Raw genomic sequence first — 68,282 nt, forward strand, 5'->3', positions numbered from 1 at the left:
TCTCGCAAGAAAGATGGATTAAGGTAGACTAAGAGTAGAAGAGTAGAAACAGCTCTTCGTCAGACCCTTACACCACCCCCATCCCCTATCCAGGATGTGGGGACGGCTCAGATGGCCTGTGTGTGGCTCCACTTGATTTTCACCCCCCTGGGAAACTTCTGATGCCGTTCTCTGGGACTGTTTTCCCTCTCTTATCTCACTCAGACCTAGGAATCAGAGATGAGGCAGCCCACTCGCCACCTGTCCCTCCCCAGCACAGTGACATCTGTAAAACGTTGAGTTGTTAGCAGCAGCAGTTCCTTCTGGGTCTTTCAGATCCAAACAAGGACCTACCAGATCTTGCTGTCCAGGATCCTGGATGACTAAATCCCTAGGGGTACCAGGTAGCTACCAGGCTTTTTCTGATCTAGTTCACTCTTTTGCAAACATTATTAGCAGAGCTGCTCATGGCTGCTGCATACATAGAAATGAAAGGAGGGGGGCTGTACAGCAGAAACTAACACAACATTGTGAAGCAACTCTACTCCAATAAAGATTAATTTAAAAACAAGAAAGAAAGGAAAGGAGGTGGGAAAACAATAGAGCCAGTGAAGGGGGATTTGGGGAAATAGAATATCAGTGTTTGAGGCTTCTAACATCAGAGTCAGGATTTCTGCTAAGATCTACTCAGTTGCCATAAAATCAATCCTTCCTTCCTTTCCCTCTTTCTTCCTCTCTTCCTCCCTTCATCAAATCAGACAATAGTTTAGTCAGTCAAGAAACATTTGTTGTTCAGTGTTCAACAGACTCCCATAATTGGCAGGGAGTGATTTGAATGATGCCCATGAACTGTGTCCCATTTTATTCATATATTCATACACTTTCAGTTTATGCAGAAAGGATAAGGAGAGAAGGAAACCCTAGCATGTTTTGCCAACTATTACAATTCACAGGGGAAAGCTGTTGTTCCTCTCTACAATTCTGGGAGTAATTTACCAATTTCTGGACTCTTTCCAGAAGCTTGTATTTGAAGGCACAGTCACGGCTCAGTGCTCTGCTTTCTGTGCCGGAACCCCACGCACTGCATTGCTGGCCAGTCAGTTCATCTTGCACACATTCATTTTCCTTAAGTGGATTTATTTTCAAGTCCATCGGGGGATTTTTCTTAAATTTAATCTTTAAAAGAGTCTTATCCAAGGTAAATGGATAAATTAGCAGCTGGTAAATGGTGAGTAGGAAGCTGGCCAGGCCCGATCTGCCTGCCCCTGTGTCCTTTGCATTAGGTCATGGAGGGGAACCCAAGCTTTGGAATGTTAATCTTGCCCACGGGCCTGAAGTAATATCCCAGGATGTGAATGTGCATGACCATGGGTCTGTCCTGGGGACGTGAAGAAGGCAAGATGCTCTGTCCTTGACCCTGACTGACTGAACCCAGGGGCTGGATCTGGAGGTTTAGGGGCCGGGGAACCTCTCTCTAAGTGCTTCAATGTCTGGAGGCCCCAAGAGTTTCGCTGTTTCAGAGCAGGCATGGCCAACTCCCAGTTGCTATTCTGCGCTGTGGCAAGTGCCAGCTTGTCTTCCCTTCCCGCCCAGCCTGGGAAACCAGAGGTGTTTCTAGCTCAGGCCCAGACCCATCCTGGTGGCCTGGATTCCACTGCCTAGGCAGAAAGCTCGTCTCAGCCCAGGGACCATTTCTCCCTGGGTTTTGTCACAGAGGAATTTCTATTCCAGCAGTTCAGGGCGATGGGGGTGGGTGGGTGGCCACGGGCTTCTTCTCCCTTAAGCTACAGAGTGGTGGGGTGCATATCAGTGTGTAGAGAAGGAAAGAGGGGAGGGAAGGGAAGCTTGAGACATTCCATCCCTGAGGTTGTTTCATCCCCAAATCCAAGGCAAATAAGGGTGTTGGGAAGGCTGGAATGTCTGCCCAGCAGCCCAGTCCTGATTGCCTGAAAGGAGGACTTTCTCGCATTCCTACAGGAGGGCGGGAAAGAGACTGGGTCTGGGCAGGTCTGGAGAGCACCTGTTCCCTGTGGCTTTGGGGGAACACGTCGCGACTCGCTGAGCTCTCAGGTAGGAGTCTCTGGGTAGGAAGCCCAGCCTCTGATTGCGCAGGGGCTGTGTGTGTGTGTGTGTGTGTGTGTGTGTGTGTGTGTGCAACAAATAATTGTTTAGTGCATCCGTGAACTTTTTGCCTATCTGAAATTCAAATTTAACTGAACTTATCTGGCAACCCCAATATAGGGGGCAGGACTTGGTTGAACTGGACTGAGGCTGACACTCCATCCCCCTGCCTCTCCAATTTCAGGGAGGCAAGGGCCAGTTTCTGGACACATAACCCTGCCTTGACCTGCTCCCCACCCTGAAGCAAGAGAATTCCTTGGGCATTGCCTGTCCCACACAGCTAGGGCCCCTCGGACTTCAGACTTCAGTTCTGAAATTCCAGAGACTTTCATGTCAACCGGTAATGCTCCATCCTGGAGTCCCTTTGAAGATGAAAAGCTCTCCTGAGAACTGAAGTGCTCTGTTATTGTAATTAACATAATTAACAGCACTTTTGCTCATAGCCCTGTAGGAAGCTGGGGGACTTTGCTTTTTGTAAGAAATACCTACCTGACTCTCCCAGGAGATGGCCAACCTCTTCTAATCCAATACGAGGGTAGATGTCCCTGCCAGCCCGTGTCTGCTCCCACCTACCCTGACTTAGCCTTGTCTTTTTATTTGTTCAGATGGTTTTTCACTACAACAAGGCACCCGGCTCTCCAGGCCCAGTAGCCACCCTCTCCTGGGAGATGTCTGTGCCTTCTTGATGAATGGTAAAGCCTGGAGTAAAGCCTTTTGGTAAATGGTCTACCCTGGCTCTGGAACGGACAGAAGGGGTGCCAGCTGCTGCCATCGCACTTCTCAACCCAAATGCCCTGACCACTAGGAGCAAACTCTTCCTTAATGCCAGGAATCAGGTTGTTGCTATGTAGAGTGGCCATGTGGGAGGTATATAGCATTTCCTTCTGAAGGTAGCTGGTCATACAGTGGTAACCAGGGTGGCTAAAGGTCTTGCCCAGGGGCCTTGTCCAGAGTCTGTTGTCTTAATTATTTATTTCTAGGAGTGCATCCTTCTGCTTTCCCCAAGGAGGTGATCAACTCTTGCACAGGAAGAGCCAGAGCATTCCATTCCCTAAAGGTGTAGCATAGAGGAGATACTCAGCATTGCTAATTGGGTTGTGAAAAATTGATGTTTGTGATAGACCAAAGAAGCATGTCTGCCTCTCTCTGGATTCCCAGGGCTCTTAGCAGCTCTTTCTGGGTTTCCTGGCATACCTACTGTATGATTTTTATCTGGCCTGTCACGTGATTGTAAAAACTTACAGAAGTGCTCTATGTTGTTATTACTGGCAGTGCAAGGCCTCTGCCCAAACTGGCTGAAGGTTCAAGAATTTTAGACAGTTGACTCTGATGACGGCTAGAGGTTATACAATTTCCCTGTCACCCCAAATCCGTCTTCAACACCTTGGTATTGTCCTACCCTAGATTCTCTTAGGAAATCACAAGAAGGAAAATTAGAGTCCTGGACCTCAGTAGAATTCGCTTTCAGGTCTTTAGAGCCTGTTCCTCCCCCCACAACACACACACACACACACACACACACACACACACACACGCACGCACTCATCTGCGAGTGGCAGAGTCAACTCCTCCCCACCTTCCTATTTCATTCAGTTTAACTTAATAGGAACTTATGCTTAGACAGCAAATGATGCTCACCAACAATAATGGCTCACATTGAGCTTTGTAGATCTAGTCTCTTTGAGATTCAGAGTCACCAGAACATGTCAGATGAACTAGAGGGGTCCTGACAAGGCTCAATCACAGACAGTTGTGACAAGGCCACTGAAATGACCTTCACCGTAAGACAGTAGTAACCTAGGGCCTGGAGCCCATCATAGGGGTGAGTTGGCTCTGGGAACGGCATGAGGCTGATGCTGAAGCCTCCTTCCAACCCACCTGCCTTGACACTATGGGTGTGCCAAGGGAAATGGCCATGCATTCATCAAGTGAAGAACTCGGACCCTAAAGAGCTATACCACTGGGAGCTAGTGGCATGCCTGAGACTGAGTATAACAAATTGGGGGGAGTTGGGGAGGGCACAAAGAGGGCTGGGGAGAATGTCTGCTCCTGCCCCCTGGAGCACAGCCAGGCTTCAGCAGTGACTGCTGATGAATGTAACCAGGACTGACCCTTTGGACTGGGTCAACATCATTGAGAGACTTGGCCAAACCAGAAGGAAGACTGAAATCCTTGCTAATCTACTCATGGAGAAACTTGGTGTCTTAGTCCATTTGGGCTGCTATAACAAAGTACCATAGACTGGGTGGCTTATAAACAACAGATATTTATTTCTCACAGTTATGGAGGCTGGGAATTCCAAGAAGATTTGGTGCCTGGTGAAGACCAACTTCTAAGTTCTTAGAAGGCCATCTTCTTGCTGTGTCCTCCCATGGTGGAAGAGACGAGGTTGCTCTCTGGAGTCCTTTTCATAAGGGCACTAATCCCATTCATGAGGGCTCCACCCTCATGACCGAATCACTTTCCAGAGGCCCCAGCTCCTGCTACCATCACATTGGGGGTTAGGATTTCGACATATGAATTTGGCAATGGGGCGTGGGGACACAAATATTCAGTCCATTGTCCTCAGTGTCATTGGGATTCCAACTTTAAAAGAGACTTGGTCCCTTTAGTTAAAGGCTGAAGTACAGGGACAACTTTGAAGAGCAGTTATTCTTCAAATAATATATACCCTTCGAGGGAAATAAACCTTCACTATCTTTTCTAAGAGAAAAAGCTAGTGTTTTCTTCATTTTTGAATCAGGGCTACACACTTATCTAATGTTATTTTCTTTTAATGAGTCTTCATGGTCTTTTTGTTTTGGGAAGAACAAACACTGGTTCCTGGGTATATTCCTGGCTGGTTGAAGAGAATGTCCTCCTTGGATCCCAGCTGACAGTGCTCAACACTTAGCCATGCTGCCCTCATCTCTTTTCCTGCCTTGTCCCAGATACATTCACTGTCATCCACCCCAGCCATCAAAGAGACTACAGTACAGTTACTTTAGGATTGGAGGACACAATGATCCAAACATTCATCTGGCTCCAAAATCCCCTCTTCAGGCAGAGCTGGAGGAGTTCTAAGTCTGCAGAATGAAGGTAGTCCGCCTTCAACACTGACTTACAAGCAGCTTTGCAATCTGCCTTTGTGGAATTTTCAGTGCAAGAATTTATGGTAAACTCACGAAGGACATCTTTAGCTGCAAACTTTATTTCTAAAATTTTTACTTCTAGTCAGAATAAATGCACAGAGAGGAAAACAAGGAGAAATAAAAACCACCAGAAGATGCTAGAAATCTTCTTCATGAGAAATGTATGGTTGTTCAATATGGGAAAGGCTGACATTCTTGGGGCTTCACTATCTGAATAAGAAAAGCTGCCCCCAAAATGCAAGGTAAATCAGCGCCCAAGGAAAAAGATTAAGATCACTGAAGCCTCCCACACCAGATGTAACAGGCTGGGCAGTTAAGCCTGTGATGGGAGAACCACACCAGGGAGTGATTTGCTAACAGTCAAAAGTGGGAGAACATAGCAGCTGCTGTCAATGTGAGCTAAGAGGCAATTATAGATTCACTTTCATTCAAGATGGTAATTCTTAACTTCATTTTTTTAAATGTAGGACCGTAGTCTATATCCTGAGGATTTTTTCCCCCACTTCTTTCCTCCTAAAGAAAAGCATTCTCATAAACTGTCATGTAGGTTAACTGGTGGTGCTCAGAAAAGTCATGAATCTTATGGGTAAAGTGGCATGTAAAAGGTGAATGAGAAAAAAAAAAAAACCCATCACATTTAAGTCTGGCCATCGCAGGCTGGATTAATCACTCCACCTCTGTTCTCTAGGTGCATGGCTCTCTTACTTTCATTCAGGAATTTATCATGTTGTGATGTCATGGACAATCATCGGCTTCTAGGACTCCTCCTTCCCTCAGGACTCTGAGCTTTCTGAGGCCAGGGCCTCTGTTTTATTCTTTCTCATAAACTCCCTTGCCACTCAATATATGCCCAGTGTACAGTAATGCGCAATCAGTGATTACTGAACAAATACCCTCCAGGTCCTATACTAGTTCCAGTGGCATATATGAAGTCTAAACTCATTTTGTACTTACTGTTATGGAGATTTGAATCCAGATCCAACTGAGTCCAATACCCTCAGTCTTAAGCCCTTTGTAAACCTGCCTTTCCTGAGACGGATTGATCAGTAAATGGGAGAAGATATCAGCTTTCCTGCTCCCCAAATGGCTTCTCCTTCTCCATCACCTTGCTGGTTCTTCCTCATGCCCCCCCAGCCCCTGAAATTTACAAGCCCCCAGGGTTCAGTTCTCAGGCTCCTTCTCTGTATTTACACGTCGTGATCTCATTCAGTCTCATTCATATGCTGACCACTCCCATTTGGGCATCCTGGACTCTCCCCTGAATCCCAGATGTGCATGCATATTGGACTGCCTCCAGGACCTCTTCACTTAGATGTCTAATAGAAACCTCAAATTTAATGTGTGATTTGAATGATCTTGACATTATTTTTTTTTGATATACCAAAGTGATAAATGCTGTTTATGACTTCTTTAAGTTTACATAGTGCTCCAACATATTAATACCCTCTGAGCTTCAGAAAACCAAATACATTTACAGTAGCATTATCAGTCATCAAAATGACAGGGAAGGAAACTTTACCTTGTGAGAATGCACAAATGTTCTCATTAAGGCAGCACTGACCCAGATGATCATTTAGTATCTGTCAAGATGGATAAAAGGGTCTCTGAGCCACAGGAACGGAGGGAGAACAGAAGCAGTTAACAGCGATGGGGAGCAGGGCGCATTAGCTTGGCCCCTATGATCCCCCCATGTTGTATCCATGCCCCACACAGTAACTAGCATGGATGGCGTGGATTTCACAAAGTGAATTCACTCCAGTCTCAACTGAGAATAATTCTATCAGGAGAGACTTGAAAGACTAGTTTCAAGAAATGTTGAGAAGTGGGAGGAAGCCTTTGGTAAAAACAGGAAAAAGGGCTTCCCTGGTGGCGCAGTGGTTGAGAGTCCGCCTGCCGATGCAGGGGACGCGGGTTCGTGCCCCAGTCCGGGAAGATCCCACGTGCCGCGAAGCGGCTGGGCCCGTGAGCCATGGCCGCTGAGCCTGCGTGTCCGGAGCCTGTGCTCCGCAACGGCAGAGGCCACAACAGTGAGAGGCCCGCGTACCGAAAAAAAAAAACAAAAACAAAGACATGAAAAAGTCTCCAAAGTCTTTTGGAGGTGGGCAGCATCAGTAGCGAATCGGCTGCTCCAGGAAGGCATCGGAAAGGAAGATTTAATGTCCTTGTCACCCGTACAGAGATCACCGTGATTTCGCTGAAGTCCAAATCGGTTCACATAACCCCCTTGCTTGAAATCGTTTAAGGGTTCCTCACCTTACATGGGATTGGGCCTCAATGCCCCAGCAAGGCATGCAAGGCCTTTAGTGGGCTGAATCCTCACCTGTCCGTCTCTGCAACCTCTCTACTCCCAGCCACCCACCTCAGCAACAGGGTCCACAGACAGTTCTCCAAACACATCTTTCCACCTTGCTCATGCTATTCCCTCTCCCTGGAACCTTCTTTCCCAGGAAACCCTGACTCAGTGCATCCTCTGTGCAACTCCCCATGACCTTTCCTCTCTCCTCCACAGCAAGAGGAGCTTCTTTATCTTCTGGGTTCCTAAAACCCTTTGTAGACACCCTTCTAATCTAGCCCATGACAACATAATTATTTGTTAATTGCTTTGTCTCCCCCAACTAGACTACGAGGTCTTTCAAGGGGAAAGCCTGAGGTCTGAGCTTTTTAAATCATTAATGCCTAACATTATGACAGGAACATGGTAACTGTTTAGAAAATGTCTGATAAATGAATGAAGGTTTGCCTGCTAAGCCTCTGCCAGAAAAATGTGAAAAACAGAATGTAGTTACACCAACATTCCACTAGAGAGAGGGAGGTAAAACTTTATCTCCTCTCGTGTAACATTTTAGCCTTGTTCTCAGTCAGATGAATATAATCTGATAAAATATTTCAGTTTTAGGCTAGGCCTAATATAAAACAACCTCTGATAAGCTTGAGGAAACATAATTATTACAGGTCACTCTATGCCAGGCTCTGGGTTTGACAATGGATAGTTCTTCTGGGTACAGATGAATAGAAAGTGTAGGCACTATATATAATAGTGTTTTACATTTTCAAGTTATGTAGAGTGCATTGAAATGCATTAGAAAGCTTTTCTCTTTTCAGACATAATCTCGTTATCTAAAACGTGCTCCACCTAGAAAGCTCATTGCTCCTTACACAATAAACGCTGTGGAATCCGATGACTACCCAGCTCTCTAGTTTCCTGTTGCCCTATATCCCTCATGCCCTGTCTTGAACACACACACATGCTGTTCGTGAAGTCAGCTGAAACAACTCATACCGCCTAAAATCTAGAATCTAGATTAATCTCAAGTTCAATACCGATGTTCAATGAGCGTGACAGGCTGACAAACGCTCAAAGGCAGCAGATGACCCTCCCCCGCGGCCCCCAACCCCCAGCAGCACCAAAACCCTGACTGAGCTGCTTCCTTAGCACCCAGCATCTATCAGTTTAGCATTTATCACAGTGTATCGTCAGAGTCTGCATCCTTATCCATACCTGGATGGGCTGAGAGCTCCTTGAAGAGGCTGGAATGGATCTTATTCTTCCCCCCCAGCCTCAGCTACTAGCACAGCACCTGGCACATGGTGTTTCGTACATTTTTTTTTAATGAATAAACAAGCTCATTTCATTATACAGGTAGCGAGAGACTGATTTCTGCCAGCCCTCTCAGGAAGAGGCTGGATGGCTTTGGGGTGTATACAGACATGTATGCATACATGTGGTGGAGGAGACTGTCTGATTTGAGGCATCTAGGAGGAGACAGATGTGTGGGTGCACACACACCTTCCCCAGAATCTTCTCAAATCAGTAGCTGAGGTGTCGGAGCTTTCATAATTAGAGAGTCATACCTTTGGATTATTTATGGCTCCCTGTCAACATATCTTGAACACATGTGCCCTTGTTACCACTTATATTATCACATAAATTTCAAAACTCAAACTTCCCCAGCATCTGATCTGTATCCTCAAATTGTGCTCCTTCCCCACCTTCCCATGCCTGCTCTGTTGAGAATCTCAGATAGACTCCTGTTTACTTTCTGTGGTTTGTATTAGGACATAGTTTGTCTTTTCAAATACATCACTATATGTCAAATAAGCTCTTTCCAATCATGTACACCATAATATTTGCAAGGGATTAAAACACATCAATTTGTATAATTCCATGAGTTCATAATGATACTAAAAATTAAAAAAAAAAACTTGACTGGTCAACATTAGAAGATCCAGTGAATTGACTCCTTGTGTTAAAAATTAGTAAATGAAGGGAGAGAATCAAGCATTTCTTCTGCTTTTCCTATACAAACAGTACCACTGGGTAAGCAAAATTTAGGGGAAGGAAAAGCTTGCTTTCATAGAAATAGTCCAGCAAGCAAGTGACGAAGAAATGATAGAATTAGAATATCACCTCATGATAGAATTAGAATGTGACCTCTAATGAATTCACGAATTTAGACATTGACTACCAATGACTGGTAACATCACAAAATGAAAGACAACCAGACGGTATACGCCTCCTGATGGAAGTATAAAATATCAGCTATAATGAAATCTGATCAAAGTTCTAAATCCCACAATGTATTCGCGAGAAACACAGAGAACAGCAGAACATGTTCAACTAACAGTGTAAAAAAAAAAAGAAAAAAAAAAAGACGACATTTATGAGACAATCAGAAATCTGAATACTGACTGGTTACATGATGATATTAAATAATTGTTATCATCTTTTTTTTTAGGTGAAATAGTGCCATTGTAGCTATGTTAAAGAAAGAACCCTTATCTTTTAGATATTTAGAAATAAATATTTACAGATAAAATAATACAATGTCTGGGATTTGCTTCAAAAATAATACAGGGGCGGGAGTTAGGGGTAGTGGGTGGGCATATAAATGAAACAAGATGGCCTTGCATTGAAGCCGAGGGATGGGAACATGGGAGTGTATTATACTGTTTTGTCTACTTTTGTATATACTTGAAATTGTCCAAAGAAAAAGTTTTTAATAAAGAAAAACGAACACTTTTCTGAATATTCTGACCATCTTGTCTTAAGGGACAGCCACCCCCCTCCCACCCCTTGAGATCGTTATCCTAGGGAGTCTCCCCGAATTGAAAATACCCAAGGAACATTAATTCATCAGCCTCTCTTTACAAACTAGTATAAAAGATTATTTCCTGGATTGTTTTTACCCCTGAAAATACTGAGTCCCTGAGGGCAAAGGGCAAAGAAAACCCTGCAGGAGGGAAAAGGAAGGGCTGAGCGTGAGAAGAAGAAAGGGAAGAACAAATTTTGCCTTTATTACAATTTTCCCAGGGCCTTCACTAGTTGGCACATGCATCTTCTTTGTGTGGGTTTTACTAAGAGAACTTTCACTGGAGGCATGAAAAATATGTTGAAATTCCGAACTCTCAGGTGAACATTTCACAAGGCATCCCCTTTTATGTTGTCAAAGGCTAATCTAAATATTTTCAGAAGCGGGCTCAGTGAGCCAATGATGAGACCACTTGGGTGGAGCTAGGGCACAGTTGTGTCTGAACCTGGGAACAGTCTAGACCTGTCCATAGGACTACAATGCCATGGAAAGCAGGAGAGAGTAAAGAGTCACATCAAGTGCTCAAGGGTATAGCATTTTAGAGCAGATCTCTGGAAGAACACCAAGAAACTGGTTGCCTTGGGGAGGGAAGCTGGGGCACTTGGAATAGGGTGGGAGGAGACAAAACATTGTATGACTTTATTGTCATAGCCAGGTTATACTGTGGTTAGTGCCTTAGTATGTATGATGAGATTTGCAAGCAGCCTTTTGTTTACGTAAGTGACTGTACTTTTTAAGTTGAAATGAGACAGAAGACAGATGTGTGTTTGTTTCTGGGTTCCTTGGCTGGGCCATCTGCTGGCACTACCTGCTGTTTGCATATTTTCTTGATCCTCCCTCCCCTTGCCTCCCTCCCCCACCCTAAGCTCCCAGAATCTAATTAGGAGTAGATGGTCCCCAGAAGGAGAAAACTAGGATTTGAATAGTTGTAGTGCGACGTGTATAGGTGTGACATGGTATTGGAGAAAGGTGCAATTCTCTCACAGACGCTCGTCTAATAGCAGAGGCAGTGAACACTATTTTTGATGGCTCCTATTTTAGCTTAAATATGCAGGTGAATTCTGTGGTTTATGATTGACATTGTAAGTTACTATTAGAAACAAAGTGTCTCTGTGTTTATCCTGTGGTTTTTGTTTTGTTTTGTTTTTCCGGTACGCGGGCCTCTCACTGTTGTGGCCTCTCCCGTTGCGGAGCCCAGGCTCCGGACTCGCGGGCTCAGCGGCCATGGCTCACGGGCTTCGCCACTCCGCGGCATGTGGGATCTTCCCAGACCTGGGGCACGAACCCGTGTCCCCTGCATCGGCAGGCGGACTCTCAACCACTGCGCCACCAGGGAAGCCCTATCCTGTGGTTTTTAAGTATCCCTGCACACTCTGCCTGTCTCTAGAGTATTAAGTCCAGTTGCGCTGTTTTTACCTCTTTGTTTATTGAGGTTATTATTTACTTGCATTAAAATGTACCAATTTCAAAGGTACAGTGTGATCAATTTTGGTAATTGTATACAAGGTGTAACCACCACCACGATCCAGATATAGAAAAGTTACTTACCCTTTAAAAGTTTTCCATCCCAATTTGCCCCAATTCAGTTTTGAGACACTTGATTGAGTTTTACTGCTTTCTCTAACATCGACTCTCCGGGTGATTTAGGAAAGTCACTTTACCTCTCTGGATGTGTTTTTGCTTTTATAACATGAAAAGTGCCAGAACAGATTTGTTACCAAGGGCCCTTGCAATCCTTTCAGAAAATGAGGGGGTAGGGTAAGGGCGGGAATCTCAGCCTTATGTCCCCATGCTTCACATACATAGCACACGCATGTGGCAGATCCTAGTGGGAAAAGCCTGTGGTCGCATCAGAGAGAATTAGGTTTCCATCTCCTCTCTCGCTAGTGTGTATGTAACCTTTTGTAAGCATCAGCTTTCTCATCTCCAATATCAGGCTTATTAACAAGGCCTACTTGTTTACTGTTGTTGTGAGGATGAACTGAGATGCACCGGCAGCCTTAAATGTTAGTTGGTATTTGTATTATGGCATAATATAAAGGCACTGCATTCAACCATCTCAGTCACTACACGTTTATGCAGGCTGATTCTCACAGCCAAAACAGACGCACAAAGTACACCCACCCATGTACCCACCTGGGGAAGCCCGAAGCCTCCCTGCCTGCCTTCCTCACGGGGCTCAGAGAAAAGCTGCGCAGGCGGGCACGTGCTTCCAAAGAGCCTTGCTAGGGGGCGGAATGGGAAACAGGAAGTTCTAACGCCTGTCGTACAAGCGCGACGTAAAGCGGGTCTGCTTTATGGCACCCTGCTTCCGCCGTAAAGCGCCGTTGGCAATCCCGCGTGAGTGGGTTGACGAGACTACTTCCGGGTGAAAAACGCGATTCTTGGAGGTTGGCTGACTTGACGTCTTCCCCGTGGGCAAACGCGGGAGCCGGAGCCGGAGCCGGAGCCAGAGCCAGCTGCTCAGCTCCCTAACTAAAAAGCAGAAGCATCATCTAAGGGATTTCGGCGAGGAGCATCCCTTCTATGACAGGTATGGAGAGGCAAGGCTGGGACCGGCGCTGCCGGCGTCCTTTCCCGGTGGGAGCCCGCGTGTCCCCGCGTTTGGTCCGCCGGTGCGCCGGGGGTAGTGACAGGGCAGCTCCCGCCGCGTCCCACGCTGCCCCGGCGCCGGCCTAGCTCGCCCGGGGATCCTGGCGGCTTCCCGCCTGAGATGGGGTTCTTCGCCGGTCTTCCTACCCTTTGTTGAGTCTGTAGTTTTATGCTAGACGGCACGCCTCCTGTGTGGCGACTGGGCCGAGATTTTATAAGCTTGTTTTCGTTTGATATGTTTTTTTTTAAATATTAGATGAATTGTGTTTGATTATACAACTTTTTTTTTAAGAAGATGTTGGGGGTAGGAGTTTTTTATTAATTAATTAATTAATTTTTGCTGTATTGGGTATTCGTTTCTGTGCGAGGGCTTTCTCTAGTTGTGGCAAGCAGGAGCCACTCTTCATCGCAGTGCGCGGCCTCTCAACTATCGCGGCCTCTCTTGTTGCGGAGCACAGGCTCCAGACGCGCAGGCTCAGCAGTTGTGGCTCACGGGCCTAGTTGCTCCGCAGCATGTGGGATCTTCCCAGACCAGGGCTCGAACCCATGTCCCCTGCATTGGCAGGCAGATTCTCAACCACTGCTCCACCAGGGAAGCCCTCGTTTGATATGTTTTTAAAGACTTGCTTGGGGGCTTCCCTGGTGGCGCAGTGGTTAAGAATCCGCCTGCCAACGGAGGGGACAGGGGTTCGAGCCCCGGTCCGGGAAGATCCCACATGCCGCGGTGCAAGTAAGCCCGTGCGCCACAACTGTTGAGGGAGCCTGCACTCTAGAGCCCGCGAGCCACAACTACTGAGCCAGGGTGGTGCAACTACTGATGCCCGCGAGCCTAGAGCCCCTGCTCCGCAACAAGAGAAGCCACCGCTCGCCGCAACTAGAGAAAGCCCGGGCGCAGCAACGAAGACCCATAGCAGGCAAAAATAAAGAAATTAAATAAGTTAAAAAAAATTCAGAAAGAATTGCTTGGGACCCTCGACATCACCTATCTATTCAATGACCACGAGGAAACTAATGTTTGGGTAGTTGTGGGCTCCTCTCTAAGTGTCCAGACTCTCAGTGATGATCTTAGTGCTCATCCCACCCCTTTGGGCTGCTTTATCAACCGTTAGAGGGATAGTCTACTTAAGAAATTTGCTAGAAAAGGTGAACCCCGAGGGCTTTTATTTGCCAAAATTTCCCATCTTTTGGATGAGAGCCTGTTACTGTGTGACTGTAGTATTTGTCATGTGGTCTTGTTAGACTTTTTCATTCGTCTCTTATTATCTATTTGGCATATCCTTCCAAAATCTGAGCAAATGCATATGGAGTTTTTACTTGACAATAGATAGAATGTATTTATACCGGTATAGTCTGCCATGTTCACTTAAAGTTGTATCATTAGACTTTTCCTAATTGCTACATACTAGTAGTTAGAGTTTAACATTGCCTGTTTCTTCTCAGGGTTTCCAGAAAGGAAGCAAAACCACAGACTTGTCAACTGGTAATGCTTTATACCTTCTTTATGATAGTAGATTCTGGACTGTTACTTTTAAGATTATATATGGTAATAAAGTTTGGCTACATTTCCACTCTTTTTGATTTTAGATGTAAGCTGTATTTTAGTAATATTGCTTAGTTTTAAGTGCAGGTGTCTGTTAAAATGCCATTGTGATAACTAATACAGTATAGAGTATGAAACTGTCCTGAGAGATTAGCCTGTTAGAACCTGTTAAGGAGGCTTACCAGAGGGCTGTTGGTGAATCCTAAGAGGGAATGTCATGTTTGCTTAACATAAAATAGAGTGCAAAATCATCAAAGGTCTTATTTCATTACCACAGACTCAGAAATAAAGTACACTTTTTTGTTGTAAGTTTTCCTGTTGCTCCTAATTAAAGGTGCCAAATGTCTGACACATAGGTTAGATCGCCTTATAACCTAAAGCTCCATGTGTTTAGTTTGCTGTCTTCCCATGGGGAACGTTAGCAGTTCAAAGAAGAGGAAGCGCTTCTAGAATCATAGCTAGATTAGCTGTTTTAAACAAATTTGGTGCTAGGTTTGGTTGAATAGATAGGATTGCATATTTGCAGGAAAGCTAGTTTTTCTTTAGAAAAGTCTGAACTTGGTTCCACTGTGGGCCTGATGATAGTCGTGGGGTAGCAACAAGAACAATATAATTTTTGTTTTTAAAATCCCCATTTTCCTTTTAGTCAGAGAGTTTAGATACTTCAAGTTCTGAAAGTGAAGCATAGAGTGAACCAGAACAAGTTTCTGGTTACAACAGACTACTTGCCACATTAAAGGATGTTTCCAAGGAAGATGAGGAGGAGGAAGAGGAAGAAGACAGTGTTATAGATGCGACAGAAATGAATCTTGAAGACGGCGATAGTGACATCATTGTGGAGGAAGAGATGGCAGTAGAGTCCACTGACATGCAGAAGAGTAAGTGTCTTTGATGTGGGTTTATCATCTTTGCAGGGACCACAGACAGATTGCCCCAGGGGCAGGGTGCCTTGTACCATAGAGCTGGGTGAAAGCACATGGATTCAAAGCAGAGATTCTTAACATTGTTGGGCTCTGTGATATCTTCAGGAATCTGATGAAAACACAGGACCCTCTGGCCATAAAAATGCAGAAATGACATTTTTGCTTAAGATTTCCAGGATTTCATCAATCCTACTTCAAATTCCCCTGATTGAGAGGAAAGGGAACATAATTCTGTTTTTGTAATGGTCTCAATTTATGAAAGAGATGATTGTTCCTGCCTTAGAGGCACCAAGTTTAATGGAAGATAGACATAAAATATGCAAAAGTTTTCAAGCATCAAATCTGAATGGAACCGATAAATATAAGGTGTTAAAGAGATGCAAAGTGGTCACATGCTGCCAGGGTAAATGAGGGGAGGCTTCAGAGAAGAGCTGGGATTGAAAGCTTAAAGGAACTCTGTCTCACTCAGACATCTAGGTGACTTATTTTTTTTTCAATTATTATTAATTTATTTACTTTTGGCTGCATTGTGTCTTTGTTGCAGTGCGCCGGCTTCTCACTGTGGTGGCTTCTCTTGTTGTGGAGCATGGGCTCTAGGCACGTGGGCTTCAGTAGTTGTGGCACACGGGCTCAGTAGTTGTGGCTCACGGGCTCTAGAGCATAGGCTCTGTAGTTGTGGCGCACGGGCTTAGTTGCTCTGCGGCATGTGGGATCTTCCCAGACTAGGGCTTGAAACCACGTCCCCTGCGTTAGCAGGCAAATTCTTAAGCACTGTGCCACCAGGGAAGTCCCCATAGGTGACTTTTTAATTTAACTTTAAAATCAACTTGATTGAAGTATGAATTACATTCAACAAGGTGTACCCATTTTAAGTATGTAATTTGATAAGTTTTGACAAATGTGTATATCTATATTGTCATCGCCAAAGTCAAGATACAGAACACTTCCAAAACCTGCAACAAGTTCCTTCTTGTCCTTTTACAGTCAGTTTCCCAGGCCTGGCATCAGGCAACCACTGACATGCTTTCTTTCACTATGTATTAGTGTTTCCTATTCTAGAAATTCATATGAATGGAAGCATACAATAAGTACCCTTTTGCATGTGGCTTCTTTGGCTCCTCATGTTGTTGTGACTCATCCGTGTAGTTCATATTAGTAATTCATTTCTTTTTGTTACTGGAATAGTAGTCCATTGTCTGGATATATCTGGGTCACTTTTTATATTCTATTATCTTAATGCCTATTTGCCTTACTGTATTTTTTTCTATACTTTAAGGTGTCACACACCATTCTTAGTATTTTCATTCGTCACTTGTACTCGGATAAAAAAATCGTTGCCTCAGACTTAGGGATTTTTAAAATTTTGTTGGTTTTCCAGTTTTCTTTCATGTTTTAGGTTTTTAAAAATGAAAAGTTTGGTTTTTTAAATTATAAAAGTAATATATATTTACTGTAAAAATTTAAGAGGGTAATATAGTGAACGTATATCTCCTCCACCCTGGGATGAACACCTTGAACATTTTATAGAACCTTCCAGACTACTTTTTTATGGATATATGAGTGAATATATATTTGTGTGTATGTGCATAATGGCCTCATACATTTCTGTAAGTTACTTTTTGCTTTAATAATATAACGTGTGTAACTGTGGGTTAACTGCAGCTAGAACCCTGGTGTCCAAACTCCCAGGCCAAATCTCCTTCTACTACATTACACTACCATGGGGAGGTTTAAAAAAGAAAGGGAAAGTATGAAGGGTGATTTTTTGATAAATTAAATCAACTTTAAAAGGTGCATTTGGAGAGTCAGAGAGTACTGATATTGTTAGAAAGAAGAAAGGTTTAAAAGCTGGTTAAATCTCATTTAAAAAAAATCCATATGTACCACATTGTAAAAAAGAGAAGGAAGACGGCATTCATGATTACTGGGCTGGCAGGGTAGGGGACAGTTGCATGCTGGGGGTGGCTCTCGTACTGGCTCTTCCACTCTTCACACTTCTGCTCGACCAGAGCCAGGGACCGCTGAGGGAGATCAGAGGAGAGGGTGGTGCCTTGGGGGTTCCAGGGAGTTGTGCAGCTGGCTCCCTTGCCACCCAGACTGCCCCAGGGTTCCCAGCCCCAAGGATTATGGAGCATCCCCACACCTGTTTGCTCTGCAGTTGCTGTTCTGCACGCATTTTCTCCTCGAGCACTTTCTGCAGTGTCTCCTTGGCCTTCTGCTCATAGCTGTTTTTCTGGTCTTGCATCTCTAATAGCAACTTATTCATTCCCCAAGAAGTGTATTTCTGTACATTTGAGGCAATTCAACAAGTACACATTGACCTACTGTGTGCTAAAGCCTGAGCAGGGATACAGAAATGAAAAGAAATTGGTCCTTGCCCACAGGGCAGAGATGTCAGTAATCTGGTGGACCTTCTTCCAGGCTGGAGGCAGGCAGGGAGAGTCCCTCAGGTGATGTGAGAGGTGAGTGGGGATAAAAAACTGCCCTGGGCATGCCGGGCATTCTCCCCTAGGCCTTCCACAGGCATTTGAAATCCGATATTTCCAAAGGGAAATCATCTTTCTAAACCTGCTCCTATCTCAGTGGCCAGCATCACCACCCACCCAGTCTCCCAAACCCTAAACCAGGGAATCATCCTTGATTTCTCTCTCACCTTCTTTAAGGAATCAGTTCATCATCAAGCTTTGTCAAGTCAACGTCTCTAACAGCTCATTACCTGTATCCTCTATCCCTACTGCCTCCTCCTTAGTTCAGACCCTAGTAACACTATTATATGGATTATATAGAGACTATATATTATCTTCATGCCTTGCCTCCCTTCAAACCCTTTTCAGGCCTGCAGCTAGAGGGTTCTTTCTAAAACTTAAATCTGATCCCATCACAACCTGCTTAAATCTCTCAGTGGTTCTCAGTGTTCTAAGAATCAGGTCCAAACTCCTTGGCATGGTTCCTACTTACAAGCCCAGACTTTCATCTCATGCTGCCTCCACACAAGCTGAACTGCTTGTAGGTCCCCTAAGCACTGTGCTTTTCACCTCTGCCTTTGCCCATAAAGCTTCTTCTGCTTAGAGTATCGTGACCCACGCTTCTCACCTGGTTAACTTCTACCCATGTTCAAGATTCAGCCCTAGAATCATAAATTCCGATAAACTTGGCCAACCATACCTACCCCCCGACTCTTTATGGATTAGGCAGTTTTACTGGTGTTCACATAGTATCTATATTTCTAATCTGTTGACTCATCTGGATCCTTTAAGGGATTGTAAACGCCTTGGAGGCAGGGAGCATTTTTTAAAAAATAAAATTATTTTTGTAGGCTTGGGGATCTGAACAATATTCAGTAAAGTCAAGTTTTAAAAATGAATACATTTGTATTTTTAGAATTTCTCCTGGCTTCAAGGTCAAAAAGAAAAAGACACAAGAGCAGCTTTGCAAATTCACTGGGGGTCTTGCCTGTCCAGTGCTTTTCATTTTTACGCCCTGTGATTTTGGGGAAAGCAGGAGCCTTTTACTGTCGATTCTGGGTTACGCAACTGGGTAAGAGATAGTCTAGATAATGCAAATTTAGAGTTCAATATCAAATCATTTCCATTTAGCTTTGGAGTCATCTGAAAATTTGGATTTGAATGTTGAGTGGGTCTTACGTTCTTGGAATTGTCATTAGAAACCAGATACAGGAGTTACTGGTTGAGATCATACATGGTTATGTCCAGGTTATTGGACTTAACCATGCTGGTCACTGACCAGCTTTATCCCCCATTGAAAACGAGTAGACTGGCATTCTGGATTATATGTCAGTCTCTTATGAGCTTGGTTGGCATTACTGAAAAAATAAAAGTTGTGGATCCGCAAACCCATAGACTATATAGACTATGTTCCCCTGCAGAATTCTAACTACATGGCCACCTTATCTTCCTACCATCAAGTGGGAGCAGTCTGGCCGGTCCATCTCATTCTCTTGATCTTGAGTCCTCTGCAAAAGACATCCCCCTTTTCTGCACCAGCACATACGTCACAGCCCTGAAGAAAGTATAGACATCTGAGATACGTTAACAGTGGGGGAGGGCTGATATCCCGTGAACAGACACATAAATGCCTGTTACACCTGAAAATTGAAAACCAGAGAGGCGGGGCCACACTGGTTTTGGCCCAGGCCACCAGCCACTGGTGTTCCCAGCAAAATGTTCCCAATGTGGGAGTTTGAGGAAGCAGGGAAAGGCAGGTGGTGTGAGTTTATTAGGACTTGAGGCCCTCAGCCTCGCACTGAGGCCAGCTGAACCCCCAGAGCGTGCTTCCTGCCCTCCTATGGGCTGCTACTCCTAAAGGTACTTGGTTTCAACAGTTATTTGTGCATCAGATTAAAGACTGAAGGGAGAGGGAGCAGCAAGCCTAAATTCTTCATATCATACGCCACCTCCCTTTCTCTTCTTATTATATAAGCAATTCATGTGAAAAACAAATAAGGCAAACAAAACAAAAGAAAATTACCTGAAATCTTTCTATCCAAAAGTTACCATTAGTATTTTGGTGTATACTTGTTCCAGATTTTTCTTTATTTTCAACCCTTCATTAAGGCCATTGTAGTCTTGACAGATGATGCTGGCACAAGCACTTGAAATGAGGCTCCTCTTTTTAAAAGACTGTATTTGCATTTGGCTTAATTTCTCTCAGGCCCTGCCTTGCCTGGTCCCCAGCGTGGTGTTTTCTGCTGCAGTCTCTGTCAGTTGGAGTTGGGGTGATGGGGCGGTCAGGCAGGGCTGTGTGTATCTGTGTCTGTATGAGGGAGGGCGGGCACACTTTCCAGTGTTTCTGGGCAACAAGCAGGCACTCACTGCAGTTTCCTATCCCTCAGGCCTGGGCTGTGGAGACAGGGGAAGTACCAGGAAGGGGTGGACGACCCCGACCCAGCTAAATGGAAGGCCCAGCTCCGCTGTGCGCTCAACGAGAGCAGGGAATTCAACCTGATGTACGACGGCACCAAGGAGGTGCCCATGAACCCAGTGAAGATATATCAAGTGTGTGACATCCCCCAGCCCCAGGGCTCTGTCATTAACCCAGGTGAGGCCCCAGCTGCTGGGGAGAAGGTGGACAGTGTGCCAGGTTCCGGGCTGGACCCTTAAAGCGATAGTCGACTTGAAAGTCGCCTCGCTTACAAAGTTGAAGACTGGTAAATAAAGCAAGAAATCCTGTCCCTAGAAAGAACCCAGAGAACAAAAGATACAAACTCAGCAGAGTCTTCCTGCCCACGCAGTGGAACAGTAAAGCATTAGAAAGAAGAGGGGGTATTGAGTTCTATAAACAATAACTTCTCTTGGGACTCAACACTGAGAAGAGAGGCCAGGTAGTTTAGAAGGAGGAGGGATTAAAACTTAGAAGGTCTGAGTTATAAACCTCGGTCTTTCCATCTCACTACTTGTGGGATATTGAATCAAGTCATTCAACCTTTTGAGCCTCAGCTTCTTCCACTATAAAATCTGGGTTCTCATCTTCCCTGTGTATTTCAAAGGCTGTTCTAAGAATCAATTGACATGACATTATGAAGGCTATTAAGTTCTCTTTATAAATGATGGGTAAGTGATCATTTAATTTGTATGGTATTTTTCCTAGGAGAATACCACCTGATCCCTATATTTACTCAATGTTTAGCAAGTTCCGACTAAGAGCCAGATAATTTAGACTTGACCTGCAGTGAATCTAGTGAGGCTCTGCCATGAGGGAAGGGTCTGTCTTCACAGTAAGCTTATAAAGGAGAGAAGCTGTGCTCCTTGGGTCCTTAGAAGGGATGCTAATGTGTAGAAAGGGGTTTAGAGTAGGAATTAAAAGGTTTCTAGGAGAAGGGAGTAGGGTCTGCAGCTCCTGCATAGGGGAGGGGATGAGAGCTTGCACTGGGGCTCCGTAGGAGGAGCTGGGAGTGGGGTGAACACCCTTGGTTCCCACTCTTTGGCATTGAGGGTGCACACTGAACCCAAGGAACCTCTGTGCTGGCAGTGCCTAGCTTGAACAGTGGGTCAGCTGCAGGGATGACAGTGCAACGTGAGCGCCTCACTTTTGACCTTTGTGTGTGTGTTTCTTGGGTAGGATCCAGTGGATCTGCTCCTTGGGATGAGAAAGATAATGATGTGGATGAAGAAGATGAGGAAGATGAGCTGGACCAGTCACAGCACCACGTTCCCATCCAGGACACCTTCCCCTTCCTGAACATCAATGGTGAGTGGGGTGGGGGGTGGGACAGAGGCATGGAGAGGATGTAAGGGGCTTTGATTTTGCAACCGTTGACACCATATCCACCATTGCACTGGGAGCAGCGACCAGGCCCTGGGGCCAGGCTGCCAGTCTGTTAGCAAGTAGGAGTCATAGGCAAAGGAACTCCGTAGGCATAGTTATCCCAGTGGGGTGGCTTCTAGGCAGAGAGAGCATCTTCTGAATCTTATGTGATAATTCAGAGAAATTAAAAAATTAAATTCCTTCTCAATCCCACATACAAATACACAAGCTGTTCTAAATGTTGCTGATTTCCTTCAGGCCAAGTGCAGGGATCATTTTCGTGAATTGTAGGCAAACTCTTCTGCTATTTCCCTCGGTACAAATTTTCTGTCACTGCCTTAACAGCCTCTGCTAAGGCTGTATGATGGGAAACTTGTGGCTCTACAGCTCTTAATACTAGGCTCTGATAAAATTTCTCTACTAGAGACTTTTATCTTTTTTAAATTAATTAATTAATTAATTAATTTTTTGTGGTACGCAGGCCTCTCACTGTTGTGGCCTTTCCCATTGCGGAGCACAGGCTCCGGACACGCAGGCTCAGCAGCCATGGCTCACGGGCCCAGCCGCTCCGCGGCATGTGGGATCTTCCCGGACCGGGGCACGAACCCGTGTCCCCTGCATCGGCAGGCGGACTCTCAACCACTGCGCCACCAGGGAAGCCCTATCTTTTTTTAAAATTGACTTTTTGAATTCCTCTTCCCAGGAAAGATGAGTTTAGAGGTTGGAGGGTCACTGTGAGACAGAGCAGGCACTGCACCTCCCATTGCACATTCTGAGGACGCTCAGACACCAGGTGAATTGCTCTTCCACAGCATCTTCACTTGAACTTTCCACTGACATGCTCCTAGTCATATGACTTGCATTCAGTTGAGTAGCTTTTCACTACTTTTCGAAAAGTTCCATCTGGCTGCTAGGGTCAAATGAGATACTTTTGCCACCTAGAAAATTTAGTATATCAAGATGATTCCTGTAGGATTTTGGAGTCCCCTTCCCTAGGTGATGCCCCTTCTTTTGAGAATCAGGAAATGACTCTTATCTGTCTACTTGCCCTCCTTGACTTACCCTGTCATTTATAACCTTGCAACCAAGTGATGAGTAAAGACAACGATCCTAGAGCTCTCTCAGGTTAATATTGCCACAGCTACATTCCCACTTGGTGCAATTTTAAGATTTGGACATTTGGAAATGTGAGATCCTTTCCCAAATCTTTGGCTCACTCATTCTGTTATTCTCACCCCTTAAAAGGATGCAACCCATTTCCAGGATCATGATTTCCCTTTTTTTTTTTTTTTTTCATGTTTTTTTAAAGCTAATATTGTGTGTCCTTACATTATGGGCCACCTTGGATCCTTTATGGAAACATGTGAACATATATTAAAAATAAAAAAGTAAACTGTGGCCCTACAGCCACTCCGGGAATTTATTGCCCTGAGAGAGGAGTTGGGGCGCATCAGTGACTTCCACGAAGCCTATACTTTCATACATGCTCCGGGCCAGCCAGTTTCCGGCTTAAGCAAGGAGAATGTTCCAGCGGTAAGCAACAAGGAGAACCTGGCGACGCCGGTCTCGACTCCATTCCTGGAGCCGACCCTGGGGAGCGACGGCTCTGCGGTCACTTTCGGGAAAACCCAAGAGGATCCCAAACCATTTTGCGTGGGCAGTGCCCCACCGAGTGTGGACGTCACCCCCACCTACACCAAAGACGGAGCTGACGAGGCAGGATCAACCGATGGCAAAGTTCTGAAACCGAAGCCATCTAAGCTGGCAAAGAGAATCGCAAACTCCGCTGGTTACGTGGGTGACCGGTTCAAGTGTGTCGCTACCGGACTGTACGCAGACTCCAGTCAGCTCAGCCGGGAGCAGCGGGCATTGCAGGTGAGCCCCCCACCCACCCGAATTTCAGGAGCCTGACCAGTTGTCAGGTTTTTTTAATGTGTGAAGAGGAGGGGGCCGGGGGTATGATAGGGCAGGACACCGGGCTGATTTGGTTAATGAAGCTTAGGATGATTTAAATGTTTGAAATGTGTCCAGTAAGGGGACGTAAGTGGATACTTCAAGTTATTCTGTAGATTTTAAGGGAACTCCACTCGAATGCTGATAACGGAAGTTTTAATTATTGCGAAGGATGTCTAAAAGACTGCATGACATTTACCTATCAATCGCTTTGATTTCTCTGCCGTTACTGTACGTTAACAAATATACCTAAAAGCGCTGCTTAGAATGCCTTACGTGATACTTGGTGGAGGTGTGTAGCGGCCGCATGTCTGTGAGATACGTGCAATTTTTTTTTCCACCCAAAAAACAAACACACCAAAAAAACGAAAAAAACAAACCTTGCTTAAAGGGATAGAGTATGTATTTAACTTGCTAGTGAAAGATACATGTTGTATAGGAATTTCCTTAAGATATTTTACTTTTTTTTTTTTTTTTTTTAGAGAGAAGAAGCTGGGTTTTTTTTAACCCCACATTTGTTCATTTATTTATTTTTGGCTGTGGTGGGTCTTTGTTTCTGTGCGAGGGCTTTCTCTAGTTGTGGCAAGCGTGGGCCACTCTTCATCGCGGTGCGCGGGCCTCTCACTGTCGCGGCCTGTCTTGTTGCGGAGCACAGGCTCCAGACGCACAGGCTCAGTAGTTGTGGCTCACGGGCCTAGTTGCTCCGCAGCATGTGGGATCTTCCCAGACCAGGGCTCGAACCCGTGTCCCCTGCATTAGCAGGCAGATTCTCAACCACTGCGCCACCAGGGAAGCCCAAGATATTTTACTTCTAATTAAAAGACAAATAAAGGCAAATTGTTTTGCAGTGTTAAGAAAAAAATTGGTTTATGCTTATAAAAATGGATGAAGTTATCTAAATGATCCATTGAGTGCCCATTTTAATTACATAGATGGAAGGATTACAAGAGGACAGTATTTTATGTCTACCCGCTGCTTACTGTGAGGTCAGTTCTTCAAATTTTTATTACTAGAATCTTACATAAACCTTTTGAGTTAAATTTCATTTCCAAATATACAAAGGGAAGTTTGTGGGCCATGGTCATCTTTATTCATTGTGCATTTGTTTTGTTTTCTGTTGTGTTTTTGTTTTGCTTTCTTTGCGTTGTGTTTTTGTTTTGTTTTATTTACCTTCGAAAGAGAATGTCTGTCTCTATGCCACAGTGTATGTATGGCTATACATACACACCACATATATCTCTACATACATATGGCTTTACGAATAAAGAGTGTGTGACTAGTTACACATAAACACTCTTACATTTTTATTGTTCAATTTTAAAATATCTCAGTTGTATCATAAATTGTGGTTGGTTTTGGGCAAATTTTCTTTGAAGATACTTTCCTTTAAGGGAAGGGCAGTGAAATAGCTTTGGTGGTAAGGTGTGTCTTTTTTCCATCTCCGTTCTCTTTGTAGCGTGCAGTGATGCGCTTCTCAGAGTTGGAGATGAAAGAGCGAGAAGGTGGCCACCCCACGACCAAAGACTCCGAGGTGCGCAAATTCAGCCCCGATGACTGGGAAAGGCTGAAAGGAAGTCAGGACAAAAAGCCAAAGTCGGTCGCCCCGGAGGAGGCCATTGCCGACCAGAACGACAGTGAGAGATGTAAGTGAACCCAGGCGGCTCGCGTGTGGTACCACGTCGGTGGGAACGGGGCGGTTCCGCTCCCAGTGCCGAGGGAGGTGAGAGGAAACAATACGCTTCCGACGGCCCAGCGTCTGGGTGCTGGCTGTTCGGAGAACGGGCTGCTCTGGCCACCCTTCCCAGCTGTGGATTGCAAGGCTGGCTGTCCTTTTGAGCGTTGCGGCATCCAGGAGTGAAGCACCTATGAAATGTTTCCTGGCACGCGTCTCCTTTTTCCGGAGCAATGCTAGTCCTGCAGTCAGTGATAGTCTGATACGGTGAGCAGAGGAATGGCAGTGCAGGACCTCCGGCGTAGCAGGTATGTGTTCTGTTGTGTAGCAGGTACGGACACGGGTTTTTGGTAGCAGTGGAATGGCACTTGCAGCCAGAGCCAGACCCTCCAGAGTGACAGTCTCCTGTGGGAGGGGGTGGAGAGTACTCGGATTCTCCCTCCAAAGGCAGAGGTTTCGTTCAAGTGCGATGAGGGCTGACGAAGGCCCCAGAGAGATGAGCATCACTGTGTTCTGTGGAGGCTCGTTTGCAGCCATGAGGAGCTGACAGCACGCTCCCAGGCCGTGGGACCAACGAGGCCGTTCTTCCCACCAGACGGCTGTGTTCTGTTCTGGAGGCCGAACTGGAGAGAAAGCTCGTGTTGCCTCGAGTCACGCTCTGCGGTCCCATCAGCTGCTCCCCCACTGGGGTTGACTTCGGGCTTTGCCCTCGAGACTTCCTGGGCTAATGAGATGCGTTGGCAGCAAGTGGAGGTCTTTCTCCCGCTTTCTTCAGTGTGCGTGCTTGTGGCCTGCAGCCTGCTCCGGACCCCAGAAACCTCACCGGTGATGGTGAGTGAGGGCACCTAGGTGAACGTCGAGGACAGGGTGGGCGTGCAATCCTCCTGAGACGGGACAGTCGGGGGTGGTGGGCACGTTTGGGAGGCCCAGGCCCTTGGACCCAGTCGTAGGGTCGGCGTTCGCCCGCACGCTTAGGTCGTGGGTGCCTGATGCAGTTCGGGAGAATTGTGGTCAGCAGCAGCGTGTGCTTCTCTCTGCTGCTTGGAGCACTGCCCTCCCCCAGCTCATCTTTGGGGTCAGACAAAGGCCTGTGGCCAGGGTTCTGGGTAAGCCACACCGGGACCGGTGTGTCCTACGTGGCTCCCGTAGAAGGAGATTTCTGGGGCTAGTCAGTGACGGCCTTACCCGAGGGATGGGGCTCTTGATGTGCCTGGAGTAGACGATTCCGAGCTCCTCCCCTCGGGATTGGAATGAAAAAGGGAGGGTCCAGGCCACCCTGGAGTGAAGCAGCAAGAAGGCCTCCCTCCTTGCCTGTGCTCACAGCTGACACGCAGCCCTTACCCTCCTGAGTGGCCTCATAACTCAGCTCTTGGGGAAGTTTCTCAGAGAGATGTGATAAAAGTGGGCAAGGCCAAGTTCACGGGGATGCACTTTTCTGAGGAGGGAATCTGCCTGTTGCGGGTGGATGGTGAGGGAGGCTGGAGGAAGGGAGCGGGCAGTTAACCGGCCTCGAGTCTTCTTGCCCTTTTCTCCAGCAACGTGGCCAAACCCAGGGTGGCCGCTGCCCTTTACGTCTCGGTGGCCTCACCCACCCTTCTTCCCAGAGACGTTTGTGTGCGTCCTTCCCAGTCTTTCCTGCTGAGCGTGGAGACGAGAACTCGGTATGGCTGATGGGGAGCAGGGCCTGAGCCCCAGATGATTCCGAAAGCCCCCTCCCCCCACAGCCTGCCTCCAATCTCAGACCGACCGACGGGTCTCTTCCTGGAGCACCCGGGACATGGCCCAGTGAGCCATGAATCGCCACCATGGGAGGGCAGGAGAAGGGTTGGGGAAGTTGAGGGGCTCCGTTTGAAAGACTGGGGCAACGGAGGTGGGTTCCCCATCCACCCTCTGTCTTGTAGAGACGTGGGGTTTGTAAATAGCTGGTCAGGAAAGGCCACCTGAAGGGGCCACTGTTCTTACTGCGGCCTCCACATCCAAGGCACAGCAGGTGTTTATTCCATTCAGCTGGATATGAATGGGCCTTCTTGTTCTTGGGCCATCATGTCTTGAGCTGATATGGGCTCAGGTCCTTCTCATGGGTGTCGGTGTGGCCGAGAGCCGAGCTGTGAGCACATGGGAGCTGGGGCGGGGATTTGGGGCGGGCAGGGGTCCCAGAGAGGGTCCAGGACGCCTTCAAGATGCCTTCCCCCTTCTGAGGCAGCCCCTACCCATGGAGGGACCAGGAGCTTCCAAGGTGGTGGGTGCTGTTTGCACGGCCCTGGTTGTCCTGGTGCGGGTGCATCTTGTTGCTAGGGGCTTGTTTAAAAAAGAAATTAACTTGAAAACACAGTGGCTGAGATACTCATTTATTCTTTATGGTCACATGGGTGGCTGAGTGAAATGTTTATTTTGGAAGTTCACCAAATGAGTTTGGAGGTTCCTCAGACTTGGAAGTTCATCACTAGGATCCCTCAGTGGCATTTGAAGATGGGGCGGGGCAAGGAGGCATTGGTCCCTTCCTTCTCAAACTTGGAGTAACCATCTCCCTTGCCAACCACTTGGCTGGGACAGGCCTAGGACCTGCTCAGTGGCAGTGCCTGGCCAGGGGCTGGAGGAAGCCTCAGTCAAGGGGCTTCATGAAACTTCTTTGCTCAGGGAACTTCTCTTCCAGCTGAGCACCTGCACGTTTGTAAACTACTTTGGAACAGAGATTCCCTGCACTCCTTCTGTAGCGGGTGTAACTTTTAACAAGGTTAGCCCTGACTGGAGGTGCTATTATAGTTAAGCTACAGAGAAGGGGATTTTAATCCTGGGGAGCCTTCCAGCGACTCAGAACCCTCTCACCTTGTTGAGGCCTCACTGGGCATGGCTTAACCGTGGTGAGGGTGCTTTGTTGCCACAGTGACTTGTAAATGTTGCTGTGGTGATGCTTCTGTGAGGTGATGCTATGGTACAACCATAATGAATTTGGGATATATGTGCTGTGAGTCATAGGACCATGCTGCAGGGACCACGTTCACATCTTGCTTAGACTGGGTGACCAAGGGCACATGGCTTCCCACTTTTAGAAGGGCCAAAAGTAGCAATGATGGCAAAGCCTGATGGTTAGGATCCCCGTGTATCTATTTATCTCCCCATCTCCTTTGCCCTCAAGGGTCATCCTCCTGTGGGTCGTGGTTAGAACAGTCTTTGAGAAGCTCCAAGTGACACGGAGCCTCTACCCCATAGCTGGTGGCCATGGGTATCTTGGGCAGTCGGGGTGGGTGTCGTTCAGGGTTATTACTGGCCTAGGTAAGGTCACACTAGCGTAAGGTCTTGGGGGGCCTTAGCTGAGGGGAATTGAGATCTTTGCCCTAAAAGGCTCCAGGGTTGGGGGAAGGGTGGATGGACCTAGTTTGGAAAAAGAAACTTTAAAATTGGACATGGGGGTTCTTAAGGTAGCCCTTCCATTCCTCCATGGATCCCCTCCCACGGAGCTTTTAGGGAAGGCTGCTTGGACCAGAGAAGTCCAATGGTGTAACCAGCAGGGCTCACCTCTTAAAATTTCCTACATTTCAGGCCTGAGATTCAGGCTGGTCTGGAAGTCTTGGCATCTTTTGGTTAAAGGGCTTTTTCCAGCCTTTCTCTGTGCTGAGCCCGGCCCGTGATTATGAAGCCCACCCTGGAGGGAGGCTAGCAGTAACATTCCCACTTTACAAGTGAAGGGGGCCGAGTTGTAAAGCGGTGCCATTCCTGCCCGAGTGTTTAAGAGGGTCACAGAGCAGCCGGAGTGAGAGTTGCAGCACGCCGTCTTCACCGGGCCTGCGGTAGCCTGGGCTGCATCACCCGTAAGCACAGGCCAGGAGTTTGGGGTTTCTCCTGCTGCCATGACAGGAGACCCTCGCGGTTGGGGTGATTCCACCATTCCGGCAAGAGTAGGTAGGGATCTGTCCCACCTTGGGATACCCTGGGAGAAAAGCTAAGTGTGTTCCACCATTGAGAACACAGGTCAGGCTAGCCCAGGCCAGGGTGAGGTTCATCCCCACAACTGACTGCCATTAAATGCTGGGAATGCCCCCAAGAGAGGCTGATCAGGGGACCAGCCGGCTGGGCAGAAGTGGGAGTGATACTTGAAGTGGTCTAGGGAGCGGAGGAGGAATGCGAGCAGCATGTGAGGGGTCTGTCTATGATTTCATCTAGAAAAACGGGCTGTGGGAGCTTAGCTCAGGTGTTAACGAAATACCAAACTCATACACCCACCCCCACCCCCGGCCGGTGATGGACACAGGGTCATCTTCGGGGAACTCTTTAACAGCACAGTGATCATTATGGAATTATTTGTGTGTTAGAAACAATGTGACTAGCAAAGCAGTTGAACTGTTTGTTTGGCTAGAGCAAAAGTGAGGAGTGATGTTAGGCTGGGGTGATTGGAGGAAAAGCCCCAAGTGGATGCTAGATTGAGCAGAGGGGGCAGGAGCAACACAGGCGGAGCTGGGGTGTGAGCAGTTCAGCCCTGCCCGCCGCCCGCCCACCCCCCATGAAGGGGGTTGGAGTCTTGTCTTTGAAATGTCCTTAGATGCTTGTTGCCTGGGAAGGAAGGCGTGGAGACGTGCCAGGTGGGGTGACTGGTGTCACTGAGGGCCTTCTTCCTAGACAGGAAATAGGAGCAGCCCCTCGATGGCAGTGTGGAAAGAGGACAGACGGACTTGTAGCAATCTGGTTGAGTTCTTTGAAATTGCCCTTGACCCTTGTGTGTGCACCAGGAAGCCTTTCCTTTCCCTCTGCCAGGCTCCTCTTCCCTTGGTCTCCCCAGCCTCCCAGCCTCCCACCATTCTTTCCCTACCCTTTTTCTTCACCCTCGCCCCTGCTGACCCAAGTGAACATTGGTGCTATGTCTGTGTAGATGGCAGTTGGGGGCTATTTGGTCTCTTGATGACATCAGCCTTTTTTGTTTACTAGCAGCTGTTTCCATAGTAATTTGTAGCTCCGCCCTGATGGGTTGGATCTTACTGTGAGGTCACTCACCCCCCCCTTTAAGAGTAAGCCACCTTGGAGAGTTAAGCAGTTAGGGAGTTATCTCACGTGCCTATAGAGGGATGGTGTAGATGCCTCACCTTGACCCTTGAAGGATGGATCGTGAGTGGGCTACGCGCCTCATTTTCTGCTTTCTTTGCTGGTTGTGTTCAGCTGTCCTTCCTTTGGGACGTCTTTCTGAGGGTTTTGTGCTTCCAGCGTGTGAGGCCCCTGGTCTCCAAAGGGAGGTGGTCTGTTGGTAGCAGATTGCCTTGGGCATGGGGGTCCTGCCTGCTCCTGGTGACCTTTGTTCCCTCCTTTCCGGGTTGTCTCCCCTTCCCTAGGGGAGTGTTAGGATGGAAGCAAACCTGACCCCTTCGAAGCCCCAGAAGACAGTGAGGACTACTTCATGGACACGGAGCCCCCCAGAGAGCCCCCCCGCCGACCAGGCGACCCCGGACGCGTCATGCAGCCCCACCCTCCGGCTGAACAGAAAGCGCAAGGTCTCTGGCGTTAGGAACCACACTGAGACCACTGTGGAAGAGCTCCCGGAGGACTCTCTGCTGAAAGCCAAGCGGAGACGGGTCTCCAAAGGTGAGCTTGGTTTCGCTTCGGGCCCGCAGGGCACCCTACGGAAGTCCTGGAGCGGAGCAGTGGAAAGTTCCAGTCCCACCCTGGATCCCTGGGGGGAGCCACTCACACCTCCCCACCCCCCACCCCCATCCCACCCCCCACCCCCCCAAAGCCAGGTGCCGGGGCTGGAGCCCAAAGGTGGCCAAAGGCAAATAGGCCCCCTCCTGAGACTTGGTGACAAGTTCAGCCAACACAGTGACCACACCCCTCCCCTCCCCCACCCCTGTTAGTGATGTGTAAGACAGTTTGTTCCCCGCCCCGGGGGGCTTCTTCATTAATTTGTAGTTATTTCTCCGTTAGCTGACTGGCCTGAGAGGGAAATGACAAACAGTTCGTCTATCCACTTAGAAGAGCCACATTATAGTGAGCTGACCAACCTGAGGTGTGCATTGAATTAACAGGGCTCCATCCCAGAAAGCAGCGCCGCTTGCTGCACCTTAGAGAACGGCGGGAGCAGCAGGTGTCAGCAGCAGAGAGCAAACCTGGCTGGCAGGGCAGGAAGGAAGTGACCCAGGCGGTTCAGCCTGTGGTCACCCCCCAGGGCAATAGCATCTCCGAAGAGAAACCTGGCAGGAAAAGGGCAGAGGCCAAAAGCAACAGAAGCTGGTTGGAGGAGTCCCTTAAATGCAGTGACAATGAACAAGGTACGCACGGGGCGGGGGGCGCTCCTGGAGGGTGGATCACCCGCCCTCTATGGGAAACGGCCCTGGAGGGGACCTGAGCGCCATCCAAGTTGACAAGAGTAGCGTGTGGCGAGCGGGGAGTTTTCTTCCTGAGGTCCTTTCAGCCTGCACACTTCCTTATGGAATGGACAGTGAGGCGGGAGCTCGACTTCCTGGGCTGCTCCTCATCACCCAGCCCGCGGCTGGGCAGGAAGGGAAGTCTTGGGTGACCCCGGGCACTTGTCAGTGCCCTCATTCCAGCCTCAGGCTGTCCCCAGTCGCCCTGTCCCCAGCACCCAGGCCCCCCACGGGTGGGGACGGGAGCGCACGAAGGGCTGGCTTCTGCCCTGTTTTGCGGCCCTTTGAAGCGACTTGCCATTTGGCGTTTCGTGGGTTAGCCTTATTTGCCGGTTGAATGTGGGATAATTAAAATATTAGTGCTTTGAAAACATAATTGGTATATCTTTAAAAACTGAAGCTGCTCCAACGATCAGTGCTAACAATGGGCTTTTCTTTCCTCACCGGCTACAACTGTGTAACGCCCGCTGCTTCTCCCCCTGACAGATGTGCTGTGCATGGACGAAGAAATGGATTGGCAGCCTTCGCCCCTGCCGCAGCAATACACCGACAACAGCGAGAAACCATCCGGGAAGCGACCGTGCAAAACCAAGCATTTGATCCCTCAGGAGCCCGGGCGGGGCTTGCCGCTGCCAGGGGACTCCTCCGTGGACAATGCGGATGGCAAGGTACCTCTTGCCCCTGGCTCTCCCCCGCCCCCCGGGCCCGTGCAGGCACATCCCGCCTGCCTACTTCTCTGCTTCTGGGGACAAAGCTTTCCTTTTCCTGAACCCCTCCCCCCAAAACGTCACTGCCCCTTCCTAGGGGACCTGTCTCCTGGGTGGCGGTGAAGTTTCCAGCGAGTAAAAATGCAACCCCTTCCTCCCACGCCTCCTCCCCCTGACAGAGAGGAGGAAAAGTGCTTTCCTCCACTCAGGAGCGGCCTGAGCCCAGTTCCGACTATGATCTTTCGCCGGCCAAGCAGGACCAGAAGCCCTTGGACCGTTGGCAGCAATTGTTACCAGCTTCCCAGGCCTCGCGGCTGACATGCTCAAGCTCCCCTCCAGAGACCACCCAGTCCCGCCCGATGCCACCGGAAGCGCGGAGACTTATTGTCAATAAGAACGCGGGCGAGACCCTCCTACAGCAGGCCGCCCGGGTTGGCTACGAGGTGAGCATCCTTGTGGGTGCCCCGGATCAGGATCCGCCGGCTGCTGCTCCTTGGGTGGGGGACACACTGGCTGGGGATGGGGGGCGGGTCTCAGAGCCCAGCCCCCTCCACGTGGCGGGCTGGGCTGGGTGTTCCAGCAGGGTGTTTGCGTTGGCCCCGCTCACACTGCGGGCTCTTTGGTGGCTTGTTCAGTCGTGGTGTGAAAAGAAAGGCAGGCCTCTCTGATGTTCCGTTCCCATTCAGGCAGGTAGGCTGCTTCGGCCGGTCCGGCTCACTTATCTCTGATATAAAATCTGACCTAACCCAGGGCTTGGCGGCCAGGGGAACTTTAATGAGCCCTTTTGGATTCTGAATAGCAAGAGGGAGAGTAGTTATTAGCTCTAATAACTTGTGCTGTTTTGGGCAGAGTGATGCCCCTGTGGGGTAGCGGGTGGGAAGTGTCTGTGCAGAGTAGGGGTGGGAGTGGGGCAGACCTGAGCAGTCTCTTTCTGAGAGGGCACGGGAGCCGAGGGCTGATGGGCAGGGAGCAGGGGTTGAGCCTTGCACAAAACTCCCTGTCCACACTGCTGTATCCCAACCCAGCACGGCTGATGACAGTGATAGCCTCTATTGCTAGAGCAACATAGAAAGATAGGTGATATCTGTCTAAGCCCGTGTGATCTGTAATAACTCCTTCCACCCTTTTAACATCTTCATTTGGGAGTAACGAGTACTAGCCCACTCTCGGATGAGGAAACTGAGCCTCAGAGGGGTTAGCTGATACCCGTACAGGTAGCAATCCAGCAGTGCTCCACAGCCCACCATGCTCCTCAGCAAGACTGGCATTTCAAAACCTCTGTTCAAAACCTCTGTGAGACAGGTGACTCCCTCTGCCCTGTGCAGTTCCCCCACCATACTTGTCAGTAGCAATTGTGACGTAATAGCCCACAGGGCAAAGGCATTTTTCTGTGCTGGCATCAGCCCTCTGGGAGTTGAATGGTGACAGTAAAATGCGGCTCAGCAGGCTGAGCGTGGAGGTGTGGATGAGCACTGGGGTGGCAGGACCCAGGCTGGCCCGGAGCCCTGGCGCCCACACCCTCAGCCAGCTCTGTGCCCCTGTCCCCCGTCTCCCGTCGTCCCCCCACCCCGGTCCATAGTGCCGTGAGCCCTTCGAGGTGTGCCTGCCTTGGCCCTAAGGCACGACTGTGGGTGGGAAGTTGGAAGCACTAGGGCTATGCTTAATTTGGGGGTGTTTTTTGTTGTTGTTGTGGGTTGAATGTGCTGTTGTTTATATCTACACGCCTCTTGGTGACCTCTCCATTAGCTAGAGAGGACTTTCGGGTAGTTAGCGCAGTTACTTGCAGGTGAAGTCCAAGGAGCACCCAGTTGGTTTCCCAAGAGCTGAGAGCGGGCGCCGAGGAGGACAGAGCAGATGTTGCACATAGTGTTGAGCTAGACCCCCCGTGGTTGAGAAAATAGTCTCCTTGCTTCCAGCAAATGCTGGAGGTGGCGGGGAGCCCCCAACCCCAACTTTTAGGTTAGGGTTGAGAAAGTAGACTCCCGTTTCCAGCAAATGCTGGAGATGGGGGTGCGGGGTGCTGCTGCACCCGCCGTGGAGGGCGGGGCTCCAAGCCCCACCTGTGAACTTGGCATCATTTCCAGCAGCCTCCCTTTGGGACCAGAGACGTCAAAAGACCCTCGTTGGTCCTAAGACAGTTTCCATTTTGGTTTGGTGGCTCTGAGGCCTGGACCAAGGGGCACTTGATCCATACTTTTTTAGGCTACCTGGCCTTTGATTGCACAGGAAGCCTTGGGAATGTGTACGGTCGGATTTGTTTTTTTCTTCAAATGTAAATTTCAATATGTAGATTCCACAGATGACCAGTGTTGATGCTGAACATTGTGACAAGTAGATGAACGCTTTCAACTTTGAATCCAACTTTCTGGGATTTCTCTGGGCAGAATTTTAAACGTTGGGATGATGGCCCAGTTGGGAGATGTGGCAGCTTAAACCTTTTAAAATTGAAGGGCAGTTTTTTTAACCAGATAAGGCTGTGGTTTGGGAGGGTTTTCCTGAAGTTCTGTCTTCAGCATTCTTGGTTATTTTCTCCTGCTTAGCCAAAGGTACCATGTGCAGTATAAAGGCTGTCTGAGCTTTATGTCATGATAATCTGGTTCTGGAAGTTTAGAAACACACTCTGGCTTCAGATCCGCGTTAAATAGATCACTTGCGTGGCCAAAGACCTCAAACTTTCCCCTCCTGGGAAAAAGGCTTCTATTTCTTAGGCTAAAACGCCAGTGTGCAGCCACATGCTTGTGCCTTTAGCGGTGATGGTTAAATTTTCTATGAATTGAATAAGTCATGTTTTTTAAAAAGTTAATGAGGCATTTAATTAATGAACAACGTCGGGCTTATGGCCTTTATGGTTACATTTTGGGGGTAATGGCATTCGGCTTATAGCCGCTGAACAGAGAGCTGTCTGACAAAAGCAGTTTGACTTTGCTTGGGAATGGCAGGGCTGCCCTTCAGACACTCCCGTTTATTTCTAGCGGAGAAAATAAACCAAGGAATGTGTTGCGTCGACAGACTCGCCCCGCCTCTTCACCTTTCAGTTAGAGAAAGTGTTGGTGGCGATGGTTGCCATCCATTTAGAGGCCATCACCCTCCTAGCTAGGAGAGTGTAGTTAGCCCACTTGACCCCCAACAGAGAAGGCCTGTGGGATGCTTGTCACAGCTGGATTGCATCCCTCTAACTGGGGCCCTCTTGGGCCTTTTGAATCTTCCCAGCTGACCAGGTACCAAAGACCTGAGTTATAGGTCTAGTACTTCATGTTAATTGAACTTGGGGTTTAATATCTCTGGGCCTCAGTTTCCAAGTGTTGAATGAGGATAGTACTACCTTCTTTTCCTGCTATCTCCTGGGTTCCTGTGGGTGACAGAAGACGTCCTCATCTGGGGAAATGAGAAGCACTGTGTAAATAGTGGGATCAACGTGGTTGAGTTAGGACAGCCCGTGGCAAAAAGTCTGACCTGGCCGTGGGGCTACTGCTGCCTTTGCTGCCATCTTCCAGGAGAAGAGAGTTGACTTACCCATCAGCTTGGACAGCCTTTCATTTCTAGGTACCCTTGAATCTGCCCTAGTAGTGATGAAGGTTTCCAGGTGAAGGCCATGATTGTCACAGCAAATAAACCCTGGGTTGAGTAAATTGATCTGTGCACAGCAGTTGGTGGCGTTCAGAACTGATCCCAGAGCCACGTGACAGGGCCTCTCCCTGGCTGGGGCACACAACTCATTAGCTTGCAGCCGTCCACTCAAGTCTGGCTAGTGAGGGCCTGCTAAAAGAGCAGCAGCTTCATGCGGTATCCTGGATACCAGGGCTCGGGGCAGGTGGCCTGGGAGCCCAGAGGATTGTGGGCTTTCTGGCAGGTTGGGATGTAAACGGAGAAACGCATTCGTGGGCGTGCCTTTTCTCTTCCTCCTCTTGTTTTGGAAGGGAGCTGCTGCAGTGACCTGAAGTAACAGGGCACCGATGGCCAGGTTTACCAGCATGCCCCATTAGGTTCACGTGGTAAGCAAATGGAACATTCTAGTTCGCTCCCAAGTGAGTGGTCACCTTTGATTGGCGTGTCCTCCAAAGGGCATAAAAGGTTTTACAGAACCCATCTCGCACTTATGGGCGGCTAGAATGACCCCCGTTTTGGGTTTAACAGATGAGTTACCTGAGAGATGTCACAAGGAGGCCTGTTCTGACCCCATCCCATCCCCCCTTACCCAGCAGACCATGTGCTGGGCCACATGCACGTTCTGCCTACTCCCAGCTCTCAGAACCTGACAGCTCTCTGCTGGGCATGACTTACCCAGTATAAACAGTATAACGTGTTTTCTGGTGGCAAATGCTTTCGATGTGTCTGAAAACTTTCTTAAGGTAATAAAACATTGAATAAATTCCTGCTCTGCTTACTGGGAGTGGTTCATATTGATATTTTAACAAGCCAAAGAAATAAGGTTAATAACAGTGATTCTAATGCACAGTGTTGACACAGAACATCTCCGGGGTGGGGGGGCGGTGAACGTTTTATTTGATTCTTGAAATGTGGAGGTTGCAGCCTGTGGTGTATCAGGTTCCTGTCATTAACTTGAGTAAATATGAAAATATTAGACTGATTCTGCCCCGAGAGGGTGGAGTGAGGCAAAATAGAGGGTGGGGTTATTGGAGGCATTTTGTGTCATTCCTCGAGGATGGAGGGAGAGAGCTTCTCTTTAACTCTACTTAACATACAGACAAGAGCATCTGAGGCCCAGGTTCTGATTTGGGGTCTTAACAGGGGGCGCGAGGATGTAGCTGACCTGGGTGTCCCTGCTTCTCTAAGCTGGGGAATGTTCTCTGGCTGATTTAAGCTCTCTTTTAGTGTTGGTCATCCATACTTTTATCTAAACTTGTGTTATCGTCCACTGCCACCGACTGAACAGACCCATCAAGTGAGAATGGTCTGTGCTTGGCAATGTGTCATCTAAGATGTTAGCAGCCGTGACACCTCTGTACTGGTCACGTCGGCCCCTGGGCTGAGGGCTTTCATCGCTATCCGAATGCGTCCTCTCAGCAGCCCTGTAGAAGCTTGGAGAAGTTCAAGGGTAACTTGCTCATGGCCAGGCCACTGGTGCAGCAGAGCCTTAGACAACACTGTCTGCATTTCCAAGCCCTTCTCACGCACTCTCGCCCCCCCCACCAGGATGCCTGCCACCTGCCTGCGCCATGGTGGGCTTTTGGCCCCAAGGATGTATGCCTCTGAAAGTGGGCACCGCCAAGCTATGGGGAGGTCAGCCTTACAAGGTTCACTGTATGGTGGTCTGATGGTATCTCCTCTCCTCTCCTCTCCCCGTAGGAAGTGGTCTTGTACTGCCTGGAGAACAAGATTTGTGATGTGAACCACCGCGACAACGCGGCTTACTGTGCCCTGCACGAGGCTTGTGCAAGAGGTTGGCTCAACATCGTACGACACCTCCTCGAATGTGGCGCCGATGTCAACTGCAGTGCCCAGGATGGAACCGGGTCAGTGGCAGTCTTGTGCTCTTGGCCTGGCCCTGCTGGGGCATGGGCAGTGGTTCTCAGGGTGTGCGGGGAACCCCAGAAGGAAAGATGGAGAGTGAGTGCCATGTAAGCACACTGATGGCGGAGTCCTTTAGAATGGAATCGGACAGATCTTTCTGGCAAATTTACATAGAACTTTAAAACTCTGTGACGCTCTTATGGACAGAAGTCCCTGAAAATGTTGAGCCTGCATGAATAATCAGGGGTGTTCTCTTTTAAGACCCTGGACTCTTCACCAGCGTCTGTTGAATCTCAATCTTTAACATATATGTGAGTTGAAAGTCCCAGGAGTACAGACAGGTCCAGTGGCAACTGGCTTGATAGGACCTGCCGTGTCCACCCACATCCCCGGGCCTGGCCCCCACTCTGTCCTTGACCTCGGTTTATTGGCCAGAGGCCCAGGTCTGAGTCAGCCCAAGCATCTTCCTGGTTGTACCTGGGATGCCACCACGAGGCAGGGCACTGGGGCTTTCCTGACAGTCATAAAATTAGCAAAACCGTAAGGTATTTGGTGGTTCATGGTTTCCAAATAGCATCCTTTCTGGATGGGACTGCGGACAGTGTTCCTGACCCCAGCGGACACGGGCAGGAGGACTCTGTACCCTCCTGAGAACTCGCCCTGCCTGTCGACTGCTTCTGGGCGAGAGGGTTGATCACTCATCTCCAAGTTGGTTTCAGGAGAGGTTCCACTTTGCCCCTAGTTTCTTTTACAAACTGCACTTTTGGGGTTTTGTTTGTAATGGTATAACAGTGGCTTGTCGTATCTGCTTCCGTGATGCTGGGGTTCTTCCCCCCACCCCGCCGTACGTTACCTTCTTACAGTCTGTCACTATTTAAGTTCATTGGAAACGTTTTCATCGTGGCCTGAGTTCCTCCTTGGGCCATGCATTAAGAGAGATTTGCATTGAAGAATTAGGCCTGAGATGGTCCCTTCACCTGTCCCGTAAAGGGTTATGTGTTGAAATAACAGAGTAATTTGTCACAGCGACCGTACACTCACCTCCTCAGTGAAATAGCGCGCCTACGAGGCTTGGCCGCACACGCTCGGTTTTGCCCCGTGTCCGTAGAAGCAAGCGTCGCGTGCACAGGTGTAATCCCCCGCACCTCTCCTAGGCCTCTCCACGATGCTGTCAAGAATGATCATCTCGAAATTGTCCGCTTGCTCCTCTCCTACGGTGCTGATCCTACCCTGGCTACGTACTCAGGTCGAACCGTCAAGAAAGTGAACCACAGCGAACTTCTGGAGAAGTTCTTAACAGGTACGGCAGAGGTCACGACACGGTCTTGTTCAAGCATCTAGACGGTGACTTCACAGCCTTTCACCTGGGTTCCCCCTACCCCCACCCCCCGTTTACTCTAAGTGACCCTTTACTGGGAAAAGCGGCCCAACGTTAGTCTGTCAAAGAAGAGATAGATACTTTGAGTTTTGCAAGGTGGGGGGCTGGAAAACTCTTAGCTAGCCAGGCTAGCTTTTGTTTGGCAGGCTGGGGCGGTGAGGCGGGCAGTCCCTCAGGAAGGCGGGTGGACGCGTGGGGAGGTTTCAGTCAGATACCTGGAGGCGTGTGCGGTGGGACTTGTCAGGAGGTGACACCAGCCCCAGCGTGAGATGTTCCCGAACTCCAGCAGCATTTGCCTCTTACCAGCAGGCGTTATCTTGTTTCTCTCTCTCTCTCCCCCTCTCTCCAGACTGTTTAAATAACCTGCAGGCTCCTGACGACGGTAACCCCGGTTGCTCTTCGGAGTTCTCTGGCAGCTGTGTGTGTGGTGAGCAGCCTTGTTCGTTTCAGTTGGGCTGGTGGGGGTGGGGGGTGGGGGTGGGGGTGGTGCTGTGAGCAGGGCTTGCTTGGGAAAGAATTTTTCCAGGGTCCTTTTTGGAGAACAGCTGGAACCTTGCTCCAGCTTACTGACCTCTCTCTTGTTTGCCCCCCCGGTTAGAACCAGATGATGAAAGTAGTTACGATGTTTTAGCAAATTCCCCAGGACCGGAGGACCAGGATGACAGCAACGAGGCCTATGGTGACCTATTGGAATTTGAATTTTCCGAAAGCCCCCTTTTGCCGTGTTATAACGTGCAGGTGTCCGTCGCTCAGGGGTGAGCGTGGCCAGCGTGTGGTCGAGAGCCAGCCCAGCTGCTCTGTGGGGTGTCAGGAGTTAGAAATCCCCTTCAGCAGATGAGGGTGGATGGGTTGGGGGGTGAGTGAATTCCTCACCAAGTGTCCACCGACCTCACATAATGCAGTAGAACTTTTCCAGAAAAGTTTGGGGGGTGGGAGGGCTCCCCAGCCAACTGCCCTCATTGGAACACACCCCTAGAGCCCAAAGGACACGGGAGTCAGCGACTGCGATTGCAGTTTCAGTCACTAAACTCTTGGGGAAGGAATCCTCCCCAAACGGGTACCGTAGGGGCCTTCCAAGGCGCGTGAGGTCCACGGGACGATACTGATGTACCCTCTTCTCCTATAAGATTAGAGAAAGCCGTATGTGGCACCTGGGATCTGGATCTTATGTGTCTTCAGATTTGCTTAGATCGAGTCTTGTCCCCACAGTCGGGCCACTGTGCCCCGTGACCAACCCTTCGGAGTGAACACATCAGGAGACCTTGCTCTGCTGTGTGTTGACCCCGGTGCTTAAGGAGTAGCATCCTCCTTGGACTCTGAGGCTGGGAACGTGTCTGCCTTTGTGGTGACATTCTATTCGGGATAGAGATATAAAGCGTGGCAGGGTATCAGGAAGGATTGTACCACCTCCCTTCTCGAAAAAGCCTCACTCCCGGCAGCATTGAGGGGCGGGTTGGAGGTGTGGGAAAGGAAAGGAAAGCCAGGTGACCTCGAGTGTTTCTCATGCTCTCTCCATGAGGGCCGGAGGAGAGGAGAGGTCAAAGAGGTGTTTGCCATCTCCCTTGGGTTGGCATACAGACTGGTTTTCCCCAGTGACTAGAACGGGGTGCACTTACTTGGAGAGGGGTGACCTGAGTTGTGGCCAGAGCCAAGGCAGCACTGGGGTGGCCTGCAGCGAGGCTCGTTCAGGGGCGCTGCTCCTGCTTTTGTCTAAGTTGGCTGATCCGCCCTAGGTGGTCTCTTAACACATGCACATGAGTCCAGAGTTCCCCCGTTAGAAGTAGATCTTCCGGGCTTCCCTGGTGGCACAGTGGTTAAGAATCCGCCTGCCAGTGCAGGGGACACAGGTTCGAGCCCTGGTCCGGGAAGATCCCACATGCCACGGAGCAACTAAGCCCGTGCGCCACAGCTACTGAGCCTGCGCTCTAGAGCCCGCGAGCCACAACTAGAGAAAGCCCGTGCGCAGCAACAGGCCCAACGCAGCCAAAAATAAATAAATAAATGAATTAAAAAAAAAAATAGTAGATCTTCTAAGGACAGTGAGAAGTGGGGTGGGGGTGGGGTAATCAAAGTGGAAGCAGCAGGCCCTTTCACCGCCAGGAGACGGGTAGTTCATAGTTGGGAGCGCTTCTCATTTTGCCGGAAACTCAAACCACTGTCCTTTCTCTGGTGCAGGCCTCGTAACTGGCTGTTGCTCTCAGACCTGCTCAAGAAACTGCAAATGTCCTCCTGCATATTCCGCTGCAATTTCCCAAATGCGGAAATTGTCACCATCGCGGAGGCCGAGTTCTACCGGCAAGTGTCAGCAAGTCTCTTATTCTCTTGCCCCAAAGACCTGGAGTCCTTTAATCCGGAAAGTGAGGAGCTCTTAGATCTGGTGGAGTTCACGAACGAGCTTCAGACTCTGCTGGGCTCATCCGTGGAGTGGATCCTCCCCAGAGACCTGGACTCAGACGACGACTGGTGAGCTCGCCGGGGCCCGCCGTGTACAGTGTGTCTTGGTGTTATAATACGACTATTTCTGTAAAGAAAAGACACTATGAGACACGACTCCAGTCGGAAGGACTTTGAAACATGTTTTTTTCTTTTTAAACTTTTAAGTCAGTTTTTATGAAGTTGTTAATAAAGTTTCTCTACTTTTCAATGTACACATGCTTTGGAATATGTTTGTTTTTACTCGGAACAATTGTTTCTTTTCTTTTTTAAGGAGAAAAAAAAAACAAGGAAAAGGAGCTCCACACTTTGACTTCATTTCATACAAAGCTCCGATGACAGAGGCCATAACTGTTGAGAGTGTGGTCAGAGCCGTGTGGTTGGTTTGGGGGGTTGAATTCGGGGAAGGCCCTTGGCGACGTTGTAACTTTATGTTTTGTTTACAGAGTACCTGCTCAGGCCAGGTCAGTGCTATTGGATGTGATCCAGTAGTGTGTAATATAAATTCAAACCATATCCACACCAACAACTAAGTGTATGAAATTCTTATATCCTAATTTAAAAGCTGGGAAATTAGTTTTCACGCATCAAACCGGATTGTTTATATGTTTAAACATTTTATGCTCTTATTTAAAGAAGACTTTCAGCTATTTTTTTCTGTACCCTGTAAGATACTGAAAACTAACATAATATGTTGAGGTTGCTTGAAATTGTACATAAAACTAAAATTTTCTGAATTGTGTGTTTATGTTTGAAATCTGTGTTTTAACTTTGTAAGTAAATTCTCTGCCTTTGTATTTATATTTTACAAAAATTTTCTTAAAAGGCAATAAACCTGTTGAGGAAAGGAGAAAATGGAAGGAAGTACCTTGTTTCCTGTGTATTTTCCTAAACCATTACTGTTGTCACAATTTGTTTTAAAGTGGTGTTGATGGTCGGTTCCCTACAGATAACTTCAGGGCAATTTATAGTCTCTATAAACTGAAACAGACTAGAGGATTTCAGGGGAGTGAGACTCTGAAGACAATTTGAAGTTCTGTCCTGAAAACTCAATTCATAGACATATATGTTGATGTTTCTCAGATCCTTCTCAACCTTATCTCCTCTGATGCCGTAGTAGGCTTTTACATTGCCTTTGACCTTGATGGACTCCAGTAGCTTCATCATGGCCAACCCTTTATCTTTAGGAATACTTTTTCCAGAAACAGGACTTCCATTGTGTCACTTCTCCCTCCAGACCTCGTGTTTTTCTGTTACCTTTTAACATGAAGTCCAAACCTGCTTGGCCCAATAGTCAAGGCTTGTAGTTTTGACCACTCAGCTACTCTACTGCTCTTACTTCTTGCAGCAGTATCCCTGTTGGGTACTATCAATTTCCATCCTACATCCTTTGAATTCCTTCTTTCAGTGCAGAGTCTAGAAACCTGAAAACTACTAGGCTCCCTTGCCGCTAGGATTCTGAATGGTTGGTTTGGAAGGCAGAGCGAGGTAGAGGCATCTTCCTGTTCTACTTGCTGCCGGTAAGAAGGGTCAGGGAGACATGCTGGCCAGTTTTAGTGACTCGATCAGCCTTCCAACACTGGGTCTTCAGCTTTGTGGGTAATGAGACACAGTAGTGATTGTGGTGATGCCTGGATGACAACCTCAGCAGACTGTTCTTAAATCCAGTGCTTCCAGTGTCATCCCTGACTCACATTCCTCCAGCCCTCCCAAAGATTTTATAAGCATCTGATTCCTTGTATCAAATCCATCTGGGATCAGAATGCCCTTAGTGCTTTCCAGTCTTGCAATAAACCCTGAGAACACCTAGGCAGAGCAGACGGAAGGGGCCATGGAGATGATGTACCTGAGTGGGGTCGTAAAGTATGCAGAGGGAGGGGACCTGCAAGCTCTGTGACCTGGCAGGTGGGAAAAGTGAGCCGTGTTTGGGAATGGGGAAATCCAGCACTGTCAGAGGTGGAAATGAGAGAGAGCACATTGTTGGTGAGCACCAAATGATGCTTGGGATGTATCCTGAAGACAAAAGGGAACCAACAGTGTTCTTGATTTACTAATTTTTTGATCATAAAAAAAATACACTTTCGTTGTTTTAAAAAAAATCCCAGCATTTCAGAAATAGAGGTTCTTGTCATCCCAAGCCAACCCTTCCTCCCATTCCCCACTCCAGAGTTAAAACCAGTGTTCACAGTTTGCTGGATATTGTTTATTAGGAAATCATCTCAAACAACAGGAGAGAAAGACTAAATAAATAGCAAGACCTTCAGAAACGATCGAAACAAAAGAACACCAGTGAGCCTCAACTTCTATAGGTAATAAGGGGCTCCCGAGAGCCCAAATAAAAGCAGTGACAAACTCCAAGATATTTGGCTGTTTGTATTTGCATTTGTGCTGGTGGTACGGGGGGGCCTGAGACCAACTGGGGTTCTATCCTGGATGAAGATCATTTTATTAATAAAGCCAAAAAAATAAGTGGGAGCCACAGGTTTAAGGGGTGCAGGGGAAGTAAGTAATGGGCTTGGTTTAGGAGACATTTAAGGTTGTGGCCATGGGTAAAGAGGAGGTACCATAGGTGTAGACGCACACGCCCCCCGCCCTCCCCCCACAACGGGAGCAGAGGGAGTGCACCCACTGGGTGTAGAGGGGCTCTGCACAGTGAAGATATGGTATAAATGAGGTCATGCTGGCTGCAGCGGGCTCCCAGGTATAGATCCACTCATACTGCTTACCCAGGTGGAGAGCAGAAGTACGGTTCTTCTGAAGGTGCCTCTAAAGGTCAAGGTCATTCCCTTTGTCTGGTCCTACCTCCTGGCTACAATGTGGTTGTGACTGCTGTAGCCACAGCACCCACCCTGGACCATGAAGCATGGAAGTCAAGCACTCAATGTATTTGGAGGAGCCTGGGTACCTGAGGACCTAGTGGCACAGAGCCACCATACCAGCCCTGCCCTGCTCTGCCTGCCTTTTTATGTTGGAGAAAAATAAACAGTTCTGTTGAAGCCACTGTTAATTTGAGTTTTTCTACGACTCCCACCAAATCTAATCTTAATATGCTTAGCATCTGTGTGCACTTGGGCATCTTCCTCTTTCAGTCTCATCAAATTGGCCCAATAGTGTAACAGCAAAGGGGTGAAAACACCCAAATCACCATCAGCCGGGCCCTGTCTGAAGTAACAGTGGTACATCTGCACAGTGGGCACTGTGCAACTGTACAAGGAATTGAGAGCTAGCTCTAAATTGCTTTAGAAATGGTTACCTCTGGGTAAAGAAGAACGAGCTGCCAGGAAAAGGGGTGGAAGCTTCACTTCTCTGAATGTTCGTATAATATCGATTTGACTTTAGAGTTTACATAATTATAAACCAAAAGCAATGTCAAATCAAAAAGCAAAATGAAACTAACCTTAACTATCCAGTCGGAAGCATAACCACACGGAAAGGAACTACTTCAAGTGACTTTAAAACACAATAAAGTGATTGTATAATCCCTTGCCCTAAGGACAAAAAAGTATAGAAACGGTTTAGATTATTTTCACTAATCCTATCCTTGGCGATAGTGTCAGCATTGTTGTGCTGACACTGTCCTGTTTGTGTCGTGAGATGAAGCAAAAAGTGTTTGGCATGGTTGAGACCTGGGGTTTTTAGCATGGGAGAAGGAGCTACAAATACAGGATTGGTGAGGTTGAATAGAAAGTGTGTAGTCCTTGGGAACTCCCTGGCAGTCCAGGGGTTAGGACTCCATGCTTTCACTGCTGAAGGTGCGGGTTCGATCCCTGGTTGCGGAACTAAGATCCCGCCAGCCACGTGGTGCGGCCAAAAAAAAGAAAAAAGAAACGAAAAGAAATTGTGTAGTCCTGAACTTGAATTAGAAGTATCAGTATGCACTCATGATGAATTAAAAAAAAAAAAAAAAAAAAAAGCCGTCGGGCCGGGTTGGAGGTTGGGAGACGTCCCCGGCCAAGTGCTCGGGGCACAGGCGGCTTGGCTGCCACGGGGGTGGCCTGAGAAGACCTTCCACTCCTGCCCAGGCTGCTTCTCAAGCCAGCGCCACCATCTAGGCCCTGGCAGCGCAGCCAGCCTTCCAAACAGACGGAATCCTGCCGACCATTCACTCGGGCGAGGCAGCCCGGTCAGGTCGGGACGGGCGGGCTTCGGCCTCCCCTCCCCTGACTGGGCGAGGCCCCTCCAGGCCCGAACCTTGTGAGCCGAGGGCTGGAGGCCTCCAGCCAGGAGAAGGTCCTCCCGCCCCTGCGCGGCCCCCGGGGCACGGGTGTGACCCTGGAGCTTAACAAAGGGCCTTCAGAGCTCCTTTGGGCCTCGGGCTGGCGGGGGGAGCGGTGGGGCCAGGGGGAGAGGGGCGGTGCCCCGCCGGGCTGGGTCTGCCGGGCGCCCTCGAGGAAACCACCGAGGTGGCATTGCCGGGGCCGCTGGGCACTCCCGAGGACCGTCCTGGGGTTCGGGCGGCTCGGAGGCCGGCGAGCCTCCTGCCCAGCCCCGCGGCCCGGCGGTCGTGCCCGACCCAGCGCGGGCTCCACCCGAGTGCGGTCTTCCCAATAAAAGCTGGAATTCCCGGCTGGGCTCACACAAAGAGGGACCGCGGCAAATCGACGCCGCGGGCCAACCAAACCCAAGCCGAGTTTACGCGCGCGTCTGGGGTCACATAGGCGCCTGCTAATCCTCCCTACGCTGGCCGTCCCCGCACGGTCTCCTCAAGGGGGAAAAAAACGGGAAAGAAAGCACACCTCCCCTTGATTCCGCCCAGAGGCCGAGCTTCGCACTTCTTTCCGTTCAGTCTCTCTCAGTTCACTAGGCCCTGCGCCACCTTAGCAAACAGGGCTTAGAGGAGCGCAACATCCCTTGCTTCCGACCCAGAATGCAAAGCTACTCCTCTTTTTCCTCCACCATCCATCCTCTCAGGGACCAGAACTCAAAAATCTTTCAGAAATCCTCCTACCTGCTCAAGACGTACTCTCTTCCCCACTCTAGATGGGAAGAAACTATAACCAGAAGCAATCTTAGTAACCAAGGGCCATCCACCCTTAGCTAGGCACCGTCGCCCTCAGTTTCCCTCTAGCCGAAGACACAGTATTTCCCAGTGAATGAGTGTGCGAATGTGGTTGTGTGGCCCACACTTCCGTGCCCTGCTCTGTCTCACCGGGCAGGAAAATCTTCATCAGGCACTGAGGAGTTTCTGTCATTCAGCCTGTGTATCTAAGCATGGATGTATGCATGTGAATGCTTTTTGTGTTTCCAAGTGACCCTCTTCACACCTTTAAATGGGCTTTTGTCTCTCGAACGAACTTACAGAAATTCTGCTCCATTTTCCAGCTCAGCAAAGTCTGGGATTTTCTCCTAGAATCTCGCTCTAGGTCTCAGTATTTGCATACCCATGTTTACATTCCTCGCGGCCAGTTCTTTCTCTCTTGTTCCATGTGGGCACCAGAGCCCAAGTGTCTTGATTTGTCTCAGCACATGTCATTCAGGCGCACATCTTAATCTGTGCATTCCTGTCTCACACGTACACCTCCCCACGACTTACATTCTTGCTTTGCCTATAATGGGGCTCGTTCCCAGACCAATATGGGTTTGCAGTTTAATGTAACTAGAGGATCCCCTAAGACTACAAACCCTAAAAGGAAGAGGAGGGGGAAGGAGAGAGGAGTGTGACTAATGATTCATTTCTCTATAGGGTAACCCACCCACCAATTTCTACCTCAGGGAAAGAACGAGACCAATGCCTGCAGAGTTGTATTAAATTTTTAGACCCATTCAATGTTGACCCCATGGATGTGTATACAAATGATCGATCTTGTACACATCGCTGTCCAGCTCCTGTTTGGAGGCTGCCTCCCTGCACATATCTTATTTGAACTCTCCACAAGTTCACGGTTAAAAGTGTTTTTATTTACATAGACAACTCAAGGACCCCTTTGCTCTCTCCGACGCATACCTGTACGCACTGGACAGGCATTTCAGGCTTGGGTCTTTGGTAGGCAACACTCTCGGTCACAGGCCCCACTGACTAAAGCTCTGAGCAGACCTTCACATACTGGGCCGCTGGGAACGGTAAGGTCTAACCTCTGCATCTCCCCAACTCAGTTCCTGAAGTGAGGGTGCCCACTGTGTGTGTTCACACCTTCCCCAGTGAGAAGTATCGGGTCAAATTAGATCGCCTAGCAGCTGTGTTTGGTTCGTCGAAGAATCGAGCCCAATGTACCAGGATGTGAGACTGCATACACAGAAGAGAAAGGAAAACCCTAAGCCCAGACTCCCGCCTCCTCTCCCCAGGGGGCTACTTTGCCTCCAGGAATTTCTACTACACTCCCCACCCCCACTCTCCCTATCGTCTTTAAAGGGTTAAGAGAAACCCTCGCAGCCTTCCCTCCACCCTGGTCGCTGGGCCCGAAGCCTCGCTCGCTCACGGGAGTCTGCCGCCGCCTCCGCGGCCCGCCCCCCCCCTTCCCGTCCTTCAGCCGGGAGGGAGCCTGCATGCCTGTCTAGACCCATCTATCACAGGCACACCAACAACACCCGCGAGAGCGCGGAGACCCTACCCAGGTCCCCCTGCCCGCACGGTTCCCGGCGGACAGAAAGCTGGAGCGTGACCGCGCCTGCAGGGTCGGGGTGGGACTCTACGGGCTCGGGCTGCCCCGAGCACACAGCCGGTCCGCCCCGGCCCCGGGCCACAGCGCTCCCGGCCAGCTCGGCTGCCAGGGCACAGTCACAGCTCTGCGGCGCTGGGCAGTCCTATTTTTATCTTGTCCCTCTCCCTTCAGTCTTTAATCTGATGCACAAATAACTGTTGAAACCAAGTACCTTTAGGAGTAGCAGCCCATAGGAGGGCAGGAAGCACGCTCTGGGGGTTCAGCTGGCCTCAGTGCGAGGCTGAGGGCCTCAAGTCCTAATAAACTCACACCACCTGCCTTTCCCTGCTTCCTCAAACTCCCACATTGGGAACATTTTGCTGGGAACACCAGTGGCTGGTGGCCTGGGCCAAAACCAGTGCGGCCCCGCCTCTCTGGTTTTCAATTTCCAGGTCTAACGGGCATTTATGTGTCTGTTCACGGGATATCAGCCCTCCCCCACTGTTAACGTATCTCAGATGTCTACACTTTCTTCAGGGCTGTGACGTATGTGCTGGTGCAGAAAAGGGGGATGTCTTCTGCAGAGGACTCAAGGTCAGGAAGCACACGGCAGCTTGTTCAAGTGGACAGGGCACATCGCTTGTCCAGTCCCAACTCCCCGCCTCTGCTCCTGAACTAGACTACTTCCTCAAGCCGAAATGGAACTTTTCCGGCCCCGTCCTTTGAGCTCTCTGGTCTCCCTCAGTCAATCCCTGCAGAGCCTCACAATCATGAGGAAGCTTCTCTCAACAGCCGAGCTAAATCCTTCTCCAATTCACTCATTTCTTCTTACCATCTTCTCAGACCTGGGGGCTCCTCCACTTGATGTGCAGTATGGAATGAAGCAGTTTGACAAAGCTGCTGCCCTTGGGCACTCAGCAGGCTCCATTCCATCCAACCCCCTGTAGGGGATTTCAACCTCGTCAGTCCCTAGTGTCGGAGAGGCACGTCTCCAGTTGCCCCTGGCAGTACCTGGCTGCTGCCTCCTCACGTTTTCCCCTCTCTTTCCTTGATCCTCCGTGCCCACTCCCGCTCTGGCCCCATCCAGCTGGCTTGGGCTGTGCTGACTTTGGCACAGGTCTGCAAAATTTCTGTGGCTCCCTGAATCCCTGCCCCTCCACAGAGAGCAGCCAGACTAACATCCTGCTCACAACACAGCCATTCCCCAGGGCCCACTCAGATGATGCAGAGAACCTGAGGCTGATGCAGCAGAGGGTGGTACCCACCACATGACAATCGTGCTTTATAAACATCCCTTATTCAAACCCATTCTCAGTCTTGCCTCTGAGATTCTGGTCACTGGGCAGGTCCCTATTTCTCTTCCTAAAATGGACACAGTCTCTGCATTTTTATGGCAATTTACGAGTCCCTTCCCACACACTGATTTCACTCAATTCTCACAACAATCCTGTGAGGCAGGCAAGACGGGTTTTAGCCCCATTTTACTGAAGGGGAAGCTAAAGCCCAAAGAGATTATGTGACTTGTTCAAGACCACACATGCAAGGGATGGTAGTAGGATCTGAAGCCAGGTCTTCCAGCTCCTGGTCAGAAGGGGCCGTCTGATAATGGGGGAGCTGATAGGCCTGGGTTCAAACCCTAACCCCACCGCTTATTGGCTATGTGACTTGGGCAAGTTACTTAGCCCCTCTGAGACTCAGCTTCTGCATCTGTAACATGAGGGTGCCGCCCCCCTTACAGTGTTCTCGAGAAGCAAATGAGATAATGGACCTAGGGTATGCAGCAGGCACCCACTTAATGCCAGTCAGAACGGCCCACACCCCATATCCTGCCAAAGGCCTGTCAGAGCTTGGGATCTGTGAAAGCACCCTCACTCTTCTCCTGACACCCAGGCCCTCCCTTAGCATTCTGCAAACAGATACACAGATATAAGTAGGACAAAGCAGCTTCCCACAGCCAATTTTTCCTCAAGCCCTAAGCATACAGAACATTCTCACGAGTGGAGCTTTCAGGAACCAGTCTCCTCCCACATGGCCAGCCACCACCAGGCACTTCAACAGCAAGTCCAGTTTCAGACCAAGGCCACAGCGAGAGGCCAGCTGGGCCAGGGCAGGCCCATCCCCCTCTGATGCCAGCTCCAGTAGTTGGTGCTGATTTACAGATGTTTTCCTAACCACTTTCATATCATTATTTAATGTTTACATTAAAAGCATTCATTTACTTTCTAATATTCACAGGCCAATTTTTCTTCTACCTCTCATCTCTACACCCAATATAACTGAGTTGGGTGGGAAACAACTCTAAGTTGGCTCTCCTTTGAGGTATGAGCCCACCTTTCCTGGCCCAGTCTCAGCAAGAACCTGGAGCATCAATCTTGAGAGGCTCAGGGCAGGGACTGGATTTCACTTCTGACTTATAGTCAGGGAAGAAATGGGCAAACTCATTTCTCCGTGTCTTGGGAGTGCAGGAACTAAAGCTACTCATGAGATGGAAGACTGACCAGCACAGAGAAGTTGGTCTGGAGCAGAGGCATGGGCTCCGGAGTTACAAACCACATAATACCCCTTCCCACAACGAGCTTCCCACCTACTTCTGTCTTAGGCTTTGGTTTCACTGACATTTTATGAAATGCCACGTGATTCAATCTTAGTTTCAGTGAAGCAAAATAACTCTCACATCAGAGCTACTCTTCAGTTAAGAAAACATATTTGTAGAATAAAAACCTGTAATTAAATCGCCTTTCATTTTTAAGCGGAGGTTATGGACGGGGCAAAAGGTTTTAACATCAAAAGAAAAACTTGCAAAGGGCCCTCGACACCCATTCTACAGGCTGTTAGGAGCCTGCGAACACTCAGGAGTTCTGCCCTGATCTGGACAGCCATTCCCGGGCCAGAGCAAGAGCCCTGAGCGAATGAAGGGTTGATTGCTGGCTGACCCTTGGGAGTTCTAGAACAACATACACAGCATACACACACTTACAGGAGTTTAGCCAATCACACCTGGGATCCCTTGGGATGTGAGTTGAGTAGCTTTGACCAATGGGAAAGAATAAATGGCCTCAACCATAACAGACATGCCCCAACAAGAGAAATTACTATGCCTGCTAAGTTTGCCCCCACCCCCCATCATAAACATACTTTTTGTTGCATCAGCATTTTGGATCTAGTACCTTCTTCAAGCCAAAATTGAAAACAGAAGAATAAAAAACCAGAAAGGTCTGAGAGAACTGGAAAACACTTCAAGTCAGATGGTAAAAGAATACCTTGACCTTGAAAATGGTATTTTCCTCCTCTTGTTGGGGGCTATGCCGGGTGGCATGTTTCCAGGGAATCTGGAAGCGTTTGGAGTCCCTGTGTAGCCAGATGAGCCCAGGGTACAGGCCACTATCCACTTGGGCCACCAACCGGGACTTCAGCCGAACTCAGCGGGGGTGGAGAGCCATGATCTGGGTTGGGGGGAGGGGGAAGAAATGGGGAGAGGAGAATTAGGCCAGCCCCTGGGAAAAGGTCCCAGCCACTGTTCCCATATGATAGAGCTACAGTTCCATTAGATTACAGCAAAGAAACTAAATATGGGAATAAACTGTGCCAGGTGGGGAAGAAAAGAAAACAGGTTAAAAGGTTCTTTTGATTCTTATTCCAAAGCCATTTATTTTTCATGCTCTAGCCAAATCAGACTTATCACATAAGTAGATCACATTTCTTCTATTTAAATCCGGAGGCAGAAAAATAAAGAGATGATGTCATCCCTGCTGGAAAACAGTCCTTCCGCAAGTACCAAGGGAAGAGAAGAGAAACTGCTCTTTTCAATCTCATCTCGGGAGAAGGAAGAAAAAAGTTACGGAAATAGCAGGTATATAGGCAAGAACTTGAAGCATGCTCTCTTTTTAGACAACTAAGGTGAATGGGAATATTTTAGTAAGAAATGACACCATCAGGATGAGAGAGAAGTAGGCGAGGGATGGTCCCTGGTTCCAAAGTCCTCACTTACATAGATGAGCAGGCAGTGTATCCACAGGGATCTGAGAGCTGGGCCTCAAGTCAGTTTTCCTTTCTCTGGGCCACCCAAAATTTCTGCACCAAAAAAAAAAAAAAAATGCGGGATGTGGGGGTCTGAGCTGGTTATCCCCACGACAATCCACTGTCTAGGAGAAAGCTTGGGAGCACTGGAGACAAAGTGTAAGAAACCTGCCCTGTATCTGAGTCTGGTAAAGCTAAGATGCCCTAGAATGATCAAATACCACAGTTCCTAACCCTATAGAGTACTAAAACCAGTCATAAGACAAGCTCTGTACTGCTGGGACAGCCTCCTCACCTGGGTCTGTTTACCTCCCCACAGAGGCTGAATTGAACTGATTGGTTGCTGGAGACAGCCTGGGTAAAGTCTGCAATTGATTCTCATAAAGGGCATAGCGTAGCAGATAACATTGGTGGCAGCGGCTAGCACTCACAGCGGGGAAACAAAGGCCTGCCCAGATTGGGTGCCTAAAGGAAAAAGCAGTTACCGGAGAAGTGTTTGCCCGGGGTGTTGTGTTTAGATTTTTTGGCGTTCTCATTTCTCTTTGTTTTTACTTCGGGTGAGAAAGACAGGCCTGCAAAAGGATGTTCATTCAACAAATATTTGTCCGTCAGCTACTGTGTGACAAGGGCGACATTAGTTACTAAACACAATGTTCTCATCAGATTCCCTGAAGAAATCCACAGTGGAATTGCTCAAACATCCACTGACCTGAGAAAAGGAAGATAAATAAGTCACCTTCCCACCCAGAAAGATTCCCACCTGGATCGCGGTTCAGAACCCAAACCAGCTGAGTCAGCCGAAGGCTCCCCCGAAGGCTCCCCCTCGGAGGAACTTAGCTTAAGGGGTGGGTCCTAAGGCCACTTCTCTCCCCAGCCAGGCTCCCAACAAATGGGAAAACTCAAACCCAGCTCGGTCACTGGCACTTTAAGAGCAAGGCAGGACCTGCTCTCACCTGAGCCTTCTGACCCAATTACCAAGTTCTGCAACTGAAACCTTCCCCCCTGGGAGCAGTTCACAGTGGGTAGGTGAGGTAGCACTCGGTACTCAAGTGCCCCCCACCCCCATGTTCTTGGCCTCGGTGTAGGTTGCTCTGTAGGACTGCAAAGTCAAGCTATCAAACCATGGAGAACATTTACCTTATAAGGAGGAGGGAATGCATATTCTCCCCAGGGCAAGTTCTAGCCTTCTCTTCCTCAGTCCTGGCCTGCGGGAAGGGGGATGGGGTAAGGGAAGAACAAAGAGAACAGGGAAATGGGCAGCAAACTGGTCCACCTAGTGAGGGGCTTTCGAGAATTTCTGTTGCAATGTTGGTCAGTCTTGTGTCGAGGTCTGGCAGACACGTGAAATCCACCTCTTGACAGACCATGGGCTTTGAAGAAAAGGGCTTATCCTAGTTGATCCACAGCACATCAAAAAAAATTAAGGCAACCAGGCCAACGCAACGAACTGCACAGAGTGATGGGGAGGGAGAGGCAGCCACCCTTAGAGGTCGATGACTAAGATCTAGAGCCCTGTGTTCTCAGCATTCTCCCAAGATGGCAGTACACAGGAGCAACGCTGCCCCAGCCTCCTCCTCCTCTATGCCCCACCTCCATCACAGCTAACCCTCTCCACCTTCTGAAAGTCCACCGAGATCTCCTCCACCTGCCACCCAGCACCTAAGACTATAAGAACAGGCAGAGAGGCAAACTTTGGAAGCAACCAAGATCACAGAGAAAAATGTCTAATTAGACATTCATAGGTTGCAATAGCAAGTAGCCATTAACATCGAGGCATCTGAAGAATTTTTACTGGATTTGGGAAAATGTTTAAATATGTACTTAAGGGGGAAAAAGGCATCATACAATACTGACTGTATAGTAGTATCTCCATCTTGTAACAGGACGCGCACTTGTGTACATAAGCACAGAGAATTTTTGAAAGGGAAACAAATAATACATCGATGCGACAAGAAGTTCTTAGTGGTTACCTGGTGATAGGACTGTGGGTGAATTTTATACGTGCCTAAGTACTTCTATATACGATTCACATTTTCCTACAATGCCGTGTGTCGATTCACAACTTAAAAACAAAACACTACAAGTAGTATTTTTTTTAACCACAGGAAGCTAAGACATTTCTTGGTCACTGGGAGATATAAAAGATGGTGGCCTTCAGCTAATGAAACCATGGTAACAACAATCCTCTACCTACATAGGCTTAACAGTTTTTTCATGTGCTTTTATTTAACGTGTCTGATTTCATCCTCATAATGAAATGATCATCCCCATTGTTATCAGCCCCATTTTACAGCTGGGTTAACTGAGGCACAGCAAAGTGTTTTATCTGGGGCCTGGACCCAACACTGCTCAGTCAGAGTGTGCTGTACCATATCCTGCCACTGCACCCAGCCTTCTAAGTCCCTCCCTTCTTCTATACACCAAGAAAGTAGATGAAAGACATCAACAAAGATCCAAGCAGCATGGAGGGCCAACGAAGTGGTTAGGGAGGAGACTGCATGACACCCACCCTTAAACACACCTAAACCAGAGTTCTCTTTCAGAACACTCTCACCACCCAAATCCCAACGCCCACAGAACAAGCTTAGCCTACTTTAACTCAGCTCTGGCATCTCTAGCTGCCATCACAGCAAAATTCAAGGCCTGTGTCTCCAACAGGTATTCAACTAGCCAAAGAACAAAGATTTAACCCATCCACTCCCCTCATACTGGGCACTGAGCAGGGACACTATCAACCTCCCCAAGGCATAAACCATCCGATCTCATACCCCCATTCCAGGGAACAGGTCCCCTACAAACACCTGTACTGCCACCTCTGCAGCCCCTGCCCAGACTAGTTTCCAGGAACACGGCCACCCCAAAGCCAAGATTCAGTCGTCAGTGGTTTTGCTCAGAGTAAAACACACACCCTCATTTCTTGCAGACAGGCCTCCGGAGTGGTCCTGCTTTTTCCCTTCCTCCTGGAGAGACCTGAAATGCCATCTTCCAAGTTCCCCAGTCTTTCCTCCGTTTAGTTTAGCCCTGTTCAGGGGTAAATTCTGGGCCTCTAGCCATAATGCCCACACCCTGCCTCCCTGCTTGATTGAAGTTGGCGGCTGGACAGGGAGCTACAGGGTAGAGGTGCTGCTCTCACCCAGTAGACAAACATCGAAAACTACTCTCCTGGGTCGGCATCAGCTTTCACCAACCCCTACTCAAACGCCTTCTTCCTCTCCCTTCCCTGGCTTCCACTTCTGACATCCACCAAGAGAGCAGGGCTGGGGTAGGGATGACCCCTTTACCACACAGCAGGCTCCCTGTAAACAGTGGCACCCTGGGCCTGCTTTCCAGTCAGGCCTGGAAGACTTTCCCCACTTCTCTATACCAGCCCTCCAGCCCTTTCAGGCGAAGAGGGCCTCACCCCCAGAGCAACCACGCCCGGCGCCGCCCTCGCCAGCACGTAGCTTCGCTACTTGGAAATTCACGGGTGTCTCTCAGGCCCAGGGCAGGGGCCTGACTGTGCTAAACAAATCCCAGGAGAGGAAACAAACTGGCTAAACTTACTGGCCGGCCCGACGCGCAATTTCCCAAAACACCCACCAAGATCAAGCGCCGGCCGCCCTGGGAAATCCCCTCTTCGGGATCCAGGGGCCTGCGGAGCGGTGAGCTGGGAGGACCAGCGTGGTGGAGGAGCCTTAGCGCTCCCCGACGGCTGGTGGGTAGGGGCCCGAGAGCGTCACACTCCAGTTGGGCGGGAGGGAAAGGGAGTCGACAGAAGTAGGGGGTCGGTAAGGGCCCAGCGCCCCCCCCCCCCGGGCTAGGACCGCCCGAAAGCTACCTGAAGCAGAGCGATGGGCACCCAGCCCTACAGGCTATCCCCAAACAAACAGATGTCCTTAAGCAAGCTTTCCTCACCCCCACAAACTCTGGAGGGGACGCTTCTTCACCGGCGGGCGTGTCCTCCCTCCCTCAAGCGAGGCTCCAGACGTTGGCGTCCCCACCTTTCTTCAATCCGGCTGCCAGAAGCGAACGTCCCTCCGAACCAAGTCCCCAGTTAGGATCACCCGCCGCCACTGCTCTCCTCGGCCGCTTGGGCAAGCAACACCTGGCTCTGCGCAGGTAGGGACTGCAGGCTCCGCTCCCGGTCCCACAGCGGCCCTAACCTTCCCCGCCCAGGTGAGCCAAGCTCACGTCAGCGCCTCGCCACGGGACGCCGCGGACCCATCTGCCGTCCGGCCACGCCTCCCAGGTGTGGCCACGCCCCCCCGCGTTCAGGATTGGCGGGTTGCGAGAAATATGATACTCCGTGTTCCTGGGCAGCCCAGCACCCCACCAGCCCCTTCCCCACCGCCCTCCCCCGCTTCTAATCCGGGCTGAGAAAATTCCGGGACTGGGGTCTAGACCTGACCCCTTGGGGCTAGTGGTCTTCTGAACTGGAAGCGACTGGGAGGAAAAATAAGTCGAAAAGACTTAGATCTAAGTCGAGAAGGTGCCTCCCTTCCTTCATGCCCCAGAATCCCCCTGCGATGTGGAGACAGTTAACTACAAATAAGGATTTAGAGATTCTGTGTTGGCCCTAATGCCTGTGGGCCTGTATAAGTGGAGTGGGGTATGGGGAAGGGAGGGACTCGGGACACTTGGTCCCTTCTGAGGGAAGACCCGTGGCTTACAGGGCAGGAATTCTGCCTTCACTCTGCCTTTTACCCCTATGACCCCGAGTGAGTTGCTTAGCTGCTCAGTTTCAGTTTCCTCATCTAGTCAATGAGAATAATAGTCCTGCCTTTTCCAAATACTATCAGGTAATGATTAAAAGCATGGCCTCTGGAGCCAACTACTGAGATTCAAATCCAACTCCACCAGTTACTACAGACTTGGGCAAGTTTTTTAAGCTGTCTGGGCCTCAGTTTCTTATCTGTAGAAGGAGGTAAATAATAGTACCCACCTCAAAGGCGTGTTGTGGGCATTCAAAAAATTACTTCATATAAAGTGCTTGGAACAGTATTTGGCACTTTCCAAGTGCAGTATGAATACCATTTTTATTGGTGTGAGGATAAAAAGTACCATATTGGCATTGCCTCATGGAAGAAACAGACATCTACTGTTACCTGAAATCCAAGGCCTGTATGTCCCTTAACAGGTGCTTGATAAAAGTTCTCTCACCTTTCCCACTGCAGAGAACTCCGGTCCACGTAAAGTGCATGCTTACGGTGAGCTGTGTACTAGCACATGAGATGTGGAAGCACTAGGCTGTCACAGGTAAGAAGGGGCATAAGCAGGGTACTTAGGTTTTGGAGTTTAAAGCAATGTGTGGGAGACCGTGATGGAGTAGCGTTATGACTGAATTGTGTCCCCCCCAAATTCAGATGTTGAGGTCCTATAACCTGCAGGATCTCAGAATGAGATCGTGCTTGGAGATAAAGTCTTCACAGAGGTAAGCAAGTTGAAATGCAGTCATTAGAGTGCGCCCTAATCAAATACAACGTGTGTCATTCTAAAAAAAAAAGGAAATTTGGACACAGAGACAGATAGGCATTGAGGGAAGATGATGTGAAGAGACGCAGGGAGAAGACAGCCATCTTCAAGCCAAGGAGAGAAGCCTGGGACAGATCCTTTCCTCACTCAAAGTCCTCAGCAGGAACCAACGTTACAGACACCTTGATTTTGGACTTCTAGCCTCCAGAACTGTAAGACAATAAATTTCTGTTGTTTAAGCCAGCCAGTCTGTGCTACTTTTTTGCAGTAGCCCTAGTAAACTAATACAGATGGGTTGGAGAGCTCCAGATTTGGTAATACTGTGGACTTGATTCCTAGTCCCAATTCAGCCTGGGGACATAGCTAGCAAAGGCCTGGGAAGGCAGCAAGGCCCAGATCCTGACTCAGGCAGCCTGTGTCTCAGTCACTGCTTGTGGCCACTCTTCCCTTCACTTAGGGGAAGGGAAGGGCTATCTCGTCAGCACAGCCAGCCTATTACTGCTGATGAGCTCACCGGACAAGCCATATCTTCCATCAGGCCCAGGGCTGGGCTCCTGAGACCAAGCAAACAGTCCACTGCAGGTGTGTGTGATGGAGGAAGACCACCAGGAGAGTGTCATTTGAGGGGAGCCAAAAGCCCAATGGCATACGAGTATGAGTGCACACACGGACATTCACTTTTCCAGTAGCTGAAATTACCATAACTAAGGTGATTTCTTAGTGATCTTCTTTGGAAGACACATTTATTTTTTCTTCTGCTCTGTGTGGCTTGTGGGATCTTAGTTCCCTGACCAGGGGTTGAAGCCCGGGTCCACAACAGTGAAAGCTCCAAATCCTAACCACTGGACCACCAGGGAATTCCCTGGAAGACACAGAGTTTAGAATCAGAAAATTCGAGCTGGGAGGGCCCTTCAAATCCTCTAGTCTAGGGATGAAACTGGTTTAGAGATGTTTGTTTGACCCACACGTTTTTTGGTTTTTTACTTTTTTAAAATTTTTTGGCTACATTGGGTCTTCGTTGCTGCCCGTGGGCTTTCTCTAGTTGCGGCAAGCGGGGGCTACTCTTCGTTGCAGTGAATGGGCTTCTCATTGCGGTGGCTTCTCTTGTCACAGAGCACGGGCTGTAGGTGCATGGGCTTCAGTAGTTGCAGCACACGGGCTCAGTAGTTGCAGCATGCAGGCTCAGTTGTTGTGGTGTACGGGCTTAGTTGCTCCACGGCATGTGGCATCTTCCCGGACCAGGGCTCGAGCCTGTGTCCCCTGCATTGGCAGGAGGATTCTCAACCACTGTGCCACGAGGGAAGTCCCCCACACAGTTTTTTAAACATTGGGAGATTTCACATAAACATCCAGATCCTTAGCATCTCTTGAAGAGTCAAATGCTCTGGACAGCCTAGGTCAGCATTTCCAACAGGCAGCAGCTGCCCATTTAGAGGGAGTCTACAGGTAGCAGTCAGGACAACCCCATCATATTGGATTCACTCATTTACTTTAATTTCCCGATTCTGTAGGCATATGAGTTTGCAACCTCTAGTCCAAATATCCCTTTTTTTTTTCTTTTTTTTTTTTAATTTTTTTTTATTTTTTTATTTTTTATTTTTTTTTGTTTTTAATTTTTTTAATTAGTTTCTGCTTTATAACAAAGTGAGTCAGTCATACATATACATCTGTTCCCACATCCCTTCCCTCATGCATCTCCCTCCCTCCCACCCTCCCCATCCCACCCCTCCAGGCGGTCACAAAGCACCGAGCTGATCTCCCTGTGCTCTGTGGCTGCTTCCCACTATCTATCTACCTTACGTTTCGTAGTGTATATATGTCCATGCCTCTCTTTGGCTTTGTCACAGCTTACCCTTCCCCCTCCCCATATCCTCAAGTCCATTCTCAAGTAGGTCTGTGTCTTTATTCCCGTTTTGCCCCTAGGTCCTTCATGACTTTTTTTTTTTTAATTCCGTATATATGTGTTAGCATACGGTATTTGTCTTTCTCTTTCTGACTTACTTCACTCTGTATGACAGACTCTAGGTCTATCCACCTCATTACAAATAGCTCAGTTTCGTTTCTTTTTATGGCTGAGTAATATTCCATTGTATATATGTGCCACATCTTCTTTATCCATTCATCCGATGATGGACACTTAGGTTGTTTCCAGCTCCGGGCTATTGTGAATAGAGCTGCAATGAACATTTTGGTACATGTCTCTTTTTGAATTATGGTTTTCTCAGGGTATATGCCCAGTAGTGGGATTGCTGGGTCATATGGTAGTTCTATTTGTAGTTTTTTAAGGAACCTCCATAGTGTTCTCCATAGTGGCTGTACCAATTCACATTCCCACCAGCAGTGCAAGAGTGTTCCCTTTTTTCCACACCCTCTCCAGCATTTATTGTTTCTAGATTTCTTGATGATGGCCATTCTGACTGGTGTGAGATGATATCTCATTGTAGTTTTGATTTGCATTTCTCTAATGATTAATGATGTTGAGCATTCTTTCATGTGTTTGTTGGCAGTCTGTATATCTTCTTTGGAGAAATGCCTATTTAAGTCTTCTGCCCATTTTTGGATTGGGTTGTTTGTTTTTTTGCTATTGAGCTGCATGAGCTGTTTATAAATTTTGGAGATTAATCCTTTGTCCGTTGCTTCATTTGCAAATATTTTCTCCCATTCTGAGGGTTGTCTGTTGGTCTTGTTTATGGTTTCCTTTGCTGTGCAAAAGCTTTGAAGTTTCATTAGGTCCCATTTGTTTATCTTTGTTTTTATTTCCATTTCTCTAGGAGGTGGGTCCAAAAGGATCTTGCTGTGATTTATGTCATAGAGTGTTCTACCTATGTTTTCCTCTAAGAGTTTGATAGTTTCTGGCCTTACATTTAAGTCTTTAATCCATTTTGAGCTTATTTTTGTGTATGGTGTTAGGGAATGATCTAATCTCAAACTTTTACATGTCCCTGTCCAATTTTCCCAGCACCACTTATTGAAGAGGCTGTCTTTTCTCCACTGTACATTCCTGCCTCCTTTATCAAAGATAAGTTGTCCATATGTGCGTGGGTTTATCTCTGGGCTTTCTATCCTGATCCACTGATCTATCTTTCTGTTTTTATGCCAGTACCACACTGTCTTGATTACTGTAGCTTTGTAGTATAGTCTGAAGTCAGGGAGCCTGATTCCTCCAGCTCCGTTTTTCGTTCTCAAGATTGCTTTGGCTATTCGGGGTCTTTTGTTTTTCCAAACAAATTTTGAAATTTTTTGTTCTAGTTCTGTGAAAAATGCCAGTGGTAGGGCCTCCCTGGTGGCGCAGTGGTTTAGAGTCCGCCTGCCGATGCAGGGGATACGGGTTCGTGCCCCGGTCTGGGAGGATCCCATATGCCGCGGAGCGGCTGGGCCCGTGAGCCATGGCCGCTGGGCCTGCGCATCCGGAGCCTGTGCTCCGCAACGGGAGAGGCCACAACAGTGAGAGGCCCGCATACCGCAAAAAGAAAAAAAAAAAAAAAAAATGCCAGTGGTAGTTTGATAGGGATTGCATTGAATCTGTAGATTGCTTTGGGTAGTAGAGTCATTTTCACAATATTGATTCTTCCAATCCAGGAGCATGGTATATCTCTCCATCTATTTGTATCATCTTTAATTTCTTTCATCAGTGTCTTATAATTTTCTGCATACAGGTCTTTTGTCTCCTTAGGTAGGTTTATTCCTAGATATTTTATTCTTTTTGTTGCAATGGTAAATGGGAGTGTTTTCTTGATTTCATTTTCAGATTTTTCATCATTAGTGTACAGGAATGCCAGAGATTTCTGTACATTAATTTTGTATCCTGCTACTTTACCAAATTCATTGATTAGTTCTAGTAGTTTTTTGGTAGCATCTTTAGGATTCTCTATGTATAGTATCATGTCATCTGCAAACAGTGACAGCTTTACTTCTTCTTTTCCAATTTGGATTCCTTTTATTTCCTTTTCTTCTCTGATTGCTGTGGCTAAAACTTCCAAAACTATGTTGAATAAGAGTGGTGAGAGTGGGCAGCCTTGTCTTGTTCCTGATCTTAGTGGAAATGGTTTCAGTTTTTCACCATTGAGGACAATGTTGGCTGTAGGTTTGTCATATATGGCCTTTATGATGTTGAGGAAAGTTCCCTCTATGCCTACTTTCTGCAGGGTTTTTATCATAAATGGGTGTTGAATTTTGTCGAAAGCTTTCTCTGCATCTATTGAGATGATCATATGGTTTTTCTCCTTCAACTTGTTAATATGGTGTATCACATTGATTGATTTGCGTATACTGAAGAATCCTTGCATTCCTGGAATAAACCCCACTTGATCATGGTGTATGATCCTTTTAATGTGCTGTTGGATTCTGTTTGCTAGTATTTTGTTGAGGATTTTTGCATCTATGTTCATCAGTGATATTGGCCTGTAGTTTTCTTTCTTTGTGACATCCTTGCCTGGTTTTGGTATCAAGGTGATGGTGGCCTCGTAGAATGAGTTTGGGAGTGTTCCTTCCTCTGATATTGTTTGGAAGAGTTTGAGAAGGATGGGTGTTAGCTCTTCTCTAAATGTTTGATAGAATTCGCCTGTGAAGCCATCTGGTCCTGGGCTTTTGTTTGATGGAAGATTTTTAATCACAGTTTCAATTTCAGTGCTTGTGATTGGTCTATTCATATTTTCTATTTCTTCCTGAGTCAGTCTTGGCAGGTTGTGCATTTCTAAGAATGTGTCCATTTCTTCCAGGTTGTCCATTTTATTGGAATAGAGTTGCTTATAGTAATCTCTCATAATCTTTTGTATTTCTGCAGTGTCAGTTGTTACTTCTCCTTTTTCATTTCTAATTCTATTGATTTGAGTCTTCTCCCTTTTTTTCTTGATGAGTCTGGCTAATGGTTTGTCAATTTTGTTTATCTTCTCAAAGAACCAGTTTTTAGTTTGGTTGATCTTTGCTATCGTTTCCTTCATTTCTTTTTCATTTATTTCTGATCTGATCTTTATGATTTCTTTCCTTCTGCTAGCTTTGGGGTATTTTTGTTCTTCTTTCTCTAATTGCTTTAGGTGCAGGGTCAGGTTGTTTACTCGAAATGCTTCCTGTTTCTTAAGGTGGGATTGTATTGCTATAAACTTCCCCCTTAGAACTGCTTTTGCTGCGTCCCATAGGTTTTGGGTCGTCGTGTCTCCATTGTCATTTGTTTCTAGGTATTTTTTAATTTCCTCTTTGATTTCTTCAGTGATCACTTCGTTATTGAGTAGTGTATTGTTTAGCCTCCATGTGTTTGTATTTTTTACACATCTTTTCCTGTAATTGATGTCTAGTCTCATAGCATTGTGGTCGGAGAAGATACTTGATACAATTTCAATTTTCTTAAAATTACCGAGGCTTGATTTGTGACCCAAGATATGATCTATCCTGGAGAATGTTCCATGAGCACTTGAGAAAAATGTGTATTCTGTTGTTTTTGGATGGAATGTCCTATAAATATCAACTAAGTCCATCTCGTTTAATGTATCATTTAAAGCTTGTGTTTCCTTATTTATTTTCATTTTGGATGATCTGTCCATTGGTGAAAGTGGGGTGTTAAAGTCCCCTACTATGATTGTGTTACTGTCGATTTCCCCTTTTATGGCTGTTAGTATTTGCCTTATGTATTGAGGTGCTCCTATGTTGGGTGCATAAATATTTACAATTGTTATATCTTCTTCTTGGATCGATCCCTTTATCGTTATGTAGTGTCCTTCCTTGTCTCTTCTAATAGTCTTTATTTTAAAGTCTATTTTGTCTGATATAAGAATTGCTACTCCAGCTTTCTTTTGATTTCCATTTGCATGGAATATCTTTTTCCATCCCTTTACTTTCAGTCTGTATGTGTCTCTAGGTCTGAAGTGTGTCTGTTGTAGACAGCATATATATGGGTCTTGTTTTTGTATCCATTCAGCCACTCTGTGTCTTTTGGTGGGAGCATTTAGTCCATTTACATTTAAGGTAATTATTGATATGTATGTTCCTATTCCCATTTCCTTAATTGCTTTGGGTTCGTTATTGTAGGTATATTCCTTCTGTTGTGTTTCTTGCCTAGAGAAGTTCCTTTAGCATTTGTTGTAAAGCTGGTTTGGTGGTGCTGAACTCTCTCAGCTTTTGCTTGTCTGTAAAGGTTTTAATTTCTCCATCAAATCTGAATGAGATCCTTGCTGGGTAGAGTAATCTAGGTTGCAGGTTTCTCTCCTTCATCACTTTAATTATGTCCTGCCACTCCCTTCTGGCTTGTAGGGTTTCTGCTGAGAGATCAGCTGTTAACCTGATGGGGATTCCCTTGTGTGTTATTTGTTGTTTTTGCCTTGCTGCTTTTAATATGATTTCTTTGTGTTTAATTTTTGACAGTTTGATTAATATGTGTCTTGGTGTATTTCTCCTTGGATTTATTCTGTATGGGACTCTCTGTGCCTCCTGGACTTGATTAACTATTTCCTTTCCCATATTAGGGAAGTTTTCAACTATAATCTCTTCAAATATTTTCTCAGTCCCTTTCTTTTTCTCTTCTTCTTCTGGAACCCCTATAATTCGAATGTTGGTGCGTTTAATGTTGTCCCAGAGGTCTCTGAGACTGTCCTCTGTTCTTTTCATTCTTTTTTCTTTATTTTTCTCTGCATCAGTTATTTCCACTATTTTATCTTCCACCTCACTTATCCGTTCTTCTGCCTCAGTTATTCTGCTATTGATCCCATCTAGAGTATTTTTCATTTCATTTATTGTGTTTTTAATCGATGCTTGATTCATCTTTAGTTCTTCTAGGTCCTTGTTAACTGTTTCTTGCATGTTGTCTATTCTATTTCCAAGATTATGGATCTTGGAAATAGAATCTTGGATCAGCTTTACTATCATTATTCTGAATTCTTTTTCAGGTAGACTGCCTATTACCTCTTCATTTGTTAGGTCTGGTAGGTGTTTATCTTGCTCCTTCACCTGCTGTGTGTTTTTCTGCCTTCTCATTTTGCTTATGTTACTGTGTTTGGGGTCTCCTTTTTGCCGGCTGCAGATTCGTAGTTCCCGTTGTTTTTGGTGTCTGACCCCAGTGGCTAAGGTTGTTTCAGTAGGTTGTGTAGGCTTCCTGGTGGGGGGGACTAATTCCTGTGCTCTGGTGGTTGAGGCTCGATCTTGTCTTTCTGGTGGACAGGTCCACATCTGGTGGTGTGTTTTGGGGTGCCTATGGCCTTATTATGTTTTTAGGTAGCCTCTCTGCTAATGGGTGGGGTTGTGTTCCTGCCTTGCTAGTTGCTTGGCATAGGGTGACCCGCACTGTAGCTTGCTGGTCGTTGACTGAAGCTGGGTGCTGGTGTTGGGATGGAGATCTCTGGGAGATTTTCGCTGCTTGATATTATGTGGAGCTGGGAGGTCTCTTGTGGACCCGTGTCCTGAAGTTGGCTCTCCCACTTCAGAGGCACAGCACTGGCTCCTGGCTGCAGCACCAAGAGCCTTTCATCCACCCGGCTCAGAATAACAGGGAGAAAAAGTAGAAAGAAAGAATTAGTAGAAGAAAGAAAGAGAGAGGGAAAGAAAGGAAGAAGGGAAGAAAGGAAGGAAGGAAGAAAGGAGGGAGGGAGGGAGGAAGGATGGAAAGAAAGAAGGAAAGAAAGGAGGGAGGGAGGGAGGAAGGAAAGGAAGAAAGACAGGAGGGAGGGAGGAAGGAAAGAAAAAGAAAGTGGAAAGAAGAAGGGTGGGAGGGAGGAAAGAAAAAGAAAGAAGGAAAGGAGGAGCGGAGGGAGGGAGGGAGGAAGGGAGAGTAGGAAAAAAAGAAAGAGCAGGTAAAGTAAAATAGAATAAAGTATGAAATATAGTAGCGTTATTAAAATTAGAAAGTAATTATTGAAAAAAAAAAAAAACGGACCGATAGAACCCTGGGACATATGGTGGAAGCAAAGCTATACAGAGAGAATCTTACACAGAAGATTACACATACACATTCACAAAAAGAGAGCAGGGGGAAAAATCAAAAATCTTGCTCTCCAAGTCCACCTCCTCAATTTGGGATAATTCGTTGTAAAAAGAGGAAAAGGGCGAGAAGTCTGAAATCTTGCTAAGTCCACCTCCTTAATTTGGAATAATTCGTTGTAAAAAGAGGAAAAGGGGGGAAAGTCTTAAATCTTGTCCTCAAAGTCCACTTCCTCAATTTGGGATGATTCGCTGTCCATTCATGCACTCCACAGACGCAGGGCGCATCAAATGGACCGTGGAGCTTTAATCCTCTGCCTCCGAGGCTGCACAGAGAGATTTCCCTGCCTCTGCTCTCACAGCTCCCGGGTCTCAGCCTTGCACCTGGCCCCGCCTCTGCGCGTAGGTCGCCGGAGGGCGTCCGTTCTTCGCTCAGACAGGACGGGTTTAAAGGAGCCGCTGATTCGGGGGCTCTGGCTCACTCAGGCAGAGGGGAGGGAGGGGCGCGCAGTGTGGGGCAGGCCTGCGGCGGCAGAGGCCGGCGTGACGTTGCAGCAGCCCGAGGCGCTCCGTGCGCTTTCCCGGGAAAGCCGTCCCCGGGTCTCGGGGACCCCGGCAGTGGCGGGGTGCACAGGCCCCCCGGAAGGCGGGGCGGACAGTGACCCGCGCTCGCACACAGGCCCCGCGGCGGCGGCGGCGGCGGCGGCGGGCCGCGGCGGCGGCGGCGGCGGGCGGCGGCGGGCGGCGGCGGCGGCGGCGGCGGCGGGCCGCGGCGGCGGGCGGCGGCGGGCGGCGGCGGCGGCGGCCCACGCCCGTCTCCGAGGTCCGTGCCTTACCCGCGGCTCGTGCCTGTCTCCGGCGCTTCCCCAAGCAGCCCTCTTAATGCCCTCTCCTCGCGCACCAGGAAACAAAAGGGAAAAAAGTCTCTTGCCTCTTCAGCAGCTCCAGACCCTTTCCCCGGACTCCCTCCGGGCTAGCCGTGGTGCACTAACCCCTTCAGGCTCTCTTCCTGCCGCCAGCCCCAGTCCTCTCCCTGCGCTCCGACTGAAAGCCGATACCCGAGCCTCAGCTCCCAGCCCCGCCCGCCACGGCGGCCGAGCAGACAAGCCTCTCAGGCTGGTGTGTGCCTGAGGGCACCGGTCCTCTGTGCCAGAATCTCTCCTCTTTGCCCTCCGCACCCCTGTTGCTGTGCTCTCCTCCGCTACTCCGAAGCTTTCCCCCTCCGCCACCTGCAGTCTCCGCCCGCGAAGGGGCTTGTAGTGTGTAGAAACCTTCCCCCCTTCACGGCTCCCTCCCACTGGTGCAGGTGCCGTCCCTATCCTATTGTCTCTGTTTATTCTTTTTTTCTTTTGCCCTACCCAGGTATGTGGGGAGCTTCTTGCCTTTTGGGGGGGGGTCTGAGGTCTTCTGTCAGCGTTCAGTAGGTGTTCTGTAGGAGTTGTTCCACGTGTAGATGAATTTCTGATGTATCTGTGGGGAGGAAGGTGATCTCCGCGTCTTACTCTTCCGCCATCTTCCTCCGGGGCCTCTACAAGTAATTTATAGAGGCAGCACTGACGTCCTCAGAAAAACAACCTGTGCTTGGAATTAGTCAAAAGTTGTCTCAGATTTCCCCTCTTTCAATTCCTAGCTGTGTGAGCTGGCTGGGCCTCAGTTTACTCAACTCATGCATGAGGATACTGCCTATTTTTCAGGACTGACAGAAGGATTCAATGAAATAAGTAAAGCAACAAATAAGTGAAGCAGCAAATGTATGTTTTCTCAACTGCTGCACCTCCCATATTTAGGCAAGGATCTGGCACAGTTCTGGTCACCAGGCATTGGTTTAATTAAAACCTGAAGAGTTCAGAAATGAGTCACTGTATTATTTATTCTTGGGGTAGGGAGAATGTGAAGCACCTCATTTCTGTTGATTGTATTAGGGGCAAGGTCCAAGTGTGGATATCAGAGCCTAGTGAGTAATTCCTTTGAGGAGAGGTAGCTAACTAAAGGGTAGACAAGGGAGGGCATGAATGAGAGGTTCTTTGACCAAGTACCCTCCATCCCTCCACCCCTCCACTGTGGGAACTTTCTCTTAACAGTGTCCATACACACAACCTCAACCTAGATTAGCCTCCTATTCCATTACCTATCGTTCTGCAGAAAAGGTAAAGATGGTGTCCACAGGGATTTCCTCTCTCTTGAGTGGCTCTGGACTGGCACACTGATTTTCCACACTATGGGCTGCCTTCCACACTAACTTCTCCACATCACTTAAAACTTTGGTTGCATAGCATTCAAACAGGTCATTCGATCTGGATGCTGCTCCTAGACACCTACAGCTCGACCCCCCTCCTCAATTCCCAAAGTCTGAATCCCAATTTCTATGAGTTGAACTGAGGCCTACAAGGTGACTAAATGCCAGGGAGGGTTAGCCCAATCCAGGAAGAAAGGGAAGATGTACATACAGATAGAAGAGTTCAGTGTTGATCTCGTGTAAGCCCTGACCACGAGCGCATCCGAGTCAAGATCAAAAAGGATTTATATCTTTTCTAAGACAGACCCAAACCAGAGCCCTGGGTCCATCCCACATGAGACACAAGCATCATTCCTTCATTCATCCTTCAGTAAATATTTATTCAGTGCCTCTTATATGCCAGACAAAATCCCTGCCCTCATGAAACTTACTGCCTCCTACTGTTTTCTTTTATTCCCACTGAAGCCCTCTGTTTAAACCTTCCCATGTGTATCCT

At 48.3% G+C, this 68,282-nt stretch overlaps 1 protein-coding gene and 1 long non-coding RNA gene across 2 annotated transcripts; both read left to right on the top strand.

The window, feature by feature from the left end:
• The first annotated feature begins 12,700 nt into the window (after positions 1–12,700).
• LOC308612798 lies at positions 12,701–20,720 on the top strand. Its single transcript, XR_014015142.1, has 4 exons — positions 12,701–12,854; positions 14,354–14,393; positions 15,100–15,331; positions 20,229–20,720. It is a non-coding gene; the product is annotated as an uncharacterized lncRNA (long non-coding RNA).
• A 2,312-nt stretch (positions 20,721–23,032) lies between these two features.
• On the top strand, positions 23,033–42,458 carry LOC308629630 (BCL-6 corepressor-like; the record flags this gene model as incomplete). The annotated part of the gene is given in 15 exon segments (XM_081257697.1): positions 23,033–23,515; positions 24,526–24,579; positions 25,050–25,236; positions 25,594–25,601; positions 30,595–30,654; positions 30,656–30,833; positions 31,173–31,250; positions 31,253–31,516; positions 32,099–32,280; positions 32,499–32,762; positions 37,627–37,793; positions 38,946–39,091; positions 39,519–39,596; positions 39,768–39,924; positions 41,345–42,458. Coding segments are annotated over 15 exon segments (2,598 nt in total), but the record flags the coding sequence as incomplete, so codon positions are not given.
• Between the last annotated feature and the right edge of the window lie 25,824 nt (positions 42,459–68,282).

The sequence above is a fragment of the Mesoplodon bidens genome (genome assembly GCF_964165515.1).
Source record: "Mesoplodon bidens genome assembly, chromosome: 2".
Taxonomy (NCBI): Eukaryota; Metazoa; Chordata; class Mammalia; order Artiodactyla; family Ziphiidae; genus Mesoplodon; species Mesoplodon bidens.